Source organism: Podarcis tiliguerta, assembly GCF_965153285.1.
Source record: "Podarcis tiliguerta genome assembly, chromosome: 8".
In the NCBI taxonomy this organism is placed as follows: Eukaryota; Metazoa; Chordata; class Lepidosauria; order Squamata; family Lacertidae; genus Podarcis; species Podarcis tiliguerta.
The window spans coordinates 70,792,299-70,864,387 of NC_139541.1; the positions used below are offsets into that span (position 1 = coordinate 70,792,299).

Genomic DNA, 72,089 nt, shown 5'->3' on the forward strand with positions numbered 1-72,089 from the left:
ACCTTTCCCCATTTTCCTTCCGCACCTTCCCAGTTAATCAGACAATAATACATCTTTATCAATGTCCAAACAAATCCAGCCTTACAGGTGAATTTGCTGACACCCTCCCCCAAGCTTTTTTCCACCTCTGCCTTCCACAGACCTTAATCTCCACATCAAGTTCCTCACAAATGCTCAGTTTGGTCTTACGCAAACCAGCTTGCCACCCACCTTCAGCAAATAAGAGAGACTTGAACAAATAAGGAAATCTGAGAGGTCGAGTGGTTTGAAAGTCACATTAAGGTGACAACCCTAACCTCATTTACTGGGGTGTAAGGCCCATTGAATTCAGTGGGACTTCTGAATAGGGATGGGAGAGAAATTTGATTCATTTCGTATTTAACTTTGCACTTTATGAAACAATAACCAAACAGAAGCGTCCCCCTCCTTTGAAATCTTCACTTTCCTGAATTTTGTACTGCCGTTCTCCAGCCATATAGTTAAAGGACCCTTGGATGGTTAAGTCCAGTCAAAGGTGACCATGGGGTTGCAGCGCTCATCTTGCTTCAGGCAAAGGGAGCTGGCGTTTGTCCACAGGCAGCTTTCCAGGACATGTGGCCAGAATGACTAAACCACTTCTGGCGCAATAGAACACTGTGATGAGTGCCAGAGTGCACTGAAATGCTATTTACATTCCTGTTGGTGTCTATTTATCTACTTGCGCTGGTATGCTTTGGAACTGCTAGGTTGGCAGAAGCTGGGAAAGAGCAATGGGAGCTCACCCATTGCACAGATTTGAACCGCTGACCTTCCAATCAGCAAGCTCAGTTGTTTAGACCACAGCACCACCCACATCTCCTTTCCAGCCATATAATGCATGCTCAAATGCAAATAAAAGTATGCACACAAATCTATACATCTGTGGAAGGCAATGTAAAAAAATGCATTATATTAGGGGCCAGCTAATCCCTGCTTGTGAGTAGACACAGTGAGGCTTGCAGCCTGAAACCAGGGAAATGTGAATTCATGGACTTGCTCAGTACAAACAATGTCAAGAGCTGGCATCATCAGGCACCAGACAAGGTCCATGCCCCTGAACAGGGTTGACTATTGGAGCCTCCTGGACTTGGTGTTCCTCAACCTTCATTTTGCTACCTGTCCTCTCTGAGCATGCGAGCAGCATCCTGCATAAGGAGATGGAGCACCAGCTCCCATTTGCCTGGAATGTCTTCACTGGGAAGTTGTGTAGATTGGGCACAGAGCGGGAGGGCGATTGAATGGCCCACTCAGAAGATGGCACTCCAAGCATCTTGGAGCCATCATTACCATTCACCCATGAAGCTGACTAGATGAGTAGGTCATTCTCTCTCTCTCTCTCTCTCTCTCTCTCTCTCTCTCTCTCTCTCTCTCTCCTTCTCTCTCTCTCTCTTTCCCACTATCACTTAGCCCATCTTTTAGGATGGTTATGAGGGAAAACGAGGCCAGAACCCTGTACACTGCCTTGAGTTGAGAGAGAACTGTCTCTGAAATCCTTGAGAGACATCAGGATAGGCAGGTGATTGAGCTTGATGGACTAAATCTCTGACTGTGCTGTTCTAAGGGTTGCTGGCCTCACTGTAATCTATCATCTCATCTCTGGGGGGAGGCAGGATGTGGTGGTTTATGTTTGTTTCACTGTTCTTTAAGGATTTGTAACCTGTAATAGCAATAAAAATATTACTTTAAAAAGGGGAGGGGGAGAAAGTACCTCTGACTCGTCAAGGTTGTTCAGTTCAAATTCTGCCCAGTTGTTCACCCCAGATCCCAGCAGATCCCGGTGATACAGACTAAGAACCAGAGAGTTTGGTCGCTTTATCCTGCCATCCACCTGACAAGACGCTCTTCCTGCTCTTCCTGACTGAGCATGGGTCAGTACTCGTGTGCTTCCCAGCATTGCATTATAGAATTTTAGCAGTGCTGAATGTATCTCTTTGAAGAGCACCATTATCCTCATCCATGTAGCACTGATTGCAGCTCAGAGTTATGGGGAAGCATTTTCATGCCCTCTAGTGCTTAGAACCTGAACAGCTCTGATAACTCAATTGTTGTTGTTTTTAATATATATATATTTCTTGATTTTCCAATATAGTTCCAATAACAGCCTCATTATAACTATATCTATCTATCTATCTATCTATCTATCTATCTATCTATCTATTCCAATATAGTTCCAATAACAGCCTCATTATAACAATAACAATTCTATCCAATTGAGAGCCAGTGTGGTGTAGTGGTTAAGAGCGGTGGACTCGTAATCTGAGGAACCGGGTTCGGGTCTCCGCTCCTCCACATGCAGCTGCTGGGTGACCTTGGGCCAGTCACACTTCTCTGAAGTCTCTCGGCCCCACTCACCCCACAGAGTGTTTGTTGTGGGGGAGGAAGGGAAAGGAGAATGTGAGCCACTTTGAGACTCCTTAAAGGGAGTGAAAGGCGGGATATCAAATCCAAATTCTTCTTCTCTTCTTCTTCTTCAATTGATACAATTATTAATGCCAATTATTCAATGTCAAATTGTACAATTTGCCATATTTTCTGTGTATAACACGCCCCCACTAGTTATTTGGAGATATAGTATCACTGAACATGGAAGTTCTATTAGGTTGTTACATAGGACAGGACCTTGATTCTGAATGGGTAAGTGCAGTTTCAGCACCTGCGAATGGGCTTCACAGATCTAGCAAGAGGCAGAATTCCAATGGAGGAGGTGCTGCTGCTGTTGAGCCCTTTCTCCTTACTGGTGCTTCACCAGAACCTCAGTCCTAGATCGCAGGAAGGAATAACAGCTTGCTCTGCCCCACTGAGGGCCTCATCACACTTTAGGAAGTGGGGAGGCACAGTTCTGCTGTTGTGGGAAGCACTCAAACAAAGCCTGATGAGAAGACTCATGTCTTCTCCAAATACTCCAGGAAACACAGTGAGGAAGGAAGTGACCAAGAGGACACAGGGGCACCACCAGCACATGTTACAGACCTGTGCCTCCCTGTCATAGGAGGGTGCTCTGTGCCACAAAACCATAGTTAAACTATGGAACTCATTTCCAAGGGTGGCAGTGATGACCACCAACTTAGAGGGCTGTAAAAGAGGGCTGAACAAATTCATAGTGCATCAGCCTGTCAATGGCTACTAGCTTGGAAGGTTCATAGAATCATAGAATCATAGAGTTGGAAGAGACCACAAGGGCCATCGAGTCCAACCCCCTGCCAAGCAGGAAACACCATCAGAGCACTCCTGACATATGGTTGTCAAGCCTCTGCTTAAAGACCTCCAAAGAAGGAGACTCCACCACACTCCTTGGCAGCAAATTCCACTGTCAAACAGCTCTTACTGTCAGGAAGTTCTTCCTAATGTTTAGGTGGAATCTTCTTTCTTGTAGTTTGGATCCATTGCTCCGTGTCTGCTTCTCTGGAGCAGCAGAAAACAACCTTTCTCCCTCCTCTATGTGACATCCTTTTATATATTTGAACATGGCTATCATATCACCCCTTAACCTCCTCTTCTCCAGGCTAAACATGCCCAGCTCCCTTAGCCGTTCCTCATTAGGCATCGTTTCCAGGCCTTTGACCATTTTGGTTGCCCTCCTCTGGACACGTTCCAGTTTGTCAGTGTCCTTCTTGAACTGTGGTGCCCAGAACTGGACACAGTACTCCAGGTGAGGTCTGACCAGAGCAGAATACAGTGGCACTATTACTTCCCTTGATCTAGATGCTATACTCCTATTGATGCAGCCCAGAATTGCATTGGCTTTTTTAGCTGCCGCGTCACACTGTTGGCTCATGTCAAGTTTGTGGTCAACCAAGACTCCTAGATCCTTTTCACATGTACTACTCTCAAGCCAGGTGTCACCCATCTTGTATTTGTGCCTCTCAAATGTCCATGGGGAAATGTATCTCTGATAAAGGTTCCCCCATTCCTGTTCTGTGGGGACACCTACAGTCAGAAGCAAACATTTGGTCTTTAGAAATGCCAAGCCCAGGACTGTAAGTGGATGATTTCCTGGTTGTCATTGCTCAGTTGCCTCCAGGAGATTTGGTTCAAGAGATTTGGTTCTCCATCCCACCTTGGCTCCATGTATCACAAATGACTAAGGTGGGAGCACAAGCATTTCTGTTGCTGAGGATTTCTTTGGCCATATTCATACAAATAAACAGACCCCACGCATTGGAAATTGGATGCTTGCTAATTTTTATTGTTTTGAAGCTTTCCTCAACCCAGCAGACAAGACGGAACAAAAACCATTCATGAGCAACTGATGATCACCATCACCACGGCAACTCTGGTTGTTTCACGATGCGATTTGTTGGCTCTGATTGTTGCCAAAGCAGGGAGAAGGATAGCTGGTCCAGTGGCCAATTCTTGCTTTAGATTTAAGTGAATGCTGAAAAGAGAGAAAAAGCCGCAAGCTGAGAGTTGTGCAAATAAATCTCGGTTCTCAGAGATCTGCACTTGTTGACGGTTTGCTACTAGACCAAGTTCAAGTTGTTTCTATTAATATACTGTATAAGACATTTAACAACTTGGGACTGGTTTACCTTCAAGATTGCCTTACCTCGTATATTCCCACTCAGCCCCCTTGATCTGTGCGACTGGCACTGTTATGAGTGTCACATGATATCCACTGCTCATTTACTGTCATTTACTTTTTAGTGTCTGCTACAAACATTTTTGTTTAGACAAGCCTACCCAGACACATAGAACGTTGATGTTTGTCTTAATTTCCTTTTCGTTTATAGCTGATTTTATTATTTATGTTTTAAATACTTGTTTTCAACTGTTTTTGCCAATAATTTTATTTTTTTTCTCTTTGTAAACTGCTTTGAGATGTGTGTGTTTTTACAATCAAGCAGTGTATAAATTTCACAAAAAGTGAGCAAAAGTGTTCTCATTCATGGTTGATCTGGGACTATCAGCATGAATCATGTTTAGGAGCCATTTGCTGATGATATACACATCATCCTTCTGTTCATTTCCAGTTTTCAGTCTCTGAGTGCTGTTGCTTATGTAACCCACGTGCAAGAAGAAGGAATCAGCAGACTTGGGAAACTCTTGAGTGTTTTCAAAAGCACATAAAACCTTAGGGGAGAAAGACTCTAAAGGGAAATGGGCCAATAACTTTGGTCATAGTCAGGGGGTACATGATGCAGAGTGACTGTTGTGGGCAAAACTGGGGAGGGGGCAAAGAACAGATAATATGATGTAGTAACTCGAATCGTAGAGAGCAGCATTTTATGCAGCCTTTCAGGTTTGCCTCATCTGCAACAGAAGCCATTTCTGGTGATAAGAGTCATTCTTTGGCTGTTCCCGTAGGAACCCCAACTGTGCTGCCACACACACACACACCACCCCCATGATAGAAGAAAGGAAGACACACAAAACACAAATATGTAGTACACACTGGCTCTGTACTCATTTAACAGTCATAGCTCCCAGTGTCTCACAAAACAATGCTCAAATCCTAAGAACTGTAGTTTAGTGCTAAGAATTCTGTAAGATATCTCATCTGCACCACAGATCTGCCGCTCCTTTGATGCTCTAGGGAGAAAGAATGATGTCTTAATGTCAATGCGCATTGGGGTTTGGGGAAGGCAGAGCATAAGAATGAATGAAGTTTGTTAAAATACAATTAAGCTGGGTTTAACATTGAAGGCTACTGGATTTATTTTTATTTTAAGCAGATCATCTGTATTAGCAAACTTACAAGTGGTGGGGTCCATTCTGCTTACTCCTCATTCTCATTTACTGGTTCCACCTAAAGAGAGAACACAAGTTTTATTGCATCCTCATCCTTATCTCTGGTCAAGCAGACTTGAAAATTAATTTTAAAAAAATAACTAAGAGTTCGTTGAGGGGCCTACTGGTATCTTACAATTTCTCATTTTTAAATAATTAAGAAGCATCTAGTAGTCGCCAGCTGAACAGTCTCCCCCCCGCCCCAAGCTGCTCAACAGATGTAGGGCTGCCATACGTCCTCAACAACATGGGGGGGGGGGAGCTCAACAACTTTGTCCGGATTTTCACTTTTAGGAATACGGAAACCCTATTATATATTTAAAGATAAAGGACCCCTGACAGTTAAGTCCAGTCGCGAATGACTCTGGGGTTGCGGCGCTCATCTCGCTTTACTGGCCGAGGGAGCCGACATTTGTCCACAGACAGTTTTTCTGGGTCATGTGGCCAGCATGATTAAGCTGCTTCTGGCGAAACCAGAGCAGCGCATGGAAACGCCATTTACCTCCCCGCCAGAGTGGTACCTATTTATCTACTTGCACTTTGGTGTGCTTTTGAACTGCTAGGTTGGCAGGAGCTGGGACCGAACAACGGGAGCTCACCCCGTTGCGGGGATTCAAACTACTGACTTTCCGATATATTTACTTCTCAGTAAACTTGCACTAATTTCCCATTCTCCTCTCCAAATGGAGATGTTCAAAGTGGTTGATGAAACACATTCAAAACAAATACAATTCAGCCTGAGCAGTGCTAAACCCATCTACCAATTTCAAGCACCTGTTGCTCCATTACCACCACAAAAGAGGCAGTCATTTTTCCACAACTGCTTCCTGATGGCAGCCCCAGAGTCTGATTGTGGCATAACTGCAAGTGTATGTTTATTAAGATAAAAGAAATGCTTTTAACTTTATAGAGTGGGAGCACCACTTTCTGGCATGACCTCCCCCTAGATCAGAGGAGAACCTCAAGCCAGCAGTCAGGTGTCCGTGTGACTTTACAGAAGTTAGCCCTTATGGAATTAATAGTCAAAGCAGTGGCATAACATGGGTTGCCAGTCCCTAGGGCCACATGGAGCTGGGGTGGGAGGGAAGTGGATGGGGTGCCCTTGTGCATTCAACTGCCTAACAATGTCCGTGTCATCCAAGAAATTGAAGCTGCAGAGATAAGAAAAGATGAGTCTTTCCATTGTCTGGAGAGGTCACTCCCTGCTTTTCATGGAGAAGCTGTTTTCAACAGAGCCCAGCTGTGGAAGTGCGCAGCTGTATTGAGGCAGCACTGGGTGTTGAAATTTTGCACCCCTAACAATTTTGTGTCTGGGGTGACGGCCCCGTGCCCCCCATGCTATGCCACTGATTCAAAGCAGTCCTCTGCTTTCAGGGTTGTCTGGTCCAAGCCCCTTCTAAAGATAAACAATAAGATGGGCTTGCAGAACAGTGACTGTGGTTTGAAGCCGCCCATTACGTTTTGCATGCACACATTTGAATGCCCATTTTGTTACTTCTTTTGTTATGTTTGGCGGGGCTGCATTTCCTCCCTGGCCATGTGACTGACCTATGACTGCACCTGGGTAGCCAGAAGAGAGCCCCAAAAGCCAAGGATCAGAAGGAAAGGTAGGAAAGAGCGATCCATAAAAATGTGCCCTCATTTCTCACCTCATTCTTTTTGCCTTTGCCTTTGCCATGGCGATGGCCTTTGCCTTCACCTTTGCCATGGCCATGGTGATGGTCATGGTGATGGTGATGGCCTTTGCCTTTGCCTCTGCCTCTGCCGTGGCCTCTGCCGTGGCTGTTGCCACTTTCAGGCTGAGCTACCTCTTCTTCACTCTAGGAAGCAAAGAACAATTACTATTAAGGATGGAATGGGCAGCTGATTTGGTCCATCGTTCCTGGTCCATCATTCCTGGATCACAGGTCTGTTCCCATCCTGTCTTGATGTTTCAAAGGAATGCATTAGAAGTCTGCATTTAATTGTATACATTTTATATGAAGTTTCTTAAGAACATAAAAACACCCTCCTCTCAACACATTCAATGCATTCAACAACTTTCTGATAGTAAGAGCTGTTCAACAGTGGAACAGACTCCCTCGGAAGGTGGTGGACTCTCCTCCAAGGGTATATAAGCAGAGGTTGGATGGCCATCTGTCTGGTATGATCTAGTTGAGATTCCTGCACAGCAGGGGGTTGAACTAGACCCCTGGGTTCCCTTCCAACTGGATGACTCTATGAGTCTATGATTCAACAGTAAGGTACATATTTTTGAATGCCTCTTTTATGTTATAGCCATAATTTTCTGCACACATTTTCTGCACTGGAACCTGTGGTGCTTAAGACGTTGGACTTCAAATTCCCTCAGCCCCCACCAGAGCGGCAAATAGCCAGGGGAGGTGGGAGTTGTAGGTGTCCAACAAGACTTGGAGCATTGTAGGTTCCCCATCCCTAGCTTTGGGGAATATTAAAATTCAATTTTTTGCTGTTTTGGGGATCTGAATATGAAAGCAGCTGTGTCCAGACAAAAATGCCATAATAGCAACCCGATCCTCCCTTTGTCGATCAAGGCAAAGAATCTCAAAATAGGACACTCTCCTCCCCAGTCAACCAAACCTCCAAATCCCAACACCCCTCCACAGCCTAACAAACCTCTCCCTGCTTCTCGTGGTCCAATGGCCATGTTAGCATTTTATTGCCATTCCAGGTAGTTTCAACCAATTGGGTTATTTGGAACTCTCCAAGGTCCTGCTTTTGCCTACCTTCTGCTTTGACCTGACTTAGCTTGTCTTCAGCAGGTGCCACCTGCTGCCCTGGAGAACATCAAGCTACAATGGGACCACCCTAGTCTCATTTCTTAGCGTTGCTGATGCCTAAGGATTTTGTAGGTTGAGTGGCATATAAATAGAAACCTTTACATCCCCTATAATGCTCCAGATCTCCACTGGAAGCTGTCTTTACACGTTCCCACAATGCCCCAGAATAGTGGGCACTAGGGGACAGAGTAAGAAAAAGAAACAGCCCACAGGTATGTACTGTCATTGAGTCAACCACATATTTGACATTTTGAAAGAGAAAATTGCTTTCAGTTGGCACAATGCACAATGGGATTATGTAAGAGAAGACTTTGATGAGAGGGATAACAGGAAGGACTGCTTAGATCTGCCAGCCCTTTTGGTAGTCACTAGGGGTGCTACACTTGAGGAAAATTGGGCTGTTCCTGTGCAGGTGTGTGTCATTTGCCAATGTGCTGCATTACAACATGTTCACAAGATCTCTTTTTACCAGAGAAAGGGGGTTCTGAGGGATGAAAAATAAAACAATCCTGCTTTTCCATATACAACCTTGCAGACAGGCAAGACTCTCTTGGCAGATGTTCTGAGTCACAGGGCATGAAAATCCCATCCTTGAGGTCGAAAGGCCTTTGTTATGTCAAATCCTGCATGCTGGACATTGTGGGAAATTAAAATGGTGGCTTGCAGATCCAGACATCAAGGCAGTGCTGGCTCCCACAGGATGGTGCTGTCTTAATGCCTGTGGATTGCCTCCTTTGGAATCATGGAGCGGAAATTAGGTCTTTTACTCCACCAATTAAAGGATAACTTGTATAATACTACATTGAGCCAATATGCACTTTGGACTAATGGTCCTCTTTCCCCATTCCTCAGCTGTGTTCAGGCTTACACTCCTTTTTCAGGATGCCAGGCAGATTGGCACAGCTCTACCCTGAGTTCTTTTGTGCCTTACTAACAGAACAGTGTGAATTCACTCTTCCATCATACTGCTGGATGTTCTTCCTCCTCCTTTCATCTGTTGGCTTCTTAAAAATTCCATGGAAGCAGAATTCAAGGGAACCACAAAAGAGTTCCTCTGGCAGTTATTTTTGTTTTTACACCATTGCAGTCCATTCATGACACAAACAGAGAAAGCTCACAGATACTTACTACTACCAATGGTTCGACATCCTGAAAGAGAAAATTGCAGACAATATAGTGCTTATATATAGTGCTTAATGCAGTTATATGACAGAGGAAGGTGAGGATGAAAATGACAAGAGGAAAAGGGGGTGCTGGCCTCTGCCCTCCAGGAGCTTGCACATCATAGGTCTACAGCTGGTGGCAGTGACAAAGGGGCACAAGCAGGGCTGGTCTAAGATGTTTTGGTATCTGGGCAATCTGCAAAATTCTCTCCTCCCCACCAGGGAAGGAGGGGTAAGTGAAGATCCACATTGGGAGCAAGGGGAGGAATAAAATAAACTACACCCAACAACTGAAGTGGGAATCTGAGGCCACTGCGGGGGTGGGGCTCTCAGTGTCACCAGCAGACAGTGCATTCCTTGTATGCCAGACCTTCTGTCCCTGTGGATTCTGCTGCCCAAGGCTGTCACCTCACCTTGCCTAGTGGTTGGGCTGGCCCTTGGCAGAAACATATATCAAACTCAATGGATCGCCACAGCTGATCACTGTGGAAACCCACTTGAGACAAGGAATGCTCTTAATAACCTAGGGCAGTTTCACACCCTAGATTTAAAGCACATGACTTCCCCCAGAGAATCCTAGGAACTGAAGTTTCCTCTTCTCAGTTCTGTCAGTTCAGCCTTCCTTTCTATGGATAAATGCTCTTCCTCCTTCTTTTCCCCAATGACTTTTAAATATTCTGTGGTAACCCAATTAAGGGAAGAGAACAAACCAATGTGTTATTCTGCTCCTGAGCCTTTTGGTGCTACTGTAATCCGTTATATAGGATGCAAACACAGAAAGCCCCACAGATACTTACCCCAAGTACTTCCTCCTGGAGATCCTGAAAAAGAAAATGACCGTCAGTCCCCATAGTGCCTACCAGAGTCAAACACCATGATTTCCTTGCCCCAGTGGATTTACGTTTTGTAAAGCTGTGTGACCTTAGCTTACTGTAGACAGTCTACATCTTGGCTACCTAAAGAAGGCTTTAAAGAGACCTTGGGAAAGTTTTGGACGCTGTTTGATGAGAGGCAACCTGGGAATTAATTGATCTCTTATTTAGTGGTGGCAAGGGCCTCAAATGAAGAAAGGCAAGGTGCAAGAAAGAGGTACACTACTTAACAGACAAGATACTAAGCTTTTCCTACATGCAACAACCACGGCAAGAATTTTATTAGCACAGAAGTGGAAACAAGAGGAATTACTGACAAAGGAAGAAGGGCAATTGAAGTTAATGGCAAATGGGGAACTGGCCAAAATGAAGGGAAGAATCCGAGAACAGTGGGACCAGAAGTTCATCAAGGACTGGACTAAGTTTGTAAATTGTTTGAAAGACAATTGTAGTCAATCAAACACATTGGTAGGATTGCGAGAAGCTTTGTAAGGAAAGGTATAAAAATCACTGCAGAGAAGAATAAGAAAATATGGTGCTTTGATGTTTTTGATTTGAAAGCAATGGTTAAGTAGTGAAAATGCAGAAATTTGAAATGAAAGGTAGAAAATCATAAGGAAGGTTTGAAGGAAGTCATGGCCCCAAAAAGCCAAATTGTAAAATATAAGAGGAGAAGTTGTAATGGAAAGCATTATTGTAAAATTAATAAAAATGATATGGCCAAAAGAAAAGAAAAGAAAAGAAAAGAAAAGAAAAGAAAAGAAAAGAAAAGAAAAGAAAAGGGTACACTAATGCCTGTCCCTCAGGCAGCACTGGACCCAGGAAAGTGGGATATGGCCATTGCAAGGTCAGTATCTGAGCCCTGGCTCAGGTGCACCTAGAAGTAATGAGCATGTTTTGCTCCCTAGGCTGTGTTCCAACTTCACACTCCTATTGGCCTATTGGCACAGTCCACCCTGGGTATTTCTTCTTCATCTCAGTTATAGTGCAGTGCGCATTTACTCTCTTATTACATGGATAGAGTCTGGTGTCCTATCTAGCCTATTCTCACAAGAACCAACCAGAAACCTGCAGGAAACGCACAAGCAAGATTTGAGTCCAAGACCCCTCTCCTCTTCTGTGCATTGCGGCATAGAATGTATTCAGAAGAAATGCTGCCTCCATCTGTGGAATTTTAAGTAATGCCTCTGAAGCTTAATTAGAGGGGGGCAGGCAACCAACAAGAGAGTATTTCTGCAAATTAAGTTTTTTGACCCCGTTGCGGTCCTTACATGTCACAGAGAATGCACATACTTACTTCCACATTGTCACCCAAAGCCTCCTGAAAGAGAAAAATGCCAGCAATCTTGAGAGTCATTTATTTTTATCTGCAGTATTATTATATTATTATTATTATTACGGCATAATGTACAATAGGGTTATATAAGAGAAGGACTGCTTAGATCTGCCAGTCCTTGTCATAGTGACTATAGTAGTCATTAGAGGGGCTGCACTTGAGGAGGAGGACCGGGCTGTTCCTGTAGTGGGGTGTGTGTTTGTGTGTGTATGTGTATGTATTGGTGTCTCACAACTTTGACCTGTTGCAGGACCTTAGCTAGACCTTAGCAAAGCATACACAGAGTTCCAGAAAGTAATCAGTTGCAGGCAGGATGGACGAAGCAGGAACAAAATGCTGCTACTAGTAACTTGGTTACTTAGAGGTGTTTATTATTTACAGCAGGCTCTACAAGTTACTATACACAAGAACAGATACAGATATGGATCTTAACTAGCTCTCTCTGACAAACTCCAAACGATTCTCAGAACTCCACACTGACCAACAAAGACTTCAGTCAGTAAGATCATAAGTCATCATGCCTGTGTGAGACCTCAACCAATGGTACAGCTATATCTAAGGTCCCATATCTCCAGTCGGATAACTCCTCTCTGCTCAGTCATCCTTGGCCTTTGGCCAACTCTTAATTGATTCTGTGTGAAGCTGCACAGAATGGCACGTAGTCAAAAATCCCAACAGTATGTGTATGTATGTTTGTGCGTTGCCAATGTGATGCATTTCAATATACTCACAAGATCTCTTTTGCTCTGCAGATGTTTCTGAGGAATGAAAAATAAAACAAGGGTGACTCAATTCTGCTTTTCCATCAACAAACCTTGGGTACACGAAAGATTCTCCTGGAGGATGCTCTGGGTCACTGGGGTTTGAATGGACATGGAAATTTCATCCTTGAGCACAGAAGGCTCATTTGTTACATGAAATCTTGTGCGCTGACACAACCTGAGACCAGGGCAGGCTGCCATTTTGAGGTAGCCCCTAGGAAAGCAGCAGAATCCTGCCTATAGCAGCGGTTATCATAAGAGTTTTAGGCAGGCATTGGAGTTTCCCCATGATGCCTTGCAGTGACACTCCATCATTTGGGGAAATCAAAGTGGTGGCTTGCAGATCTAGACACCAAGGCAGTGCTGGTGTACACTGACGAAACCTCAGATCAGGGCTGGCTCCCATTTGAATTTCCCTGTCTTTTTGAATTGTAAGCCTGAAGGCAGTGGTTCTCTTTTGTTTTTTCTTCTTGAAATTAGTTCTCTGGGAGTCACTTTCAGAGATAAAATAGAGTTCTTTTTTAATGTAAATAATAAACTGAGCAAAGGTAGGGCCCAGTTACTCTGTGTCTGGCCTGGTAGGCAGGTTTATGCTTTGTTTTCCCACATAGCAATGAATGGCAGCTTTTCAGCCCATGTGGGAGAGCTTAGGAGGAGTGGGAAACACCTGACCCTCCAGATTATGTTGACCTACAACTCCCATCACCCTTCAATATTATCTATGTTGGCTGAGGTTGATGCATGATGCAGTTCAACAAGATTTGAAGGGCTTTTGTCTCACTAATAAAACACTGTGAATTCACTCTTTCATTACACAGATAGATCTCCCTCCTCCTTAATCCTGGCGACTTTAAAAAACAAATCCACAGCAGCACAATTAAAAGCAAGTGAAGTAACGAAAGCATTCTTTTGCAAATTAAGGGTTTGGCATAGTCCATATTTGGCAGAGAAGGACCACAGCTACTTACCTTTGCCCCACCTTTGACTTTCTGAAAGAGAAAATTGCCATGAGTCTGCATAGTGCTCAACAGAGTTATATATGATAAGATGATGAGGGAGCCAGAGTGGTTAGATTGTTGGACTAGAACCTGGGAGACCACGGTTCCAATCCTCATTCAGCCATGAAACTCATTGGGTGACCTTGGCCCAGTCCCTGCCTCTCCACCTAACTTATTCATTGAATTGTTGTGGGGAATAAATAAGAAGGGGAGAACTATGCACACAAACCTGAGCACCTTGGGGGGGGGGGGAGAATATAAATGCAATTAACAAACAAACAAGGATGAATATGTCACAGGCTGCAGTAGTAGAGGGGGCAGAAGAGAGGCACGGCCACTCCATCGCTGCAGCTGGGAGCCACCTCTGATTCTGTGTCTCTTTGACCTATCCCTGTCCAGCGAGTCATTGGAAGAACTTGCAGCTCATTTTACAGATTTCCTCCTCTGTGCCAATCCATTTTGTTTTGCTTTCGATTGTAAGCCATAGGGAAAGGATCCCCCCCCCCACTTTTTTGGTGACCTGGGGACCATTTTTGGCTGAAGAGTGGAATAAAAAAAGGGAAGTAACAAATCATTCTTCTGGAAATTAAGGGTTTGGCATGGTCCATATTTGGCAGGGCCACTTCCAAGCTGGAGAGGACGTGGGGTTGCGGGCCCACCCCCTCCCACGCATGCGGGGGCTGACTCTTAGCCTCCGCGAGAACAGGGGAATCCTCGGACGAGTCACCGACCCGGCCCGCCAATCGGCGGGCCGGGGAGGCGTGGCCTAGTGCATTTAAGGCTGGCGCACCCGGGGACCACCCTCTCTTCCCCGTTCCAGCTGCTCTGGTTTTCCCATCCCACCCACCCTTAGGTTTAGCTAGCTTTGACCTTGCTATGGACTCCGGTTGGTTGCCGCAAGGGGCCTGGTAGGAATTTTTCCACTTGGCAAATTTCCAGCCATTTGGTTTTTTCGCCTACCTCATAGTAAATGTCACAACTTTCTTGGTATTGGCGGTTAGGCATTGGCAGGGGTAATTGTTATGCAAATGAAGGGGGGAAGGAAGCGCCATCACCTTCTCCCAAGGAAAAGGGTAGTCCGGTAGAGGACTCCGGGGGGCGTTGCCCTGTCTGAAACCTAGGGAGGCGAGGGCCTAAGGCACGCCCCCGAGCGGTGACACCTGGGGGATCCTAGTTGGCGTACTTCAGCAGGACTCCCCCGGCTGGTGGTTAACCCTTTCCGGTCTCCATGCTGGGTAGTCGATAGGAGCCAATGCCTAAGGCCAATACCTTTCAATTCTTGTAATCAATAAAGTTGTGGCCTTTTACGCCCATTAACCTTAAATAATGTGTCCGGTGTCATTTCACAAGGGGGGAGGGGACTTGCCACGCAAACACAAAGAAAGACCACAGCTACTTACATCCAGCCCACCTTTGACTTTCTGAAAGAGAAAATTGCCATCAGTCTGCATAGTGCTCAACAGAGTTATATATGATAAGATGATGAGGGAGTCAGAGTGGTTAGATTGTTGGACTAGAACCTGGGAGACCACGGTTCAAATACTCATTCAGCCATGAAACTCATTGGGTGACCTTGGCCCAGTCCCTGCCTCTCCACCTAACTTAATTCATTGAATTGCTGTGGGGAATAAATAAGGAGGGGAGAACTATGCACACAAACTTGAGCTCCTTGGGGGGGGGGTAGAGAATATAAATGCAACAAACAAACAAACAAGGATGAATATGTCACAGGCTGCAGTAGCAGAGGGGGCAGAAGAGAGGTAGGATCACTCCATCACTGCAGCTGGGAGCCACCTCTGATTCTGTGTCTCTTTGACCTACTCCTGTCTAGCGAGCTGTTGGAAGAACTTGCAGCTCAGTTTACAGATTTCCTCCTCTGTGCCAATCCATTTTGTTTTGCTTTCGATTGTAAGCCATAGGGAAAGGATCCCCCCCCCTTTTCTTTTGGTGACCTAGGGACCAATTTTGGCTGAAGAGTGGAATAAAAAAATGAAGTAACAAATCATTCTTCTGGAAATTAAGGGTTTGGCATAGTCCATATTTGGCAGCCAAGGAGAAAGACCACAGCTACTTACTTCCAGCTTATCTTTGCCTTTCTGAAAGAGAAAATTGCCATCAGTCTGCATAGTGTTCAACAGAGTTATATAAAAGAAGCTAATGAGAGAGTCAGAGTGATTAGATTGTTGGACTAGGACCTGGGAGACTAGGGTTCAAATCCTGATTCTGTCATGAAACTCATCGGGTGACCTTGGGCCAGTCCTTGGCCCAGTAGCAGAGAGAGCAGAAGAGAGGCATGGCCACACCATCGCTGCAGCTGGGAGGCCACCTCTGATTCTGTCTCTTTGACTTTTCCCTGTCTAGCGAGTCACTGGAAGAACTTGCAGGTCAGTTTACAGATTTCCTCCTCTGTGCCAATCCATTTTGTTTCCTTTTCAATTGTAAGCCAGAGGGACAGGATTCCTCCCCCCCCTTTTTGGGGGGTGACCTGGGTTCCAATTTTAGCTGAAGAGTGGAATAAAAATCCTTTAAACAAACAAATAAATAACCCAGGCAATGGTAGGGCCAGGGTTGGTGGGTACGAACTACCCACTCAGCAAGATGCCTTTCAGAGACGCCACCTTGGGCCGAAGATTGGGGGCCCCAGCAGTGCAGCATGTCACACACACATGTGTCATGTATGCGTCATTGGAAGGAGGCACGTCATCGAGAGCAGGCTTTGCACTGCTTCCTTGATTGTGGCTCCTCCTCTCTCATGCTCAGGAGGAGCCTTCCTTCGATGCTTCGTGGTTAGACCTCCACCCCCTCAATGGGGGGGGGTGCTAAGTCCCCTGTTAAGGAATACTGAGGGGGTTGAAGACACATCCACCCCTTAGAGTTGATGGGTGTGATGCCATCCCCTAGTGTAATGTTTTATAGCAGTGAGTGGTGGCTTATCAGCAGATGTGCGAGTGGACTGGTGTCTTCCAGTTGTGCTTATGGAGCAACGCTTCCTCACTTGGGGACAAGATCTGACTCTTGCCCAGGGACTTTCCTGTGTCCCAACGCACAGCTCTTCTTATAGACAGGCTGATTGGCACAGACCCACTCTGGATTCTTATTTCCTGGTAACACATTACTGTGAATTAAGCCTTCCTTTCTCAGGTAGATCTTCCTTCTGCCTATGCTCAGTGACTTTTAAACAGTCTGTGGGAGCCCTATTAAGGGACAAGAACGAACAACATTGTTGTTCTGCTCCTTTGGTTTTAGGTGTTCTCTAGTCCATATAGGCAGTGCTTTTTTCTAAAAAAAAAAAAAAAAAAAAATTGTTTAGGTGTACTTTCATTTTGACTCAAGAAAACCACCATTTCCTTGAGACCCTGAAAAAGAAAATGGCCATCAGGTTAAGAACTTAATTCGTTCTGGAGGTCCGTTCTTAACCTGACACTGTTCTTAACCTGAGGTACCCCTTTAGCTAATGGGGCCTCCCACTGCCGCCGCACGATTTCTGTTCTTATCCTGAGGTAAAGTTCTTAACCTGAGGTAATATTTCTGGGTTAGCAGAGTCTGTAACCTGAAGCGCCTGTAACCCGAGGAACCACAGTATTCAGAACCATTGTTGCCTCCAACTATGGAATTTTAAATAATTTATTGGAAGCTTAATTAGAGCAGAGAACCAACCAAAGAGTCTTTCTGCAAGTTCAGTTTCCTGACACTGTTGCAGTCCATACATGTCATAAACAGATAAAACAGATACTTACGGCGCCCACAGAACCCTGAAAGAGAAAAATGCCATCAGTGTTCAGAATACTTTATTTTTCACTTCGTTTTTCCTAAACAGAAACAAAACATACATATAAATATCAATGCAACACGAGGGGCTTTTGATGATAAAGTCAAAAGAAGGATTAAAAAAAATCAGGAGTAAATGAACTTGATACAATTGTAAAATGAAAAAATTGTAAATGGGGCATAGAAACAATTTGCATTATACCCTGAAGGGAAAAAGGAAAAAAGGTCTTAACAGTTTACAGAGGTTGTCAAATAAAATCATATATCAAAGGGATTTGTCACCTGTGTTGTTGTTTAATTATTATTTAATTCAGAGCCCCCCAAGAGAGTACTTAACAGTGTTATATCAGAGAGGAAGATGGTGACAAAGATGACTGGGGCGGGGGAAGGGGGGGAGAAGAGCAAGTCTCTTCCCCCCAATCATAGATCTGGAAAGTGAAATATAATGGGGAAGGGGGTGGGAAGGGGGTTGGAGCCAAAAGTACAAATCAAGAAAGAAAGAAGGTGGCATGATGAGGGCAACATGGATCAATAAGTTTCATTGGAAATGCACTTGTGTTGCTTTGGGCTCAATGCTGAATGCCAAACTGAAGCCAGTAAGCAAATTAATAATAACCCCCCCAAAAGCTTAAAACTAAATTTCAACAACCAATATAAGAGGGATAAGATGGTTAACATCTGCAATTATTAGACAAAATAGCAGTTGCTACAGCCGAAGCAGCAACCAGCTGTGCCTGTTGGAATTTTGTAGGACATTCAGTGCTAATCATACTTTGTAAACTAAAATCACTAAACCACCACAATCAATAAATGTAAGTTCATAAATTTCTATGGCTCTCATCTGTGGCTAGCAATGGGTACCACCCATCCATTTTAATGTAATATTGGCCTGCACTTTACCCCCCCCCCCCCGTTTTTTAGAAACACCTTTAGCAAAACTAGCAATACTGGTAACCTTCACAGGGTATGCACATACAGTGGGAATCCAGGACAACGCACTTAATAACAACTGCCATCATTCCTGGCCATTGGCTGTGCTTGCTGGGGCTGATGGAAGTTGTTGGTCAGCAACATATGGAGAACCAAAGTTTCCCCACACCTGGTCTAGACAGAGGGGAGAGCTGCACAAGGCCAGAAAAGGGGCCACAGAAGCTGACATCCACACACTGGTTTAATCTGTACCAAGTCTTTAGCTGGAAGCTTCTAAGTTTGTTTTTAGCATGAAACCCAGCCCACTGAATTACTCCCCTCTTACCAAGCTCTGTACAGACACCGCCACAAAAAGGAACACAACCAATGGATACAGCAGCTTCATTTTGCCGGTCTCCTTCTTTTCACTCTTTGAGATACTTCTCAAAGCGCAAACCGTCCTTTCCAAACCCCAGCATTTATACTCACTTTGGGAAGGCTCAGTGGGTCCAAATCTCAATGTTTCCATTGTCAAAAGGCGTGTGGATAATAGGTTTATCAATAAGGAAAGGTCACGGGATGGATTGCATCAGCCTAACCACAGTATGGAACAACATGGCTGCATCCAAGGAAAAGAAGGATGCAAAGGGCAACTGGACGTGGCATCCCATGGCTGTTGGCACTTCTGCAGCTGGCACAGAAATATTATCTGCCACTTCTTTGATATGTTGGAAAATGCCTGGACGCTGGACACAGCCACGTCTGTTTTGGATTTTTGCTGTACCCTTTGGAAGGTACATAGCTGCTGAGGTCATTCAACAAACTTTCTAATAACATCTTCCTTGATTAGGGCTGGGCCAAGCTGTCAATTCTGAACTCTATTGGTTTCTCATTTAGCAATGCATTTTAAGTCCTTGTGAAAATTTGTTAGTGTTTTTGTGCAAATTTCTCCTAAAATTAAATATGTATGCAAAAAGCCTAATGAACTCATTCTTGCAAAGCGGGTTTCCCTAACAAATGCTATTTTCACTTGTTTGATGCATTTTTATGCACACTCCGCATTGTATAGGCATTTCAAAAAAAATGTATTACTTGGCCGGAGAACTGCATTTGAAAATTCAGAGAACAGCAAATCTTGAAGGACTACTGTGTTTCACCTCTCGTATTGTTTTGGGAGATGGGACTCAGTTAGGTAAAGGTAAAGGGACCCCTGACCATTAGGTCCAGTTGTGATCGACTCTGGGGTTGCGGCGCTCATCTCGCTTTATTGGCCGAGGGAGCCGGCATATAGCTTCCGGGTCATGTGGCCAGCATGACTAAGCCGCTTCTGGCGAACCAGAGCAGCGCACAGAAACGCTGTTTACCTTCCTGCTGAAGCGGTACCTATTTATCTACTTGCACTTTGACGTGCTTTTGAACTGCTAGGTTGGCAGGAGCAGGGACCGAGCAACGGGAGCTCACCCCGTCGCGGGGATTCGAACCGCCAACCTTCTGATTGGCAAGTCCTAGGCTCTGTGGTTTAACCCACAGCGCCACCCGCGTCCCTGGGACTCAGTTAGGCTCATCTTAAGTATTAATGGGAACATTTTCTCTCTCTAACCCTGATAGATAAAATTGTGAATAAATTGCCTGTAGTTTTTAGCAGAAGAAGCAGCTCAGACATAATTCCCAGACCTGTACACATAACAATGAGCAAACTGATTGCCTTGTTGTTAACTAGGGCTGAGTACATACCACCTTCTTGGTAGTGTTACAATCCACATTCTCATATTTTTCTTATTCAGTGCTCCAGCAATGGATTAACTTCAAGCACTCCCAGAGCCGGTGAGGTTTGCTAAGTGACAATGTAAGGGGAAAATGAGAAACTGAGAGGATTGAAACAGGGATATTTCCCCATCCCTGCTGTTATTACATGCACCTGGGAAATGAAGATGGTGGGAAATGAAGATGCAGTTTGCCAACTACCCTATTAGCAAAGTTTAAAAAATAAAAATAAAGGGGGGGGGGAGGCAGGAGTTCTGGGGTCTCCTGGTAACCCCCTGAGCCACCCCTAACAAAGCCCCTGGTGTTTGAATCACATATGTATTATGGTTTATTAAAGCAATATCCTTGCCTTATCATGATTTGAAGTTCATGATCCTTGGCTTATCACCAGCCTTTGTCATCATCAGATGCCCCTTTGAATGAGCTTGCTACAATATCTCCACTGAAGCAGCTAATGAAACCACAGTGCTGTTCTGAATCAACAGGGACTCTGCTACTCTTGGACCAACCTCAGAATGGTTTCTTTGTTGTGTGCAAAAGGGAGCTGAGCACCGATAAGGGAGACCAAGGTAAATGAATCTTATCAGGAAAAAGGGCATCAGATTCAAAGAGTGTTGTGCCTAGATAAAGAGACTTGGCACACCTTCTCTGGGCCAGATGGATCAGCCAAAATCATTAGGTTCTTGGCAAGGGCAAAGTGGAAGCAGAAGCTTGAGCCCTCAACCCCAGAATGACCACCGTTATCATTATATATTTATATATACCCCATCTTTTCCCCTGATGGAACTCAAGGTGGCACCACTAAAGGAAGTTCGGAATATGTCTCACCCACACAAGCAACAGAATGAGATGGGAATGAGTTGTTAGAGTCCTATAATGATATATTGGATTGTGCCACTTCTAAGCCTGACCGCAGGTACAGAACTTACATTACCAAATCCTACCCCACCCCACTTTTTTTAAAAGAGTCAGTGCTAGTAAGTCTGAAGAGCTATGCTGGATCATGGAAACTGTTCATCAGCTGATGAATGGAGAGATTAGTCCTTCTTGTTGCAAGGTGTTGCTTCACAGAAGCTTTACCTGTAGGATTCATTCAGGGCCTGATCTGGGTCACGGCCAATTCAGTGTTCCAGATCAGGCCTCAGATCGGGTTGTGAGGACATGCACAGTACACTAAAATGCTGCTGAACTTTCATGGGGATGTTTTTCTTCTTCTTAATTTGCAAATTGCTGCTGAATTTGAGGCCACATTCATACCATACATTTAAAGCACTATGACATGGGTAGGTAAAGTAAGGTCTGCAGGTCAGATCAGGCCCAATTGCCTTCTGGAACTGGCCCATGGACAGTCCGGGAATTGCCGCATGGATCCCCAGCATGGGCATTCTTTCCATCTCCCTCCCTCTACCTCACATGGCGGTGGCACCTCCTCCCTCCCTCTTCCTAGCTTCTCCCTGCCCGGCCTAGAGGAGGAAGGGGGCTGGGCTTTGTTGGTGCCAGCAGCAGCAGCAGCAGCAGCAGCAGCAGCCCTTGAGTGGCCACCATTTTAAGCAACCCCTCTCCGGAGCCCTTTTGTGGGCCACTCATTGTCCAGCCGCCGCCAGCCCCTGCTGCTTGCAAGCCACCAGGGATTGTGGTGCTCTTGCATAATTTTTTCCCTTCAAAATATAGTCCGGCCCCCCACAAGGTCTGAGGGACAGTGGACCAGCCCCCTGCTGAAAATGTTTGCTGGCCCCTGCACTATGATATGACTTTAAATAGCCATGGCTTCCATCAAGGAATTCTGGGAATTCTGAGCTGCAATTTGTTAAGGGTGCTGAGAGATGTTAGGATTCCCCCCCTATGTTCTCCTCAAAGAGCTACAATTCCCAGAGTTCCCTGTGAAGAGGGATTGATGGCTAAACCATTCTGAGAAGTGTAGCTCTGAGGTGGGAATAGAGGCCTCCTAACTATCAGCACTCATATCCAAATAAGCACATGGGATTCTTTCAGGAGGGAAGTCCTAACTATTCAAAGTGGTATGATACTGTGTTAAAGGTGGTGTGATGTGGAAGTGAGGGATGCGGGTGGCGCTGTGGGTAAAAGCCTCAGTGCCTAGGACTTGCTGATTGAAAGGTCGGCGGTTCAAATCCCCGCGGCAGGGTGCGCTCCCGTCACTCGGTCCCAATGCCTGCCAACCTAGCAGTTCGAAAGCACCCTTAAGTGCAAGTAGATAAATAGGTACCGCTTTATAGCGGGAAGGTAAACGGTGTTCTGTGTGCTGCGCTGGCTTGTCAGATGCAGCTTGTCATGCTGGCCACGTGACCCAGAAGTGTCTGCGGACAGCACTGGCTCCCGGCCTCTAGAGTGAGATGAGCGCACAACCCTAGAGTCTGTCAAGACTGGCCCATACAGGCAGGGGTGCCTTTGCCTTTGCCTTTGATGTGGAAGTGGCCAAGACTGGGAAAAAACAAGAAACTGAAATTGGCAGAGTCATGCATCCCTAATGATTAAAATGTTTTCTGGATGCTTATAACGAAATGGCTCTGCTTCGATCATCATTATGGTAGTGTAACTAGTTTGGTTTTTTAGAAGTTTGACCTCCCCATACGAAGCAGGCAGCAACACAACACTGTTCCTTCTCTTCAAGTCTGGCAAATGAAATCATTTTACGTGGCACAAGGCAACACACACCCATCCCGCCGCATTTCCTTGACAGGAAGGGAGCAGAAATTCTATAACAATAGCAGCATTGGGTTTGGGCACTCAGGCCTGCTGGCACATGTATTAAATGTAGCTGCAGAACTGAATAGTGTTACTGCTGGAACATCAAGGTGTGGAAGAATCGTGGAGAGGCGAAGATGATGATGCAGTTCCTTGCATGGACTGCTTTGCTTTTTGCAGTCTCAACACAGGCTTGGGTAAGAGAGAGAATGCATCCAATGGGTTGGGATCGCTTTTCAATTGCACCACAGATTTCAAGTGGTATTATACCACAGTGAATAGCCATGGGTTCCCCCAAAGGATTCTGGGAAGCAGAGGTGGATTTAGGCAGGGCAACCAGTTCCACCGTACTGGACACCAAGCCTAGAGTGTGCCACAGGGCATCACAACTATGATGCTGTAAATTGAGCAGGATGTGAGAGGCAGCGGGCACTAAATTTTGGCCTCACTTGGGGCACCGCTAAAGTTTGAAAGACTAAAGTCTGCTCCTCCAGGGAAGTGTAGTTTGTTATGGGTGCTGAAAATGGCTATGAGACGGCTATTCCCCTCTCACAGCTACAATACCCTGAATTCCTTGGGAAGAGAGATTAATTGTTAAATTACCCTGAGAGTTGTAGCACTGTGAGGCAACTCCTTCATCCTACTTCGTGGTTGGGCCAGGCCTGTCAGCAGCCTTAACAGACGACACTTTGGGGGAAGCCATGGCTGTTTGAAGTGCTATATTAGTGCTTTAGGTGTGTGGTGCAGATGTTGCAGTTGAGTGCTTAAAGTCCTGGATTTATTGTGATGTTACTTGCAGTACTGAAGCTCTGAATGGGCTTTATGTTTTTGAGTCAGCTGATGGATAAGGGTTCAAACCAGATCTGGGTGGGCCCAACAACATGCAAACTCAACCTGAGAGAATGGTTGGGAACTAGGCCAGTTCCAAATTTCAAGTTGCCCTCAGTGATGTGATGGTTGTGGGCCACAGCAGTGCCCTGAGAAGTGCTAGGCAGCCGGGTCTAGCCACCATTTGGGGAGGAGTGTTTGCTAAACTCCTCACATTTACAAACTTGGACCTGGCACTAGCACAAGACTGTTGATTCTGCCACCTATTGGCCTTGTTCAATTTAAAAGAGCATAGGTTCAAAGCTTTGGCCTCAAAGCTTGAGTTGTAAGGAAAAGGGTACATTTTTCAAGTTGTCAGAAATACACGAATGTGTCCCTTCCAGGTGATGTGACCTCTGTTTTGATTGGTATTCATATGTTTGTAATTAATATGCAAAATGTGCATGCCTTTTCTATCCATGAGTAAGCCTTAACAGGGAAATGCATGTTGCTAAGTGGGGTGCAGAGGTTTTGGGAACATTGTCGCAGCAAGTATCCCAGAGGACAATGGACTGCATTATGAATCAGATACATGGAATCGGGACCAGTATCAAAGATTGATATGGTCAGGCATCTGCCAAGGCCTCAGTCATAAGCAGGGCTCACTGAGAAACAGGGACGGAGAAATTTGATTCTTTGCATTTAAAGGCAAAGCTTCATAATTCACACTTTCTAAAACAATGTTTGAACTGAAACACAGCCATCCTTGAAAATTCACTCCTCTCTGAATTTTGCAATGGAGTTCTCCAGCCAGGTAACATGAACAAAAATGCATCTGCTGCAGGGAAAAGTGTATATAATAATACATATATTGGTGATAAATAACATACAAATAGCATTTGTTAGGGGGAAATTATTTGTAAAAAAATATGTATATGCTAGGCAACAATGCATACAAATGTGTATCTAAACAGAAATTTGTACTATCAGGAGGCCCTTTAATAATAATAATAACAAATAATAATAATAATAATAATAATAACAACAACAACAACAACAACAACAATAACAATAATAATAATGATAAATAAATAAATAAATAAATAATGTATTTGTACCCCACCCATCTGGTTGGGTTTTCCCAGCTACTCTGGGTGGCCCCCAACAGAATATAAAAATGATGAAACATCAAACATTAAGAACGGCCCTAAACAGGGCTGCCTTCAGATGTCTTCTAAAAGTCAGAGGGTTGTTTAACTTTTAAAATAATAATAATTGTAAGCATGGACTGGTGTGAACATGTAGGGAAATCCACTTTAAAAGTAGAGAAATAAGAAACCTGAGAAGAAGGGAAATTGACAGATTCACCCATCCCTCCTGACAAGAAATAGACACACCTGTCCCTCTCTCTCCTTCTCATGGCTGTGATTTGCTTGATCACTTGCCTCTCAGACAGCGGTAGTGGTGAAAGGGTTGGACCATAGGTGCCACTGCCTCTCTTCTCATTGGCTGTCTGCCTGTTAAGCCAGTAGGTGGTAGTAATGGTGAAGTTGGAGGAGGAGCTGGTGGTAACATCAGTGACAAGATGGGCTCCCTGAGCGTTGTGAAGTTATCTTGTCCAGGGGTCCTCCAAACTCTGGAGGTCAACAGGGCACCTGTTTCCCAGAATGCTTAGCACAGTGACACTGACATTCTGCACCTGAGTGCATCTCTGTAACTGGCCAGACATCTTAGAAATGAAAATAATGCCTTTTGTTTTGTTTTGTTTTGTTTTGCAGGGTGATGGAGACGGGGATGAAGATGAAGGCGGGATGCCGGTAAGTTGAGCAAAGCTGGATTTCAGTTACAGTGTCTCCCCTTTAAAATGATTAAGGTTCATAACCTGAATGAGTGGGCAGCAACAGTTACCTCACATCAGTTTCCACTCCGCACAGAAATATATCTCACACACCTATCCCACCCTTCAACTAAGGCTCTTGGTCATCCAATATAGGATTTTCTAACCACCCCCCATTCTATTCTCACAACAACCCTACAAGAAAGATGGTTGGTGGGCAGAGAGAGACTGGATGCCCCAGCATCATCCAGGAAGTTCAATGCCTGAGAAGATATTTGAGATCTGACCTCTGATACTCCATCCTAGGGGGTTCTCAAGCCATGGTCTGTGAGCTACATTCAGATGGCTAGCAGCATATTCATAAAATACAACAAGAATCCATGCACCAACGAGGCCAGCACATTACAGTCGCTACAACAGGCAACAATTTTCATGTGGGGAATTTTTTTTTTGCAACCTAGGAAGCTGTCCTCATCTTGAACTGTGGGGGCCACTCTAACCAGAAGCAGCTCTCAGGGGCCTTTCAGTGGGGATGACCAGGATCAAATCTGGGAACCTACTGCATACAAATCATATGCAGTATGACTAAGCTGTGGGCCACTCAACAATCTTTTTTTGGAGGGGGGATATCACTTGCCCCATCAAAAAGAAGCCCCAAGAGTCTGACAATCACACAAAAACAAAAGGAAACAATATGAACCATTATCTGGCCATTCAGTTAATAATCAGGAATGGCTGTGAACAGAATGCCTGCTTTGCAAGGGGTTGGAATAGATGGCCCTCAGGGTAGATTCCAACGCTACAATTCTATGATTCTATGAAATAAATATTACAGGGTGATCTCTCCTTCTCCCCTCCCCTTTCCCTCTCCTGTCCATCAGTTTAACAGTCAGTGTGGTGATGAACTAGGGCCTGAGAGTTTAGAGTTCAATTCCCCATTCTCTCATGAAGCACACTGGATGACAATGTGCCAGTAACAGTCTCTCAGCCTAACCTGTCTCACATTCTCCTCTAAAACACTGCCTTCCCACATTTTGCCCTCCCTCAGTCCAGATTTTCCCGTATCCTCTCCTTTTTGGAGTACCCTGGGTCTGGGGAAAAAAAAAATCTATATTGAGTAAGGAGTATGTGTGGGAAGGCAGTGATTTCGAGGAGAATGTCATATGGACAATGGAGAATCCGTGGAGATACAGGAATCTTCCTATGCACATTAAATGTCAGCAGGGCTGAGTTCAAGAGAATGGAGCAATGTATATATGGCATGTCTAAGTTGGAGTGGTAGAACAGTGGAGTGTGGGAGGTTGGGGTGCATGTCATGTGTGGATCATTAAATGCTTTCCCCCTCCTTTGTAGGATCTAATGTCCATGCTTGGAGGTGGTGGCGGTGGCGGCTTAATGGTAAGAATTTCTCCATCACCTTCTCCCGTTTTCTTCTGTGCTTTCCTTTGGTTGGTGGGAGGCCACTGGGAATTTTTTTTTAAAAAAATTGCATCAACCAAAGTCACATGAGGTTGCTCCCTTGTTGAAGCTAAGCTGGTCTGCCCAGAGATAGTTACCTGGTGTTCACGGTATGGTGTGAAGGCAATTTGAAAGAAAGAAAGAAAAAAAGAAAGAAAGAAAGAAAGAAAGAAAGAAAGAAAGAAAGAAAGAAAGTAAGTGTAGGGCAGTTGTTTTTTAAAAAATAAGAAAAGGAAAAGATTCTGGTCCATATCATGGCAAGAGATATCAATTTCCTACCCTGGGGAAGACAGCAACTGTTGCACAGTATGTCTAAAATTGAGTAGTGGGGATGCCAAGTGTGTATCATCCAAGAGAAGATCAAAAACCTTTCCTTTCCTTTGCAGAAGATGCTTGGAAATGGTGGCGCTAGTAAACTAGCGGTAAGTGCATTTCTATTACCTTCTTTCATTTTCCTCTGAGCGATTATTTTGGGAAGTCAGAATTTCATCCTAAAACATGGCGGATGTTCTTCTTGTGAGGCAAATAGCATCACGCCAAGAGAGTCACTCTGACACAATTCTTACAAGCACTAAAAGTGGTTTGCTTCCTGCAAAGCCTTCAAGCACCTGATTTCCATGCATCTCCCTCCTCCAGAACACTGGCGAGCATCCATTGTCCTACAGCCAACTACAGTTCAACGGGTGGGTGTGAAGAGAGAGAATTTTCAATGGTGGAGCAAAAACTTTGGGATGCCCTCCATAGGAAGACTCATATGGGCAAATCACAATCAGAAATGGGCAAATCAGTCTAATTTTAGTCATGGTTGATATGAAAACAGGATAATAGACCTGAAAGGCCTGGGGTATGATCCAACTGACTCTTCATCTATTCTTAGAGAAACTTGCCTTTCTGTAAAGATCTTTCTTTTTACTTCCTTGTAGGCATTGGCCCCTCTGCTAGCTGGTGGTGGAGGTGATGGCGAAGAAGGTGGTGGAGGGGTAAGGCACAATCCTTTTACATTGCAGGGCAGACCTTGCCATGAAGTCAGACGTCAATCTGAAGCATCGTCACCATCATACTTATTCTGGACATGACTTGCTTGTTGAGGGAAACCACCATGAAACCATGTGTTTAGCCGCCCCCTCCCCAAACCGTACTCATGCTCCCTCCTGGTCAGTATGCTGAGCACATGCATGAACCTCCAGGACCATAGGCAACATGCAGCCCTCAGAAGACCGCAGTACCAAAGTGGTGATGTGGCTTGAATGATGAACTAGGGCCTGGGAGATCATAGTTCAATTCCCCATTCTCTCATGAAGCACACTGGATGACAATGTGCCAATAACAGTCTCTCAGCCCAACCTGTCTCACATTCTCCTCTAAAACACTGCCTTCCCACATTTCCCTCACTCTCAGTCCAGATTTTCCCATATTCTCTCCATTTGGGAGTTCCCTTGGTCTGAAAAAAAAGAAGATCTGTATTGAGGAAGGGGTGTGGGAAGGCAGTGATTTAGAGGAGAATGTCATACGGAAAATGGAGAATTTGTGGTGATACAGGAAGCTTCCTAAGCTTATTAAATGTCAGTATGGCTGAGTTCAAGAGAATGGAGCAATGCATATATGGCATGTCTAAGTTGGAGTAGTGGAATAGTGGAGTGTGGGAGGTTGGGGCGCATGTCATGTGTGGATCAGTCAATGCTTTCCCCCTCCTTTGTAGGGTCTAATGTCCATGCTTGGAGGTGGTGGCGGTGCCGGCTTAATGGTAAGTATTTCTCCATCACCTTCTCCAATTGGTTGGTGGGAGGCAGCTGAGATAATTTTTTAAAAAATTGCATCAACCGAAGTCACATGAGGTTGCTCCCTTGTTGAAGCTTAGCTGGTCTGCAAAAAAAAAAAAAAAAAAAAGGAAAGGAAAGTAATGGGATGGGATGGGATGAAACTGTTCTTTGCAAAACAAACAAAACTGCTGGCTACCAAGCAGGCCAATAGCAGCCCCCCTCTCTCTCTAACTCTCTCCATTTCATCCCAGAGTGCTCTAAGTTGTCTGCATAATAAAACTGCAGATAAAAACCAGATAAAAATCCCCCAAATTTTATTACATAAAATAATCAGTAAAATGCATGTAAAATCAGTAAACCCCTTGAGAGATGAACGTAGGCAACTAGCTTATATGTCTGGGCAGACTTGATGAATTAAAACAATTTTCTTTTTTCCCAATTTTTTAAAATTAATTTTCCACATTTTTAAACAAACAAACAAACACAGATCATAAGTGAACTTAGTCTAATATTAATATCATAGTTAAATGACTTCCTCAAATTCCCTTGACTGAATTTCATTATATATCATTGTAACGGTTTTCCAAAACAGTTTCTCATAATATTTACTTACTCCTTAACTTCTTTATCTCTTTTCATCTTAACTTTAAACATAATGTTTTACAATTTCACATATTTAAATCCTTAGCCTATCTGTTACTTTGCAAGTGTTTATATTTAATTTAACTTAGCATATTTGGATAAATAGTCTTTGAATTTCTTCCATACTTCCTGATATTCCTCCTCCTTCTGGTCACGGATTCTTCCGGTCAGGTCGGCTAGCTCCGAAAAGTCCATCATCTTCATCTGCCATTCCTCCACTGTTGGTATTTCTTGTGTTTTCCAATTTTTGGCTAATAAAATTCGAGCTGCAGTTTAGGCATACAAAAGCAGTCTAACATCTTTTTTGGGCAATTCCAAACCTATTATTCCAAGAAGAAAGGCCTCTGGTTTCTTAACAAATGTATATTTCAAGGTTTTCCCCCAACTCATTATAAATCTTCTCCCAGAAGTCTTTCACCTTGGGACAGGTCTACCACATATGGTAAAAGGTACCCTCCTTTTCTTTACATTTCAAGCATAGATTATCACTATTGTGATAAATCTTTGCTAACTTTCCAGGGGTCAAGTACCATCTATACATCAGTTTCATTATATTTTCCTTTAACATTGTACATGCAGTGAACTTGACCCCTTTCCTCCACAACCTTTCCCAATCTTCACACATTATGTTATGTCCCACATCTCTTGCCCAATCTATCATCATGGATTTAACTTGTTCATTCTTCGTATGCCACTCCAATAATAAATTATACATTTTAGACAAATTTTTAACTTTAGAATCTAACAACCCCGTTTCCAATTTGTTTTTCCCCGAAGCAAAACCATTTTTCTTTGTACAATTCATTAATCTGGTGATAATGTAACCAATTTGTTTTATCTTTGATTTGGTCAAATGGCTTTAATTTAAGTCCTTCATTATCTTCCAATAACAAATCTAAATATCTTAACCACTTGGATTCCATATTTGACTTTTTCTGGGCCTTTGCCTCCATTGGCGAGAGCCATCTGGCTGTTTTTCTTTCTAGAAGATCTTTGTATTTAATCCAAACATTATATAGAGATTTTCTAATCACAAGATTTTTAAAGCCATTATGGGCCTTTACCTTCTCATACCATAGATATGCATGCCATCCAAACACATTGTCAAATCCCTCCAAATCTATAACATCAGTATCCTCTAGTTGTATCCATTCCTTAATCCAGCAAAGCGCTGCTGCTTCAAAATAGATCTTCAAATCTGGCAGGGAAAATCCCCCTCTTTCTTTCGAGTCTGTTAGTAATTTATATTTGATTCTGGGTTTTCCCCCCTGCCATATAAATCTAGATAGTGCTTTTTGCCATTCTTTAAAACACTTCACATTATCAATAACTGGTAGGGCTTGAAACAGAAACAACATCTTTGGCAATACATTCATCTTAACTACAGATATCCTGCCCATTAATGACAATTTCAAATTAGACCAAGTCTCCAAATCTCTCTTAATTTCATTCCATAATTTCTCATAGTTATCTTTATATAGATTCAAGTTTATCACCGACAAATTGACCCCCAGATATTTAACTTTTTTCACCAAGACTAGGCCCATATTTTCTTGTAATAACTTCCTTTCCTCATTGTCCAGATTTTTCTCTAAAACTTTGGTTTTGCTCTTATTTAACTTAAATCCTGCTACCTGTGCAAACTCCTGTATTGTCTCCAGTGCTTTTACTGCACTGGAGTCTGGTTCTTGAAGTGTCAATCCTAGATCATCAGCAAAGGCATTTAATTTATATTGTTTGGATCCTACTACTATACCTTTAATTTGTTCTTCTTTTCTTATCATACTTAACAAGACCTCAAGGACCAAAATAAACAGCAGAGGGGAAAGTGGGCACCCTTGCCTGGTTCCCTTCTCAAGAATTAAAACAATTTTCAGCAGGCATCTACAACAACATAGGCAAGGATGCCTGACCAATGTCAACAAGCTACGAGTTCCTAACTGAAAATGCTGCCACTCTAAATTGTTGACTCCTTATAAATGTGGCACAAGTATTATGTGGCATTTGTAAAAGTGCTGGTTTCACAGTTTTGAACCCATCAGCCAGGGGCCTTAAGTAAACTCGTTCCATATTAAGAGCTTCATTTACCAATTGTAGAAAATGAAAATTTCTATGACTCTGTGAGTCTACAAGAAATACCAGAAAGAAAGAAACTAAAGGAAGCCCAGATTGGCTGGACTGCTCCACATCATGGCAAGAGATATTGATTTCCTACACTGAGGAAGACAGCAACTGTTGCACAGTATGTCTAAAATTGAGTAGTGGGGATGCCAAGTGTATATCATCCAAGAGAAGATCAAAAATCTTTCCTTTCCTTTGCAGAACATGCTTGGAAATGGTGGCGCTAGTAAACTAATGGTAAGAGCATTTCTATTACCTTCTTTCATTTTCCTCTGAGCTATTATTTTGGGAAGTCAGAACTTCATCCTAAAACATGGCGGATGTTCTTATTGGGAGGCAAATAGCATCACCCCAAGAGAGTGTCTCCAACGCAAGCCAACTTCCTACAAGCACTAAAAGTGGTTTGCTTCCTGCAAAGCCTTCAAGCACCTGACCTCCATGCATCTCCCTCCTCCAGGACACTTCTGAGCATCCAAGGTCCTACAACCAAGTACAGTTCAATGTGTCGTGTGAAGAGAGAGCATTTTCAATGGTGGAGCAAAAGCTCTGGGATGCCCTCCATAGGAAGACCCATATGGGCCCATCACAAACAGAAATGGGCAAATCAGTCTAATTTTAGTCATTGTCACTTTTGCACTTGTTTACCCAACAGTCTGGACTGCTCCATTTCTGCATCAATTTGTGAGCGAGTTGTACAGGACACTCATAGGACCAGGTATCTCAATGCATCACCTCTCTATCCATACATGAAGCTTTTCACCAAAGCCCCCCATGTAGATGCAGTGGCCATCTGTGGTGAGGGAGGTGTCTAAGAGGGAAGTGGCATTCTCAGCCTCAGCCAGCATGGCCAATGGTTAGGGATGACAGGAGTCCAGCAAAATTTGCAAGGCAATGGGCTCTTCATCCCTGGCTAAAATCTCCCATTAGACATGAAGTTCATTAGCCAAATGTGAAAGGGGTTTAACATTCTGAGATTTGCCCTGAATCCTGCAATTATGTCAAATGTGGACAAAAAGTCCTCTCATGTCTACCACATGTAAGATGGGTGGTGCCTTTTACTTTTCATATTTGGGAATCTTAACAGTCATTTTGGTAAGAAACTGACCATCCTTTCCATGTCCATAGAGATAGAAGGATCTGTCAATTTTGGTTCCCCCATTTCCAATTTTTCCAATCTTTAATCTGATTTTCCACATTTCTGCAGCCATCTGCTTATTAAAAAGGAAGAAAGAAATTTTTAGTGCAATTTTCTCCTGAAAACCATATTTTTGCACGCAGGTGTTTTGGGTTTTGTTTTGAATTTTCAAAAACAGGAACACAGAGCATATTTAACCCCCCTCCCCTCCTCCCATCCCACTTCCAACCATACCAAATATAGCATATCTACATATACCTTAGGACTTTCCCTTTGCAGGCAGTTCTTATTGATATCCAAGTATTTGCAAGCATTTTTCCTTATGCAATGCATTTTTCCTAATATAATATTTGGTTGTGGTAAGAAACTATCCATTATAATCTTCCTGTATTTGTGAAGCTGTTGTAGGCCTTGGAATTGAAGTCAGTAATGTCACTGGGTTGGTAAGAATCTAATATAAGCACCTCTTACAGTATGTGTTAGACTTTTGTGCTATATTCACATGCAAGGCTATTGCATGAAGAATGACTGCTCAGCTGGCCACACCCCAGATGACACATTCTTGCTGCGCACTCAACATTTCCATCTTCAGTGAGGATGTCTCCAAAAGGGCATTTATACATGAATAGCTAAATATATATCAGCTCCCCCCTTGCAGGTGCCCATACAGATTCAAGCTATATCCACGGTGGGACAGCAGTGTGTGTCCCTGGGAAATAAAGACACTTGGAGGGTCTGCTGCTTTCAGTACTGGGGGCATGAGCACCAGACATACCAATTGTGTCCTGCAGGAGGCAGGAGCTAAATATATATATCAGCTCCCCCCTTGCAGGTGACCATACAGATTCAAGCTATTTCCACGGTGCGACAGCAGTGTGTGTTTCGTCATTGGAAACAGTGAAAGTGACAGAGATGTTGCTCCATCTATCTTCTCCATGTGCTAGACCTAATAATAGGATACTGGTCCCTGTGTTCTTATGGTTGTGAAGCCAGAAGTCATCCTGAAAGATTCTCGGAAGTCCTATAACATCACCCAAGGAGACCTCAAATGCATTCCAAGTTCTCAGCGTCCTAGGAAATACATAAACTTTAGAAAGGAGGAAGACCTTCCCAGACTGTTTAGGTGAAAGTTTTATCTCCCACAACATAAATGGCCTGGGTATGGTCTTGAGACACATGAAGGCTCCACCTAACTGAAGTTAAGAAGATCTGAGTGGGTAATGGGGAGTGAAACTATGGCATTTGCAATCACAGGATGTAATGTTGACCATCAATTTGGATCATTATAAATGGGGAGAAGACAAATACATGGAGGTTAAGGTTATCCATAAATGTTCATCATGAAGGGTGTTACATTACCTCAGGTACCAGAGGCCTTATGCCTGTAGATGATAGTTGCTGAGGAACTAGAGCAGGAGGCTTCTATTGTACTCTTGTTCTACATGAGAGGTTCTAATAGGCACCCACTTGGTTGATGTGAAAACAGGATGATAGACCTGAAAGGCCTGGGGTATGATCCAACTGACTCTTCATCTATTCTTAGAGAATCTTGCCTTTCTGTAAAGATCTTTCTTTTTACTTCCTTGTAGGCATTGGCCCCTCTGCTAGCTGGTGGTGGAGGTGATGGCGAAGGAGGTGGTGGAGCGGTAAGGCACAATCCTTTTTCATTGCAGGGCAGATCTTGCCGTGAAGTCAGAAGTCAATCTGAAGCATCATCACCATCATCCTTATTCTGCACATGACTTGCTTGATGAGGGAAACCACCATGAAACCATGTGTTTAGCCGACCCCTCCCCAAACCATGCTCCTTCTGGGTTCAATTAAGGGTCTCCTATGCACACAGGTCCTGTTATCAGCTTGATTGTTCTACAAAAATATTACATATCTGAACATAAAGCATTATTCCCAAACCTTAAACAACAAGTGCAGCTGATTCCTATATCTGAACAGCCACAATTTGCCCACTTGTTGTTTGTGCTCTGCTAGTTGGTAGCAGCTGTTTACAGGCAGAAACCATTTAGAAAGGGAAGAGGGAGAGAGATCAGACAAATAATACCCCCCCCCCTTTTCTCTCTTTTGCTGGCTGGCTGCAGCCATTTTAAGAAGAAACCATGGCAAGAGAGGGAGGGGAGATCACTGATTAGACATGCTCCCATAGGAAATATTGGAGATTACCAGCTCATTATGAAAAAACACTCACCCCAACCAACAATTTATTGGGAACTCATTTTGTTCTTTAAGTGGGACCTCATGACTCATTGAACATATACGTGATTATGGCTGAATCACCACCTCCTTCTGGGAAGAAATGGGGAGGGATGAGCTGGTGAGGAGGTCAGCATGGTGCAAATGTACTGGAGGATCTGATCCCATGATCCTGCTGGCAGGTTTGCACTGCACCTGCCCCTCTATCACCTCACCCCCCATTACTCCTGCTAAGTAGCAGCAACTCAGCTGTCAAGAGGTCAGGTGAGTGCCGCTGCCCGCCATGGCACACACTACTGAGCGCATCTAGGGGCAAGATAAAACTTTGCCGACTGGAGAATGCTGGTTTCTTCATGCAATGAGAAACCAAAGCAAATGGGGGTGGACCTATGAACATGTGCATTAACAGAGATAATTCTCTTGTTCCCCTTGTAGGCCATGTTGTCTGCGCTTGCCGCAGGTGGTGATGATGAGGAGGAAGGCGGTGCTGCGGTAAGAAGCTCTCCCTTTTAATTCCAGGGCAATTCTGAGGGCAGGGTTAAGGATGTGGCCCCATCACCATATTTCCTCTGCACACACAAGTAGGCTGTGAGGAAGCCTAAAGTATCCCATCAAAGCTGAATTTTAAACAAAACATGTTTAAAATGCCCCCTCCCCAAACCGTACTCATGCTCCCTCCTGGTCAGTGTGCTGAGCACATGCATGGAACCTCCAGGACCATACGCAACATGCAGCCCTCAGAAGACCGCAGTACCAAAGTGGTGATGTGGCTTGAATGATGAACTAGGGCTTGGGAGATTATAGTTCAATTCCCCATTCTCCCGTGAAGCACACTGGATGACAATGTGCCAGTAACAGTCTCTCAGCCTAACCTGTCTCACATTCTCCTCTAAAACACTGCCTTCCCACATTTCCCTCTCCCTCAGTCCAGATTTTCCCATATTCTCTCCATTTGGGAGTACCCTTGGTTTGAAAAAAAAAAATCTGTATTGTGGAAGGGATGTGGGAAGGCAGTGATATAGAGGAGAATGTCATATGGAAAATGGAGAATTTGTGGAGATACAGGAAGCTTCCTACGCTCATTAAATGACAGCATGGCTGAGTTCAAGAGAATGGAGCAATGCATATATGGCATGTCTAAGTTGGAGTAGTAGAATAGTGGAGCGTGGGAGGTTGGGGCGCATGTCATGTGTGGATCAGTCAATGCTTTCCCCCTCCTTTGTAGGGTCTAATGTCCATGCTTGGAGGTGGTGGCGGTGCCGGCTTAATGGTAAGTATTTCTCCATCACCTTCTCCAATTGGTTGGTGGGAGGCAGCTGGGATAAAGATTTTAAAAATTGCATCAACCAAAGTCACATGAGGTTGCTCCCTTGTTGAAGCTAAGTCTGTTTGCCCAGAGATATTTACCTGGTGTCCAGGGTATGGTGTGAAGGCAAAAGAAAGAAAGAAAGAAAGAAAGAAAGAAAGAAAGAAAGAAAGAAAGAAAGAAAGAAAGAAAGAAAGAAAGAAAGAAAGAAAGAAAGAAAGTGTAGGGCTGTTGTTTTTTAAAAAAATAAGAAAAGAAAAAGGAACAATAAAAGCAATGGTATGAAACTGTTTTTTGTGAAACAAAGCTGCTGGCTAGCAAGCAGGCCAATAGCAGCCTCTCTCTCTCTCTCTCTCTCTCTCTCTCTCTCTCTCTCTCTCTCTTATCCCAGAGTGCTCTAGGTTCTCTACATAATAAAACTGTTGATAAAAAAACAGCTAAAAATTCCCCAAATTGTTTAAAAACATATATACATAAAATAATCAATAAAATGCATGTTAAATCAGTAAAGCCCTTGAGAGATGAATGTAGGCAACCAACTTATATGTCTGGGTAGATTTCATGAATTAAAACAATTTTTAGCAGGCATCTGCAACAACATAGCAAGGATGCCTCACTAATGTCAGCAGGCTAGGAGCTCCTAACTGATAATGCTGCTACTCTAAATCAGGCTTCCTCAGCCTCGGCCCTCCAGATATTCTTGGCCTACAACTCCCATGATCCCCAGCTATCAAGACCAGTGGTCAGGAATGATGGGAATTGTAGTCTCCAAACATCTGGGGGGCCGAGGTTGAGGAAGCCTGCTCTAAACTGTTGACTCCTTACAAATGTGGAACAAGTATTATGTGGCATTTGTAAAAGTGCTACTAGTTTCACAGTTCTGAACCCATCAGCCAGGGGCCTTAAATAAACTTGTTCCACAACATTAAGAGCTTCATTTACCAATTGTAGAAATTAAACAATTCTATGATTCTATGACTCTACAAAGAAATAGCAGAAAAGCAGCAACTAAAGAAAGCCCAGATTGGCTGAACTGCTCCACATCATGGCAAGAGATATCGATTTCCTACCCTGAGGAAGACAGCAACTGCTGCACAGTATGTCTAAAATTGAGTAGCGGGGATGCCAAGTGTGTATCAGCCAAGAGAAGATCGAAAACCTTTATTTTCCTTTGCTTTGCAGAACATGCTTGGAAATGGTGGTGCTAGTAAACTAATGGTAAGAGCATTTCTATTACCTTCTTTCATTTTCCTCTGAGCTATTATTTTGGAAAGTCAGAATTTCATCCTAAAACATGGCGGATGTCCTTACTGGGAGGCAAATAACATCGCCCCAAGAAAGTCTCTCCGATGCAAGCTAAGTTCTTACAAGTACTAAAAGTGTTTTGCATGGACAGGCGGAGTCCCCAGATCCCGAGCGGTCCCCCTCCCGTCATGTGGAATAACGACTCAAGACAACGTGCTATGGGATTAAATTGGCCACAACTTTATTAAATTTCAAATGTGGGTAGACCTTGGCTCAGGCATTGGGCGTTCTCCCTCCCCAGTCCCCAGCTGGGGACCTAGGGAGCTTCAGGATTATCCAGTGGGGGGGGGAATGGGCCGGCTCTGGAGAACATATGTTCAAGCAGAGATAGCCGCCCCCATTTACGCTGCCGCCACAGGGGAGAGCAATGATGACCTTTCGGCGTACGGTCAAAGCCTCCCTTCAGAAACCCCTTTAACGGGGAACCCTGGTATCACTGCCGCAAAGAGGAAAATGGACTAAAGGTTTCCACCCAAGGCCTGATACTGCCAAAGTTGTGACATTTTGCTACGGGAAAGGCGAAACCTGCCAATGCAGGGAAATTCCTTTCCGGCCCTTTAACAGCGACCTTAACGTAGCAGCGCCCGCATACCTGTGAAGAAAAGTTAACCTGCAAAACCCATGAAGAAAAGTTAACCTGCAAAAGAAGACATTAACTGAGGGTGGGTAGGGTGGGAGAAGCTCTGGAGCCAAGTGAGGATGCCCAGGTAAGATCCTCCCTCTATTGTGTGGGCAGGTAATCCCTCCCCTACCTGGCCTGGTCTCCTTGGCAACACTTCCCCCAAGTGGGATTGGACAACTGACTGAGGTAGGCAGAGACCTCCAGGTATCCCACCTGAGGGAAGGCAAAGCCAAGCCTATGCTGATGGGGCCCCTCCAGATCCAGGGCTGTGCGCATCCACACAAAGGGCGCCCACCGTTTTAAGCGGGGAGTGGTCATTGCTATCTGCAAAGCCTTCAAGCACCTAACTTCCAGGCATCTCCCTCCCCCAGGACACTTTTGAGCATCCAAGGTCTTTTGGTAAGAAATGTTGGTGGCAAGGAAGGTTTCTTCACCTGATAACAAATAGAGTCATGTAAGGCATGTAAGCCTTGAACGTACGCATTATATAGGATGATATTTTTCTCTCCTTTGTAGGCACTTGTACCTGGGCTTAGCGGAGATGGTGGTGGTGATAAAGAAAGTGATCCTATGGTAAGGGATACAATCCTGTTTTGTTTCAGGGCAATTTCTGTCATGGGCAGTGGTCCATCCCAGAACATTCAAGTAAGGGTCTCCTATGCACACAGGTCCTGCTATCAGCTTGATTGTTCTGCAAAAATATTGCATATCTGAACATAAAGCATTATACCCAAACCTCACTTACAAGCGCAGCTGATTCCTATACAGTCATACCTCGGGTTAAATATGCTGCGAGTTGAGCGCGTTCGAGTTGCACTCCTCAGCAACCCGGAAGTAACGGAGCGCATTACTTCTGGGTTTCACGGCTTGCGCATGCGCAGACACTCAAAATGACGTCACGCGCATGCGTAGAAGCGGAGGAAAGCGACGCATGCGTGCGCAGACGTACCGTTGGCAGTTACGTTTACCTCTACATGCGAACGGGGCTCCGGAATGCATCCCATTCATATCTAGAGGTACCACTGTATCTGAACAGCCACAATTTGCCCACTTCCTTTGTTGTTTGTGCTCTGCTAGTTGGTAGCAGCTGTTTACAGGCAGAAACCATTTAGAAAGGGAAGAGGGAGAGAGATCAGACCAATCATTTCCCCCCCTTGTCTCTCTTTTGCTGGCTGGCTGCAGCCATTTTAAGAAGAAACCATGGCAAGAGAGGGAGGGGAGATCACTGATTAGACATGTTCCCATAGGAAATATTGGAGATTGCCAGCTCATTATGCAAAACACTCACCCCTAACCAACAATTTATTGGGAACTCATTTTGTTCTTTAAGTGGGACCTCATGACGCATTGACATATATATGATTCTGGGAAGCATTCTAGGTTAGTGGTGTGCTTTTCTTATGAACCTCCAAGAATTTCCAATACTCCAAATGCAATTCAAGTACAGTGGTACCTTGGGTTACAGACGCTTCAGGTTACAGACTCCGCTAACCCAGAAATAGCATCCCAGGTTAAGAACTTTGCTTCAGGATGAGAACAGAAATTGCCTGGCAGCAGCAGGAGTCCCCATCAGCGAAAGTGGTGCTTCAGGTTAAGAACAGTTTCAGCTTAAGAACAGACCTCCGGAACGAATTAAGTACTTATCCTGATGTACCACTGTACTGCAAAGGGTCTGCCCATTGACTTTTCTCTTCCAAAAACAACGGAAAATAGAAATGTTGCCTTGACTAGAAACTTTGCCATCTGGCAATTGAAACAGCAATGGAATGTATCGCCACACAGGAGGACGGCTTACCTGATCTCCCAGCAGCTGAATCACCACCTCCTTCTGGGAAGAAATGGGGAGGGATGAGCTGGTGAGGAGGTCAGCATGGTGCAAATGTACTGGAGGATCTGATCCCATAATCCTGCTGGCAGGTTTGCACTGCACCTGCCCCTCTATCACCTCACCCCCCCATTACTCCTGCTAAGTAGCAGCAACTCAGCTGTCAAGGGGTCAGGTGAGTGCCGCTGCCCGCCATGGCACACACTACTGAGTGCAGCTAGGGGCAAGATAAAACTTTGCCGACTGGAGCATGCTGGTTTCTTCATGCAATGAGAAACCAAAGCAAATGGGGGTGGACCTATGAACATGTGCATTAACAGAGATAATTCTCCTGTTCCCCTTGTAGGCCATGTTGTCTGCGCTTTCCGCAGGTGGTGATGATGGTGAGGAAGGCGGTGCTGCGGTAAGAAACTCTCCCTGTTAATTCTAGGGCAATTCTGAGGGCAGGGTTAAGGATGTGGCCCCATCACCATATTTCCTCTGCACACACATGTAGGCTATGAGGAAGCCTAAAGTATCCCATCAAAGCTGAATTTTAAACAAAACATGTGTTTAGCCGCCCCCTCCCCAAACCGTAGTCATGCTCCCTCCTGGTCAGTATGCTGAGCACATGCATGGAACCTCCAGGACCATAGTCAACATGCAGCCCTCAGAAGACCGCAGTACCAAAGTGGTGATGTGGCTTGAATGATGAACTAGGGCCTGGGAGATTATAGTTCAATTCCCCATTCTCCCGTGAAGCACACTGGATGACAATGTGCCAGTAACAGTCTCTCAGCCTAACCTCTCTCACATTCTCCTCTAAAACACTGCCTTCCCACATTTCCCTCTCCCTCAGTCCAGATTTTCCCATATTCTCTCCATTTGGGAGTACCCTTGGTTTGAAAAATAAATAAATATGTATTGTGGAAGGGGTGTGGGAAGGCAGTGATTTAGAGGAGAATGTCATATGGAAAATGGAGAATTTGTGGAGATACAGGAAGCTTCCTACGCTCATTAAATGACAGCATGGCTGAGTTCAAGAGAATGGAACAATGCATATTTGGCATGTCTAAGTTGGAGTAGTGGAATAGTGGAGTGTGGGAGGTTGGGGTGCATGTCATGTGTGGATCAGTCAATGCTTTCCCCCTCCTTTGTAGGGTCTAATGTCCATGCTTGGAGGTGGTGGCGGTGCCGGCTTAATGGTAAGTATTTCTCCATCACCTTCTCCAATTGGTTGGTGGGAGGCAGCTGGGATAAAGATTTTAAAAATTGCATCAACCAAAGTCACATGAGGTTGCTCCCTTGTTGAAGCTAAGTCTGTTTGCCCAGAGATATTTACCTGGTGTCCAGGGTATGGTGTGAAGCCAAAAGAAAGAAAGAAAGAAAGAAAGAAAGAAAGAAAGAAAGAAAGAAAGAAAGAAAGAAAGAAAGAAAGTGTAGGGCTGTTGGGAATTGTAGTCTCCAAACATCTGGGGGGCCGAGATTGAGGAAGCCTGCTCTAAACTGTTGACTCCTTACAAATGTGGAGCAAGTATTATGTGGCATTTGTAAAAGTGCTACTAGTTTCACAGTTCTGAACCCATCAGCCAGGGGCCTTAAATAAACTTGTTTCACAACATTAAGGGCTTCATTTACCAATTGTAGAAATTAAACAATTCTATGATTCTATGACTCTACAAAGAAATAGCAGAAAAGCAGCAACTAAAGAAAGCCCAGATTGGCTGAACTGCTCCACATCATGGGAAGAGATATTGATTTCCTACCCTGAGGAAGACAGCAACTGTTGTGCAGTATGTCTAAAACTGAGTAGAGGGGATGCCAAGTGTGTATCAGCCAAGAGAAGATCAAAAACCCTTCTTTTCTTTTGCTTTGCAGGACATGCTTGGAAATGGTGGTGCTAGTAAACTAATGGTAAGAGCATTTCTATTACCTTCCCTCATTTTCTTCTGTGCTATTATTTTGGAAAGTCAGAATTTCATCCTAAAACATGGCGGCTGTCCTTTTTGGGAGGCAAATAACATCGCCCCAAGAGAGTCTCTCCGATGCAAGCTAAATTCTTACAAGTACTAAAAGTGTTTTGCTATCTGCAAAGCCTTCAAGCACCTAACTTCCAGGCATCTCCCTCCCCCAGGACACTTTTGAACATCCAAGGTCTTTTGGTAAGAAATGTTGGTGGCAAGGAAGGTTTCTTCACCTGATAACAAATAGAGTCATGTAAGGCATGTAAGCCTTGAACGTACGCATTATATAGGATGATATTTTTCTCTCCTTTGTAGGCACTTGTACCTGGGCTTAGCGGAGATGGTGGTGGTGATAAAGAAAATGATCCTATGGTAAGGGATACAATCCTGTTTTGTTTCAGGGCAGTTTCTGTCATGGGCAGTGGTCCATCCCAGAACATTCAAGTAAGGGTCTCCTATGCACACAGGTCCTGCTATCAGCTTGATTGTTCTGCAAAAATATTGCATATCTGAACATAAAGCATTATACCCAAACCTCACTTACAAGCGCAGCTGATTCCTATACAGTCATAACTCGGGTTAAATAGGCTGCGAGTTGAGTGCGTTCGAGTTGCACTCCTCAGCAACCCGGAAGTAACGGAGCGCATTACTTCTGGGTTTCACTGCTTGCGCATGCACAGACACTCAAAATGACGTCACGCGCATGCACAGAAGCAGAGAAAAGTGACGCGTGCATGCGCAGACGTACCGTCGCTAGTTAGGTTTACCTCTACATGCGAACGGGGCTCCGGAATGGATCCCATTCATATCTAGAGGTACCACTGTATCTGAACAGCCACAATTTGTCATGTCCTTTGTTATTTGTGCTCTGCTAGCTGGTAGCAGCTGTTTACAGGCAGAAACCATTTAGAAAAGGAAGAGGGAGAGAGATCAGACCAATCATTTCCCCCCCTTGTCTCTCTTTTGCTGGCTGGCTGCAGGCATTTTAAGAAGAAACCATGGCAAGAGAGGGAGGGGAGATCACTGATTAGACATGTTCCCATAGGAAATATTGGAGATTGCCAGCTCATTATGCAAAACACTCGCCCCCAACCAACAACTTATTGGGAACTCACTTTGTTCTTTAAGTGGGACCTCATGATGCATTGAACATATATATGATTCTGGGAAGCATTCTAGGTTAGTGGTGTGCTTTTCTTATGAACCTCCAAGAATTTCCAATACTCCAAATGCAATTCAAGTACAGTGGTACCTTGAGTTACAGACGCTTCAGGTTACAGACTCCGCTAACCCGGAAATAGTACCCCGGGTTAAGAACTTTGCTTCAGGATGAGAACAGAAATCGCCTGGTGGCAGCAGGAGGCCCATTAGTGAAAGTGGTGCTTCAGGTTAAGAACAGTTTCAGGTTAAGAACAGATCTCCAGAACGAATTAAGTACTTAACCTGATGTTAAGTACTGCAAAGGGTCTGCCCATTGACTTTTCTCTTCCAAAAACAACGGAAAATAGAAATGTTGCCTTGACTAGAAACTTTGCCATCTGGCAATTAAAACAGCAATGGAATGTATCGCCACACTGGAGGACGGCTTACCTGATCTCCCAGCAGCTGAATCACCACCTCCTTCTGGGAAGAAATGGGGAGGGATGAGCTGGTGAGGAGGTCAGCATGGTGCAAATGTACTGGAGGATCTGATCCCATAATCCTGCTGGCAGGTTTGCACTGCACCTGCCCCTCTATCACCTCACCCCCCATTACTCCTGCTAAGTAGCAGCAACTCAGCTGTCAAGGGGTCAGGTGAGTGCCGCTGCCCGCCATGGCACACACTACTGAGCGCAGCTAGGGGCAAGATAAAACTTTGCCAACTGGAGAATGCTGGTTTCTTCATGCAATGAGAAACCAAAGCAAATGGGGGTGGACCTATGAACATGTGCATTAACAGAGATAATTCTCTTGTTCCCCTTGTAGGCCATGTTGTCTGCGCTTTCCGCAGGTGGTGATGAGGAGGAGGGAGGCGGTGCTGCGGTAAGAAACTCTCCCTTTTAATTCCAGGGCAATTCTGAGGGCAGGGTTAAGGATGTGGCCCCATCACCATATTTCCTCTGCACACACAAGTAGGCTGTGAGGAAGCCTAAAGTATCCCATCAAAGATGAATTTTAAACAAGACATCTAAAGAAGGCTCATAAGTGATTCAAATTCTACAATGTGTTGTCAAAGAAGAGCTAAATGTCATTTCCTGTCTTCCATGTACAGAAGGATTAACACATTTCCTTTCCTTTGTAGGGATTGCTTAAGATGTTTTCGGTAAGAAACTATATATTGTAGCCCTTGTAATGTTAGTTCCTTCAGCCTTTAGTTGGTTTTCCTGGGAATCAGGATAGTAGGAGAAACTATCTAATATATATCTTATTAGGGTGCTACTCATTTATCTGATATTAGGTAAAGGTAAAGGGACCCCTGACCATTAAGTCCAGTCGCGGATGACTCTGGGGTTGCGGCGCTCATCTCGCTTTATTGGCCGAGGGAGCCGGCGTACAGCTTCCGGTCATGTGAACCAGAGCAGTGCATGGAAACGCCGTTTAGCTTTCCACTGTAGCGGTACTAATTTATCTACTTGCACTTTATGCTTTCTAAGTGCTAGGCTGGCAGGAGCAGGGACCGAGCAACGGGAGCTCACCCCGTCGCGGGGATTTGAACCGCCGAACTTCTGATCAGCAAGCCCTAGGCTCTGTGGTTTAACCCACAGCGCCACCCGCGTCCCTATATCTGATATTATCACAGTGCAATTGCATAGAGAGTATGACGAGAGACTCCCTGTGCTTTTCAGCATACATTTACCACCCCACTGAGGCTCTTTTAACTACTGTTGTTTGGGTCTCTGTTCACTTTTCCCAATTTAATTAATTCATGTCTTTGCAAACCACCCTGGGTACGATGACTGAAGGGCAGAATAATAGTAATAGTAATATAGTAATAATAATAATACTTTGAAGGCTGACACCATAAAAATGTGAAGTGAACTTTATGTGCCACTTGTAAAAAGGTCTCAACGTTGAACATGATGACTGAAGGGCCGAATAATAATAATAATAATAATAATAATAATAATAATAATAATAATAATAATAGGCTGTACTAAATGCATGTACAGTGGTACCTTGGTTGTCAAACTTAATCCATTTCCGGAGTCCATTCGACTCCCGGAACTGTTTGAAAACCAAGGTGTGGCTTCCAATTGGCTGCAGGAGATTCATGCACTGTATCGGAAGCCACAGAAGCCACATAGGACATTCAGCTTCCAAAAAAGCGTTTGCAAGCCATAACCCTCAGTTCCGGATTTGCGGCGCTCAGGAGCCGATTTGTTCAGGAGCCAAGCCGTTCAAGAACCAAGGTACCATTGTACATGAATTGGTTGAGCCAATGCAGTGTGCATTGTTTAGGGCAGGGCCAGCAGCACAGATCCTATTCCCCCCTTGTTTATATGTGTGCAAGAAACATGGTGTGAGAAGGAAACAGGGAGGGTGTCATACGTCCGTAAGTCCTTTCAGGAGCCACCACTGGCAGCAGTCCACTTTAGACGGGACAACATACCGTGGCCATCAGCTAGGGTCAACTGTAGAAGGTTTCTTCACCCAATAATGAACCAAATCACACAGTGCACACCCAAGAAGGAGATGTGGACATGTGCATTACAGAAGATTATGTTTTTCTCCCTGTTGTAGGGCATGATGCCTTCAGGTGATGAAAAGGAAGGTGGCGGCTCGGTAAGGGAATAACTGGTTATGGAGCCAGGAGTTCTTATTAAACATTTGTTCAGACATCATTATTCAGATACTTGTTGCTTCTCCCCAAGCGCATTCTAAGGCTGCAACCCTAACCCCATTCAACTGGGAGTAAGCCCCACTGAATTCAATATAGCTTACTTCTGAGTAGACATTTACTTGTTCAGTGCTACTGAGTTTCTCAAACGTCCTCCAGGAAGGAATGCCTTCTAACCAAGTCACTGCAAAGTAAAAAGCCTACACAAATTCCTTCTGCAAAAAAGAAATAGACACAAAGACTAGCATGGGATGCAAAGAGAGAGCCAACTATGAGGGGTGTGGTTTGCATAAGAAGGGGTGAGGCAAGGGACCCACTGAAACCCTATTGCCTAAGGGGCCACGGAAACCTGGATCTGACCCTACAAGGTCTGACAACACAACAGCAGTTACTGATGCAAATGCAACTCCATTATGGGGCAGAGAGCAGATTTCTTTGCCTGACAACAAAATACATTGGCGCTAACTCCAGGTGTCTGTGGTGGGTCTTTGGCACCCCCAATAATCTACATAGGCACTATCTCTATGGAGCCCTGAGTGCCTGAGCCCCCTCAATATTTGTAGCAGGCCAAGCCCCTGCAATGAAGAGGGGAGCTGGCCACCCACCCGATCCCCACCAACACAGTGACCAGGCCAAGGCCACCACTACAAGGCCTCCACTGAGGCCCACCACAGACACAGCCCTGGAAACACACCTGTGGCCACAGTAGGCCCCAATGGGGGCCCCATGGCAGATGCAGAGGTTCAGTCACTACAGTGGCAACAGAGGACCAGTGGACACGAGGCAGCGGGTGGTGGCTGGTGTAGGCTGAGCATGGAGCCCAGTGTAATGCGCATGTGATGTGTGAGCGATGTCAGGATGTCACATTGCACATGCATGCGCCACTGGACACCCACAATCTGGGGCACAAGTCAGCACCTCTGACAAAATATAAAATCATATAGGATATGCCCAAGATGAAGGCACCAAAATCAGTGTTAGAGAAGAATTCTGTATTTTCCTTTTCTTTAGGGCCTAATGGCTTTGCTTGGAGGAGGAGGAGGAGGAGGAGGAGGAGCTGCGCTATCGGTAAGATGCCTTCCATTACATGGACTATGAAGACAATAGTTTTATCGCAGAATGAATGCCCTTCCTAAGTAATAATGTTGGCTCCTCCCAATATCTCCCCCCAGTTACTTTGTGCTCTGTTAATGAGTATACAATGTGCACAACAAACTTCTCTATCCTGGCTGGCACACCTATAGGAAAACATGAAATGGCCTCAGGAGTGAACATTTGTAAGTAAGTTTCAGAAGGCACTTAGGTTGTATAAATGTATTAGGTGACTAACAAACTGAATAAATTAACAAAACAACGACAACAAATCCTGAAAAGTTGAACGCAAGGTTCTTCTCCGGCCATCAGCTAAGCGACTTCCCATTTTACTCTATTTTGTGTATGTGTTAGGGGGTCCAGAGCATAGCCCCTGCAGAAATGGGGGGTCTCCTGTATAGGAAGCTGGCTTATGCCCCTTCAGGCTATGTGTCTAGTCCTGAGAATGCAGAAAACTGGAGATAGATAAGTAAAAGGTAAAGGTACCCCTGTCCGTACGGGCCAGTCTTGACAGACTCTAGGGTTGTGCGCCCATCTCACTCAAGAGGCCGGGGGCCAGCGCTGTCCGAAGACACTTCCGGGTCACGTGGCCAGCGTGACATCGCTGTTCTGGCGAGCCAGAGCCGCACACGGAAACGCCGTTTACCTTCCCGCTAGTAAGCGGTCCCTATTTATCTACTTGCACCCGAGAGTGCTTTCGAACTGCTAGGTGGCAGGCGCTGGGACCGAACAACGGGAGCGCACCCCGCCGCGGGGATTCGAACCACCGACCTTTCGATCGGCAAGCCCTAGGTGCTGAGGCTTTTTCCCACAGCGCCACCCACGTCCCTGGAGATAGATAGATAGATACATTTACAGCAGGCATGTCCAACTGGTCGATAGCGATCTACCTGTCATCCTCGCTCCAAAAAGCTCAACAACTCTGGTCAATTCAATGGATAGATCACTGCTAGTGTTTTAATAGCTGGAGTAGATCAGTGTCTCTTGGGAGTTGGACGTGCCTGATTTACAGCGTGGGGTGTTATATGTCCATCAGCCAGAGAAAGATTAATGCCTTTTCTTCCTTTTGCAGAATCTAATGTCGATGTTTGGAAATGGCGGCGGTGCAGTAAGACATTTTCCATTACCTTCTCCCATTCCCCCCCCCCCCCATTTTTTGGGTGGTGGGTGGAGGGGCAGTCAGAATTAATCCTAAAATGTAACTGACACCTGTATGGTGAGGCATGTTGCATCATTGCAAAACATGCCCTTCAGTTGAGATTTCTGCATTGCACAGGGTTGGGCTTCTATGAATCCATGATTCTATGATTCCTTACAGACAGTAATGACAGTTTGGGGCCTGTTAGCCTACAAACTACTTACCGTATTTTTTGCTCCATAGGGCGCACCGGACTATAGGGCGCACCTAGTTTTTAGGGGGGGGGAATAAAGGGGGAAAAATATTTTCCCCCCCTCCCCAAAGGGCAAAGAAGCCAAGACAGCGAGCGGGATCCATCCCGCTGGCTGTCTTGGCTTCCTTTTTAGCTGCGCGCAACCTCTCCAGCTGGGAGAGGCTGCGCACGGCTTTGGCAGAAGCCAAAACAGGGAGCGGGATGGATCCCGCTCACTGTCTTGGCTTTGTTTTTAGCCGCGGGGATGGGGCGGGAGAAGCCCGAGCTTCCCCTGATCCCGGCCCCCAGAACAGGTCCGGGATTGGCGGCAAGGTTGCGCCAGAGCTTGCGGGGCTGGGGGCACGCTCCGAAGGCTTGCAGATAGCTGCCTGAAGCCCGGGGAGTGCAGCAGGAGTTGGCACTGTGCTCCCTGGACTTCAGGCTTCAGGCTGCTATCTGCAAGCCTTCGGAGTGCGGGGGGAACTCCTGCTGTGCTCCGAAGGCTTGCCAATAGCTGCCTGAAGCCTGGAGAGTGAGAGGGGTTGGTGCGCACCAAGGAGCCTGCATTCACTCCATAGGACGCACACACATTTCCCCTTCCCCAAATACGGTACGTCTATGTCTGTAGCACCTTAAGTATACTCTTTTCGGCTCTGCTGTTCCTCCCCACCCTCGGTATTTCTTGGGTAACCATGCTCCTTTTCCCACGACCACCCCTTCCCCTATTGTTCCTGTTGTACCCAATCCAAAATAGTAATGATTTTAATTCTGTGAGAATCACTGCAGCTATCATTCTCCAAAAGAAGTGGGCACGCCAGCAAACTGCATTCAGTTTTGGAAGAAAATGAAAATGTTTTGTTTTGCCTTTGTTTTTAAATCAAACTTTAAAGATGACCTGCAGGGAAAACCATTGGATGTATCTGTGTACAGGTCGGCTAACTTAATCTACACTAGATGCCGGCAAATTTCATCCACATATGTGAAAATTAAAAATAAGCTATTATTAGATCCCCCATTATAGTGAATGAGGAGAAAACAGACTTGTTTTTAACAAACCTTATTTCATTATTGAGAGTCTAATCATATAGGAAAGACACAGAGAGGCTCTGAAACACATCAGGCTTCTTCCCAAAATCCACAGATACAAGTTGCCTCTTCTAGCTAGCGCACACGCCTAACATTTACACCCCACCTTTCCCCAAGTTGCTCATGCTGAATAGTGTAGGAAGACTGAAGTCACCACCCTTGGATCCAATAATTGTTTGCCCTCTAGAGGCAACCAGAATTTGACAGCTGAAGCAAGCACTTCAGCTTGGTGGCATGGTCAGCTCTGATCCTTTATTGATATTTCATGTATTTCATTGGATTCCCAGCTCTCCTGATTCTCCATTCCAGTTTTGAGGTTGGCCCTTTCATTACTATCCAAATGGCTCACGATATAGATGTACCTTCTGAACAAGCAAAGGGCCATATTTTCTGTCCCTTATATTCCATTGGTGCCCCATCTGCCCCCATTCTATTGGCATGATTGATCTCGAGAGGAAGAAAACACTCCTGGCTAATATGTTCCTTGTCTCTTTTCATTGCAGGCTACAGCAGAGAAACAAGAGGCAAGAAATGTAAGACACTCTCAAGAGTCATCTCCCTTACTTTCAGGCCCATCATAATGGATTTGAGATGGAGTGGAGATTCATGCACACGTCCATATGCATTTCTCCAAGAAACTACTTGGAGAAATTAATGGAATATACACACTTCCTTTGCATGCAGTTTCCCCCCAATATGCCTTTGTGTACATTAGTTGCTCTAATATGCACATGTGTGTGTGTGTTCATTACAAAGCAAACAAGCACATTCCTTGGTAGAAGAATTGCATCGCATAATTCAGAGAAGTGCAGATTTTGAAGGGTAGCTGTTTATTGCTTGTTTATTGTTCCGTGAAATTTGAATTAGATAGGTTTGCCTGAAAATGTGAACCAAATGAATTTCTCCCTCTCCCTTCCACAACGGAGACCCTTAAATGAGACAAGGTGCAGCCTGGCTATTGCAGGTAGGGATAGAGGAGGTGAGAAATCTGATTCCTTTCTCATTTTAAGGCCAGCCTCCCCAGCTCACACTTTCTGAAGCAAGACGCAAACCAAAACACAGCCATCCCCCAAAATGTGGACGTCACATTTTGCAATGCAGTTCTCCAGCATGCATGGTGGAAGTGTGCCTAAGAATGCAACTACTACTGAAAGCTGCATACAAAATTGGAGAAAATTGGTTTCCAAAAATGCGAACTGAGGAAATTGCATATGAAAACAATGTATATTAGGAGAAATTAGCTGCAAATTGCTGGTGGTGCATTTTCATGAGCACTTTCAATAGTAGTAGTTGCAAACCGATGTGGACATATGGAAAATTGAACTTCCTATGCAAAAAATGAGGAACTGAAGTGGACAGAGTTGCCCATGGCAAATTGCAGATCATGTTGGCTTGCAGAAGAGCACAGGAAAGGAGAAAGCATGCTGACCAGCCTCACTTTTCTTAGTTCAAGGATGGGAAAACCTTTTCAGTCCTAGGCAACTTTCCAGGGGCCACATGCAGTGGTGCACAGTGCCAGAGATAAAGGTGGGCAGAGCAAGCAATGTTAATTTCAGCTTTGTGTAGGAAGCTGGTTTCTGCATGCATATACTCCTCCCTGTCCTTCATCCAGGCATACAAAATACATCACCAGAGTTAAAGGACACATGGCAGCCAGGCAAAAAAAAATGGGTGCAAATTAGAGGGGTGTGGCCTGGGGAGAATTTGGAAGGACAGATAGAGAGGTGTGGAGGGGCAGTGGTGGAGCTTCATGCTCCAGCACCCGGGGTGGAGAGCAGGCACGGGTGTGGCTGGCATGCACCCCGGGGGCTTCTGAACAAGCAAAGGGCCGTATTTTCTATCCCTTATATTTCTTTGGTGTCCCATCTGCTCCCATTCTATTGGCATGATTGGTCTCGAGAGGAAGAAAACACTCCTGTCTAATATGTTCCCTATCTCTTTTCATTGCAGGCTGGAGCAAACAGGAATAAAAAGGCAGGAGGAAGGGTAAGACACTCTCAAGAGTCACCTCCCTTACTTTCAGGCCCATCGTAATGGATTTGAGATGGAGTGGAGATTCATACACACGTCCATATGCATTTCTCCAAGAAACTACTTGGATAAATTAATGGAATATACACACTTCCTTTGCATGCAGTTTTCCCCAATATGCCTTTGTGTACATTAGTTGCTCAAATATGCACATGTGTGTGTGTTCATTTCATTTGCCCTTTTTACAAAGCAAACAAGCACATTCCTTGGTAGAAGAATTGCATCGCATAATTCAGAGAAGTGCGGATTTTGAAGGGTAGCTGTTTATTGCTTGTTTATTGTTCCGTGAAATATGCTTGTGGTCATACAAAATGCGTCACCAGAGTTAAAGGACATGTGGCAGCCAGGCAAAAAAATTTGAGGTGCAAATTAGAGGCAGTGAGGGGTGTGGTCTGGGGAGAATTTGGAAGGACAGAGAGATAGGTGGGGGGAAGTGGCAGAGCTTCAGGCTCTGGCACTCGGGGTGGAAAGCAGGCGGGGGCATGGCTGGCGTGCGTCCCGGAGGCATGGTGCGCCACCTGCAGGGGTGTGGCGTGCCGTCTGTGGGGGCATGGCACCCAGCATGGGGGGGGGCGGCCGCTCCCCTGCCCCCCTCTTCCTCTGCCGGGGGGGGGGGGCACATTTGGCCTCCAGGCCTGAGGTTCAGCACCTTCCTTACTTGTCAGGACCAAAGCCAATGTTTCCATTCTTCTTGCAAGCCTGGAAATAATTATGGCTTATTTTCTTCTTTTTAGGGTGCCGGTGGCAATAGACAACAAGGGAGAAGGGTGAGTACATATCATGGGGATTAGCATCAGTTCTTCCAGAAGTGCTCCAGGGGACCTGCTTAGGCCTTTTCACATGTTTTGTGCAGGATTGCCCTGAGCAATGCCAGGGAGCAAAGCTTGTGCCACTGGCCCCGCCCCAACGCCACACCTTTCCACTGGCCCCGCCCCTTTGGTGCATAGAGCTGCTCAGATGTAGCTGATCTATGTGGCTGGAACCCCTATGTCTATTCTGGGGCATATTCTTTCAGTTGGTTGAATTTCTGACTTTGCATTGCAGAAGTGGAAAAAGCCACAGCAGCAGTAAAGTCATGTGAGTATCAAATATGCCTATAATGGCATTGCCTCTTCCTTTCTCCTTGTGATGTATCATAGAATTCAAAGGGGACCCAAGGGCCACCTGGTCCAATGCCCTGAAAATCAGGAAGTACAGTTAAATAAGCCCAGTTGGATGGCCCTCCACCCTCTGTTTAAAAACTTCCAGTGAAAATTTGCTCAGTAAGAAATGAGCAACTACCGTATTTTTCGCCCTATAGGGCGCACCGGCCCATAGGGCACACCTAGGGTCTTTTTTGGGGGGGAGGAAATAAAGAAAAAAAAATACCCCCCCAAACTAGGTGCGCCCTATGGGCCAGTGCGCCCTATAGGGTGAAAAATACAGTAGTATAGGGCTCCCAAGGCTTGCGGATAGCTTCCTGAAGCCTGGAGAGCGAGAGTGGTCGGTGTGCACCAACCCCTCTCACTCTCCAGGCTTCAGCAAAAGCCTGCATTCGCCCCATAGGACGCACACACATTTCCCCTTCATTATTGGAGGGGGGAAAGTGTGTCCTATGGGGCGAAAAATACGGTAATTAGGTTTGTTCTTTTAAAACTGCTGATTTTGATACATTTCATGCCTACTCATTTATAATTTTTAAATTTATTTTATGGCCAAGGTTTTAAAAACTAACATTGCACTCCTATACATATCTACTCAGGAGTAAGCTCCATTGAGTGGAACATAGGAAGCTACCTTATACTGACTCAGGTCATTGGTCTATGTAGTTCTCAGTATCATTTGAGAAGGCAGAGGGCCTTCTCAGCAGTGGCACCTTCCCTGTGGGACACCGTCCCATCAGTTGTCGAGGAGATAAAGAACTACACAACTTTTAGGAGACATGTGAAGGCAGTCCTGTATCAGGAAGTTTTTTTTAATTTTTGACATTTTATTATGTTTTTATATCTTGATGGAAGATGACCAGAATGGCTGGGGGAACCCAGCCAGATGGGTGAGGTATTTTTATTATTATTATTAACCAATTGACGGCAGCTTTCCAGGATTTCAGATGGGGTTATCTTCCAGCTGGGACCTTTTGCATTCAAGGCATGTGTTCTACCACTGAGCTGTGGCCCTCCTGCATTGACAGCCCTGAACAGTCTGGAGTGGAGATGCAGTACTGCTTCTGTGCATTCATTTGCCTGTAAGATGACACCTGAAGGGCCACAAAAGCTCTCTCTTGGAGGATGAGATTTGACCTCATGATCTGTTCACTCCAGGTCATAGCTGCCAACTAGTGGGGGGACTTGGCTGTGGGTTCCGACAGCGCAGATTCCGACGTAACTTCCGGTTTCTACTGAAAGTCACACTGGAAGCCCAACCTGACTTCCAAGGCAACGTCGGAGGCCCTGCCAGGCTTCTGACACAACTTCCGGTACAAACCAAAGTCACATTGGAGGTCTTGGACATGATCGCCAAGGCCCCGTGAGGCCTCGGACGTTATCTCAGAAGCCAGGCCTCAGAAGCACCTCTGTAGCTTGCTGATTAATGTGATGTTGTGACATCACGACTTCACAACATCAAGTTATGTCATGGATCAACATCAAGTTATGTCAAGTTATGGCACCACACCCCTGCTCCAGGTCTACGTTTTTTGCAGTCATATTTTTTTATGACTTCTTCCTCTCTTGTCTTTTTCCAGGATGCCAGAAATAGCCCAGAGCAAGAGCTAACAGTTCAGAAACCGAAGGAGCTAATTGGGACACCAACTGGCACGCCTTTCTCTTTTCATCCAGAAAGACAAGAAACCTACGTACGTGTCTGCAAAATTAACAGAGTCCGTTCCATCAAAGAAAACAGAACATTTGACCTAAAAAAATCATGGGCTAAGGATGATTTTCCTTTGGTGTCTTTAATCAGCTATTCCGTTGTCCTTTGGCCCTGGAAAATATTTCACGCAAATAAAACTGAAACCCCAATTGCACAGACATGGTTCTTAATTTGTTTTATTGAGTAGACGGTGCTGATATGAGCCTTGATTGTACTCCTAAATCTCGATTTCCATGAAAGGTTGTCTTATTCTCTCTGCTACAGCTGCACCATTGCTAGAAAAGATAGCTGCTCACTCCTCTTCTGCTGAGCTGTAGAGCCACCAGTAGGCAGGAGGCAGTAATGTACTTACCATTTCTTCTCTTTTCACTTTTAATTTGTATACAGTACCACTTTTTTATATTACTATGCCCAAGGCGGTTTACAGCAACAAAATAAACAACGAAGAACATGCACCTTTAAATAATCTGATCCGATGCAGAAAGTCATAATAAAATATAACTTTAAAATGGAATGATTTATACCAAAGAAAGTAATATCCAGTAATATCTATTAGAATATAATAGTACACAATAAAAGCAATATCTATTAGAATATAATAGTACACAATAAAATTAACTCTCAAAACATCAGCAAATAATAATTAAGAATAAATTCACTCTTAACCATTACAATAAATAATTAATAAACCATGATCAATAAAAGCAACTGCAAGTCACAAAGGATAAAATGCCACAATATGTACAAAACCATGTACAAGGATCAAATTGAGGCACAAAAATACAAAACTTACAGAATTATTAGAAAAATTATAACATCACCGGCACAGACAGTGTCAGGAGACACAAGTGACCAAAAGAGTTGTCTTGGGACGCCTGCTGAGTGCAAGCAAATTATTGGCTCTGGATCCATTCCAGTCCGGCTTCCGCGCTGGTCATGGGACCGAGACGGCTCTGGTTGCCCTAACAGATGATCTCCGCAGGCAGCTGGATCAAGGTGGGTCAGGGCTGTTTATTCTTTTAGACCTGTCAGCAGCCTTCAACATGGTCGATCACGAACTCCTGGATCACCGCCTTGCCGACGTGGGGATCCAGGGCACAGTCCTTCAATGGCTGCGCTTGTTTCTCTCTGGTCGGGGACAGAGGGTGGCGCTTGGGGGGGAATTGTCATTGCGCCACTCCTTGGTGTGTAGAGTGCCTCAGGGTGCGATACTCTCCCCAATGCTTTTTAACATCTTTATGCGCCCCCTCGCCCAGCTTGTTCGGAGTTTTGGGCTGGGTTGCCATCAGTAGGCGATGACACCCAACTCTATCTGTTGATGGATGGCCATCCTGACTCGGCCCCAGACACACTGACCAGATGTCTGGAAGCTGTGTCTGGATGGTTACGTGAGAGCTGGTTGAAGTTAAATCCTTCGAAGACAGAGGTCCTCTGGCTGGGACGGGACGATATGGGATTGAGGGGGCAACTCCCATCTCTTGCGGGGGTGCAATTAGTGCCAGCACCATCCGTTAAGAGTTTGGGTGTAATCTTCGATACCTCCCTCTCTATGGAGGCGCAGATTACAGCTATAACAAAGGCGGCATTTTTTCATCTCCGCCAAGCTAAGCAGTTGGCTCCTTACCTCTCTCGCCCTGACCTAGCCACTGTGATCCACGCGACGGTCACCTCCAGACTGGATTATTGTATCTCGCTCTACGTGGGGCTGCCCTTGAGACTGACCCAGAAACTCCAGCGGGTGCAGAAGGCCGTGGCGAGACTCCTTATGGGGTCTTCGCTCAAGATCACATTCATCCGGTACTATACCAGCTACACTGGCTCCCGGTGGAGTACAGGATCAGGTTTAAGGTGCTGGTTTTAACCTTTAAAGCCCTATACTGCCTAGGACCCTCGTACCTACGGGACCGCCTCTCCTGGTATGTCCCACAGAGGAACCTACGGTCTGCAAATAAAAACATCCTGAAGGTCCCAGGCCACAGAAAGGTTAGGCTGGCCTCAACTAGAGCCAGGGCTTTCTCGGCTGCGGCTCCAATCTGGTGGAACGCTCTGTCACAAGAGACTAGGGCTCTGCGGGACCTGACATCTTTCCGCAGGGCCTGCAAGACAGAGCTGTTCCACTAGGCCTTTGGTAGGGGCGCAGCCTGACTCCCTCCTCTGGCAATCTGCACAGAATTTTGCTTAATGGTTGCCATCAATTTGATTTTAATTAATTTTTATAATGAAATGTTTTTAGAATGTTGGATTTTTTAATTGTTGTTAGTCACCCTGAGCCCGGCTTTGGCTGGGGAGGGCGGGATATAAATAAAATGTATTATTATTATTATTATTATTATTATTATTATTATTAGGTAAATCTGTCAATTATGGTTTCTTTCTATTCCCCCCCATTTCTGCATCATTTTTCTTTTTTTCTTTTTAAGTTCTCATGAAAATCCACCAGTATCTGAGTGCACATTTGTCCTAATATGCACATCTCTGTTTGCAATGTTGCTTAATATATACATTCTTTACATAGTAATTTCCCACAATCTAATGCATTTTGGCATGGTTTCTTCTTCTAATATCTGCAGTCTAATGCACACTTTGTCCACATTATATGCATTTTTGTACAAACAGCTTGGCTGAAAAGCTGCGTTGCAAAATTCTGAGAGGTGTGGATTTCAAAGGATGTCTTATTTCAGAAAATGTGAATTAAGTAGGTTCCTGCAAAAAAGTTAGGCTTGAAAGAAACATTCCATTGTAGCTAATATAATAGGTGGTGTGGTGTGGGAGGGTGCTCACAACAGTTTCTCTAGTTTTCAAATGTGCCCCAAGAGATTGGTGAACCGTAGTCTAGACTACCAGTCCTGATACTTCATATTTATTTTATTTCATTAAAATTGTATGCTTCTCGATATATGAAAACCCCCTCAAAGTAGTTCATTGTCATGAATCGGCTGGAAGCCCCAGGGGTAAATTGTTCAGAGCTAGGGGTCTGTGTGGTCAGAAGAACAACAGGAAGCAGACTGCAAACAGGATGTGTTGGAAGCTGAAGAGGTAAAAGGGTTTAGTGAGCAAGAAGAGTCTATGGCAGAGAGCAGTTCAGAATAGAGCTAGAAGCAGAGGCTGGAGAAGAGGGGGCCAAGTGGCAGAGATGACACAGCTGCTGAATAAGCCAAGGTGTCTCCCCCTCCTGCTGTGACTTCCTGCTCTCTCCCAGAACTAGAAGAGGCACAGAGAAGACCAAGCAAAGGCAGGCATTGCAACAGAGATGCAGATTGCTTGCGGAGGACCTGAATGACAAGCTTGGTGGATCAGGGGAATGCTGTGGAAGTAGTGTATCTTGATTTCAGTAAGGCTTTTGACAAATCCCCGATGATATTCTTGCAGAGAAGCTTGTAAAATGTGGGCTTGACGAGGTAACTGTTAGGTGAATTTGTAATTTGTTTGACCTGGGGAAAAAGTGACAAGTGAGGTGCTGCAGGGTTCGGTCCTGGGCCCATTGTTGTTCAACATCTTTCTAAATTGAAGAGATGCAATAAATTTGCAGATGCTACTGACCTTGCACCAGGAGTGACGAAAACTTGATGCCTAGCTTGGACTAGTCATTAAAACAAACAAAAAACCAATTTTAGAGTATTTGAGATTTATTTATTAATTAGGGCAGTTCATATTGTCTGTACAAAGACAAGAAAATCAGTTCATGTTAAAGTGATTATCACGATTGTATTAGCATTGATTTTGTGATTCAGTTTTTGTCTGATTGGCTTAGGGCAGGCAGTGTAGGAAGAGTGTACAAGAGAGTAGGGAGCCGTTGTCAATGTGGCAGAGATCTTCAGTGTATCTTCAGATCTTCAGAGATCTTCAGTATTAAGGCACCTGGAAATAAGAACGTAAATAATTAGTCACATAAACATCCCCAATGAGGTAAGGCTGCATAAGGGCCAGGAAACCCTGATCATTGGCTATGATGGGTGGAGCTGATAGAAGTTGGAGTTTAACAACGTCTGAAGGGCTATATGTTCTCTGTCCCTGATCTAAAGCTAAAAGCTTTTAAAGGGTAAAGGGTAAAGGGACCCCTGACCATTAGGTCCAGTCGTGGCCAACTTTGGGGTTGCAGCGCTCATCTCGCTTTATTGGCCAAGGGAGCTGGCGTACAACTTCCTGGTCATGTGGCCAGCATGACCAAGCCGCTTCTGGCGAACCAGAGCAGCGCATGGAAACGCCGTTTACCTTTCCCCTGGAGTGGTTCCTATTTATCTACTTGTACTTGACATACTTTCTAACAGCTAGGTTGGCAGGAGCAGGGACTGAGCAACAGGAGCTCACCCCGTTGTGGGGATTCGAACCACCAACCTTCTGATTGGCAAGTCCTAGGCTCTGTGGTTTAACCCACAGCGCCACCCATGTCCCTTAGCGCCACCAAATTAACAAAGTACAATCCTATACATCAAGGATAAAGATTCTATGGCCCTGGAGAAGTTGTGAAACTCCAATTTTCATCAGCCTCATGTTATATGGTCAATGGCCAGGAATGAGGGCCACAGGTTCCCCAGCTAAAAATGTACATGAGTTCATTGGGGCTTACTCCTGGGTAGGAATGAATCGGTCTTGGTTTCTCATCTCCTCCCACCTTCCCAATCCTCGAGAAAATTATTCATCATTTTCATCTTTCCAATCTTAAATTCAGTTCTCCACATGGTATTGGAAATACATAGAAGAATATTGTGATCGTGACGAGATACATGGCCTCCAACAATTATCTATTTGTTGCCTTATTGGGCGTCTGTGTAGGGACCTGAATCTGCTTGGTTAGCCATTGCAATATTTTGGTCCTTTTTTAGTACATCTTTTAAGGAATTAATTTTATATGGGAATGTTCCATGGCATGTAGGCTTTTATGTCAAGGCTACAAAACAGCCTTGGGTCCATGAGACCAGCAGGGCAGAGCTAACCAGTTCTTTTTGGTTAGCTCATTGTTTAGCAGTTTCAGAGCCATGGGAATGAGAATGACTAAGCTGTGATGGAAGTCCTACACTGATACTGGAAAAGGACAGCTTACCAATCCTTTGGTATACCTTGAAATGGTTTGGGATGATGCCATTGGTATTTCTCTTGGCGGACCTAAGAAACTGTGAACTCAAATTTCAGTGGCATCCTAAAATTTGGCTGCACCCCTGCCTCTCTCCCTCCATTTTGCAGCCTTGTTTTGGTGTCCCCTGCTGTTCAGCACCCAGTGCGACTGCACCCGAAAACCACCTCTGACAGAAACATGGCTGTTTGCCACATTCCCAAGTGTAAAACAGTATACATATAGGATACAGGAGTGCTGTTCCACAGAGAACTCCACCTAAGGCCAGAGATCCAGAACTGTGCTTTGCAATGGTTCCAGAAGATGGGTTTTTACCTGCTGGCTTTTCTAAAGGGTTTTCCAAGCGATGCAAGATAAATAATCTTGAGAAGAGTTTTGTACTTAAACGCTTAGTGATTTCCCCTAAAACTTTGTGTAGGCTGTGCGTGTGTTTTTATGTCCAGTGCTTGTTGTATAATCAATAAAGCTCATAATCTTTACTCCAAAGTGTGTTGCCTCTGAATCTGAAAGAACAATTGCTTTTGGTAGAACACCCATCATTACAGCAATCTGCATTTTTTAAGAAGAAAAAATGCCCACGAAAATCCTTTGCCATTTTAGTGTGAATTACCTCAATAAATATATTTTTGTATTATTGTTATTACTTATTAAATTTATATCCCTGGAAGAGCCCAGGGTGACAGTTGGGTGTGCAGTTTTGACTAATTTCTTGTTTGTTTGTTTGTTTGTTTGTTTGTTTGTTTGTTTGATATATTGCCCTTTATCACAAGGGAAGAAGAAGAAGAAGAGTTTGGATTTGATATCCCGCCTTTCACTCCATGTAAGGAGTCTCAAAGCGGCTAACATTCTCCTTTCCCTTCCTCCCCCACAGCAAACACTCTGTGAGGTGAGTGGGGCTGAGAGACCTCAGAGAAGTGTGACTGGCCCAAGGTCACCCAGCAGCTGCATGTGGAGGAGCGGGGAAGTGAACCTGGTTCACCAGATTACGAGACTACCGCTCTTAACCACTACACCACACTGGCTCTCAAGAGAAGAGGTACAGGGTAAAAGCACAAATAAACAGTTAAAACAAAAACAATAAAACCATACCCCACTCCTACATACAAATGTAGAAGGATGTAGAATCAGCCAAAGGCACGTTGAAGAGGCACATTTTTGCCTGGCACCTAAAGATGTATAATGAAGATGCCAGGCAAACCTCCCTGGGGAGAGCATTCCACAAATGGGGAGCGACTACAGAAAAGGCCTCTTCTTGTGTTGCCACCCTCTGGACCTCACATGAAGGAGGCACACAAAAATGGGTCTCAGGTGATGAACACATATTCCTGGATGGTTTATATGGGGAATGGCGGTCCTTGAGGTATTGCAGTCCTGAGCCATTCATGCCTTTATAGCTCAAAATCAGCAATTTGAATTGGGCCTGGAAGCTAATTGGCAGCCAGTGTAATCAGTATAATATGCTCAAACTGAATTGCTCCAGTTAGCAACCCAAATACTGCACCAGCTGAAACTTCTGAACCATCTTCAAAGGCAGCGCAACATATTATGTGTTGCAGTAATCCAGCATAAAGGTTACCAGAGCATAGACAAGAGAAGCTAGGCTACCCTTGTCCAGATAGGGGCGAACCTGGGCCACCAGCCAGAGTTGATGGAAAACCCTCCATGCCACCCAGAACATCTGATCCAGAAAGGAAGGAAAGAATCCAGGGGCAGGGTGGGTCGGTAGCTTCTAAAATAATGTTTGAGTGTTTGGGGACACTTGATCTAAGAGATTCGCGACCTATGATGCAAAAGCAAATAATGAGCAAATTTTTTTATAAATCCCATGTGAATACCCACGGGCAGACCAACAGAAATGTTTCCAATCTGAAATGCCAAAGTCCACAGTTCATTCATTCTTATTTTTTAACTTCACATAGTAACAAATGAATCCACAGCATAAAAGGGATAAACCACCCATTATCAGCAACACAAATAGAGCAATCGTACAGTAAACTCCACTGCTATAAGAAAGCTTAGGATCCAGCGGATCTCCAGTTGAGCCAGAAAGTTCATGGCTGAGCAGTGTTGTGCCAGCTTAATTCCGCATATCCAGCTCAGCCAGAGATGAACTACCGTATTTTTTGCTCTATAAAACTCACTTTTCCCCTCCCAAAAAGTAATGGTTTTTTTACTTCATTTACTATAAAGAAGGTGCTCAATATCCACTGCCCATTATTATCCACACCCAGAGAGCCATCTTACTGAAAGGTCCACTGGGATGAGAAAGGTTAAGATCCATTGGATCTCCAGCTGAGCCAGTAAATCAATGGCTGAGCAGTGCTATTCACTGCTTTTCCTCACCTCAGCTGGAGATCTGCTGCCATATCACCCTCATCCCAGCTCTGCCAGGGCACTGCTGGCTGAATCGTCCATGATTTGCAAGACAAACAGAGCAATCTTACAGTAAGGTCCACTGGGATGAGAAAGGTCTCCCAGCTGAGCCAGGAAGTTCATGGCTAAGCAGTACTATTTTGCTGTAACTCCTTTTTCTCAGCTCAGCTGGAGATCTGCTACCATATCACCCTCATCCCAGCTCAGCCAGGGCACTGCTGGCTGAATATATGGCAGGGTAGAAGATGAATTTTGCAAGTACAAAATAATTATTTCAACTCTTTGGGAAAGTTATAGACAAAATCATGAGAATACTCACCGGCAAAGGGGGAAGAAGGCCTCCAGGCTGAAATGTCAAAGTGCACAGTTATTTCTTGTTTGCTTGTTGTTGTTTTCCTAAACATAGTATCAAACGGAGTCTCAACAAAATAGGGAGAATTCACCCACTGTTTGCAAGACAACCAGAGCACTCTTACTGCAAGGTCCACTGGGATGTGAAAGGTTAGGATCCAGCAGGTCTCCAGCTGAGCCAGAAAGTTCATGGCTGAGCACTGCTGACATATCTCCTCAGCTTAGGACAGTCAGGACCCCATAGGTTCCAAAACCTTGAAGGCAATATCTGGGATGACATTCTTCTGCACACCAACATTTTTTATTGCGACAGCACAGCGGCCATTATGGTTTCTCCGATCTCGCACTATTTCATGCTGTGTTCCCTCTCCCAAAAAAACTTCTTTTTTCAAGTACGGCTCCAAAAACACATTTGGGAGCTCCGCATTAGAATGTAGACCTGAAAACAGCACATTTGGGGGGGGGGGGGGTTGTGTCACACTGCAAATTGGCACAAGCAGAGAAAATGATGTATTTTGCCAGTACAAAACGTTTAGTAGTACCGTATTTTTTGCTCTATAAGACTCACCTTTTCTCTCCCAAAAAGTAAGGGGAAATGTGTGTGCGTCTTATGGAGCGAGTACAGGCTGTGCAGCTATACCAGACGCCAGAATAGGAAGAGGGATCACTGCTCAGCGATCCCTCTTCCTGTTCTGGCTTCTGAGATTCAGAATATTATTTTTTCTTGTTTTCCTCCTCCCAAAACTAGGTGCGCCTTATGGTCTGGTGTGTCTTATAGAGCGAAAAATGTGGTACTATATCTCCTGAATCCTGGGACAGCTAGGGCCCTGCTGGCTGCACACATGGCTTGGCAGAAATCAAAATAATTAGTCACACTCATTGGGAAATATATAAACAAAATCATGTGAATACTCACCGGCACACCAACACCGGAAGGGTTCAAACCCTAATATATCAAAGTACACAATTATTTATGGTTTTTTTTTTACTTCATATACTATAAAGAAGGTGTTCAATATCCATTGCCCATTATTATTCACACCCAGAGAGCCATCTTACTGCAAGGTCCACTGGGATGTGAAAGGTGAGGGATCCAGCGGATCTCCAGTTGAGCCAGAAAGTTCATGGCTGAGCAATGTTGTGCCAGCTTAACTCCCCATATCTAGCTCAGCCGGAGATGAACTACCGTATTTTTTGCTCTATAAAACTCACTTTTTCCCTCCCAAAAAGTAAGGGGAAATACGTATGCATCTTATGGAGCGAGTACAGGCTGTGCAGCTATCCCAGAAGCCAGAACAGCAAGAGGGATCACTCCTCAGCGATCCCTCTTGCTATTCTGGCTTCTGAGATTCAGAATATTATTTTTTCTTGTTTTCCTCCTCCCAAAACTAGGTGCGCCTTATGGTCTGGTGTGTCTTATAGAACGAAAAATGCGGTACTATATCTCCTGAATCCTGGGACAGCTAGGGCGCTGCTGGCTGCACACATGGCTGGGCAGAAAACAAAATAATCAGTCACACTCATTGGGAAAGATATAAACAAAATCATGTGAATACTCACCGGCACACCAACACCGGAAGGGTTCAAACCCTAATATATCAAAGTACACAATTATTTATGGGGTTTTTTACTTCATATATTATAAAGAAGGTGTTCAATATCCATTGCCCATTATTATTCACACCCAGAGAGCCATCTTACTGCAAGGTCCACTGGGATGTGAAAGGTGAGGATCCAGTGGATCTCCAGCTGAGCCAGAAAGTTCATAACTCCCCATATCCAGCTCAGCCGGAGATGAACTACCGTATTTTTTGCTCTATAAAACTCACTTTTTCCCTCCCAAAAAGTAAGGGGAAATGTGTGTGCGTCTTATGGAGCGAATACAGGCTGTGCGGCTATACCAGATGCCAGAATAGGAAGAGGGATCACTGCTCAGCGATCCCTCTTCCTGTTCTGGCTTTTGAGATTCAGAATATTATTTTTTCTTGTTGTGCGTCTTATAGAGCGAAAAATACGGTACTATATCTCCTGAATCTTGGGACAGCTAGGACCCTGCTGGCTACACACATGGCTGAACAGAAATCAAAATAATTAGTCACACTCATTGGGAAATATATAAACAAAATCATGTGAATACTCACCGGCACACCAACACCGGAAGGGTTCAAACCCTAATATATCAAAGTACACAATTATTTATGGTTTTTTTTACTTCATATACTATAAAGAAGGTGTTCAATATCCATTGCTCATTATTATTCACACCCAGAGAGCCATCTTAAAGCAAGGTACATTGGGATGTGAAAGGTGAGGATCCAGCGGATCTCCAGTTGAGCCAGAAAGTTCATGGCTGAGCAATGTTGTGCCATCCTAACTCCCCGTATCCAGCTCAGCCGGAGATGAACTACCGTATTTTTTGCTCTATAAAACTCACTTTTTCCCTCCTAAAAAGTAAGGGGAAATGCGTGTGCGTCTTATGGAGCGAATACAGGCTGTGCAGCTATCCCAGACGCCAGAATAGGAAGAGGGATGACTGCTCAGCGATCCCTCTACCTGTTCTGGCTTCTGAGATTCAGAATATTATTTTTTCTTGTTGTGCGTCTTATAGAGCGAAAAATATGGTACTATATCTCCTTTATCTTGGGACAGCTAGGGCCCTGCTGGCTGCACACATGGCTGGGCAGAAATCAAAATAATTAGTCACACTCATTGGGAAATATATAAACAAAATCATGTGAATACTCACCGGCACACCAACACCGGAAGGGTTCAAACCCTAATATATCAAAGTACACAATTATTTATGGGTTTTTTTTTACTTCATATACTATAAAGAAGGTGTTCAATATCCACTGCCCATTATTATCCACACCCAGAGAGCCATCTTACAGTAAGGTCCACTGGGATGAGAAAGGTTAAGATCTAGTGGATCTCGAGCGAGCCAGGAAATTCATAACTGCTTTTCCTCAGCTCAGCTGTAGATCTGCTGCCATATCACCCTCATCCCAGCTCAGCCAGGGCACTGCTGGCTGAATATATGGCAGGGTAGAAGATGAATTTTGCAAGTACAAAATAATTAGTTAAACTCTTTGGGAAAGTTATAGACAAAATCATGAGAATACTCACCAGCAAAGAGGAAAGAACGCCTCCAGGCTGAAATGTCAAAGTGCACAGTTATTTCTTGTTTGCTTGTTGTTGTTTTCCTAAACATAGTATCAAATGGATTCTCAATAAAATAGGGAGAATTTGCCCGCTGTTAGCAAGACAACCAGAGCACTCTTACTGCAAGGTCCATTGGGATGTGAAAGGTGAGGATCCAACAGATCTCCAAGTGAGCCAGAAAGGTCATGGCCTGGCCAAGACAATGCTTCCACCCTAATATATCAAAGTACACAATTATTTCTGGGTGTTTTACTTCACGTACTAAAAATGGATGCTCAATATCTATTGCCCATTATTAGCCAGACCCAGAGAGCAATCTTATAGTAAGATCCACCAATATGAGAATGGTTCGGATCCAGCAGATCTCCAACTGAGCCAGAAAGTTCAAGGCTGAGCAGTGCTGCTGTGCTAATGTAACTCCCCATCCTCAGCTCAGCGGAAGCTTTGCTACCATATCTCCCTCATCCTGGGACAGCCAAGACCCCATAACCTCCAAACCTGGAGCCAAAATCCAGGACACTATCTTTCAAGACTCCATCTGCCTGTTTTTCTTGGGAGACTATGGCAGCCATTTTTGTGGTCGTGATCAATCGCAGTTTCACACCATAGATTCCCCCCTTCCCAAAAAGTTTCTTTCCTTGGTTATGGCACCAAAACACCACACATTTTGGGGGCAATACCAAGCCTTGTGGCCCTGAAAAAAGCATCTTATTCAGGAGGAAATTGCACTATTAAATTGCATGATATCACAGCAACCAAAATGGCCGCAGTTCCCTCAAAATAGAAAACTGGATGTCACTTTTTTGGGGGGGACACTTGAAATATACAGGACCCTACTGGCTGAAAACAAAGCAAGGCAAAATATGCGTTTTTGCCTGTATAAAATAACCAGTTACATTCATTGGGAAATATGTGAATGAAATCACGTGAATACTAACTGGCACACCACCCTGAAGTGTCAAAGTACACAATTATTTCTGGGTTTCTTACTTCATGTAGCATAGTATGGAAACTCAATATCTATGGCAAGGCCAACAGAGAGATCCACCAGTATAACCAAGGTTAGTATCCAGTGGATCTCCAGTTGAGCCAGAAGGTCAATGACTGAGTAGCAACAGCCTTGGGTTTTATGGGTCAGAGGGGGCTTCAACTCCCCCAATTTTGGGGGGTAGGGGGCAGCGCTTCCCCAATATTATGGGCGCCACCCCCCATCCCTGCCGGGTGCCCTGGTGGTTCCTGGGATGAGTGACACAAGTACTGCCCAGGCTCCTCTCAGCATCTGCACAGCTGGGATAAGCACGGGCGATCTTTGCTTCACTCGTCCCAGCTGCAGCCTGATTCCTGGGCTCCCAGACTGCGGTTGGGACCAGCAAGTGTGGAGATTGACCTCCATCCATTTCTCCCCCACTTGACGCACACCGGCGGCATCATGTGATGCATTGCATGACAGGTCACATGATTTGGGGTTAAGATTGCTCCCCGGCTGAGCACTGCTGTGCCAACATAACTCCCCATCCCCAGCTCAGCAGGAGAAACACTGTCCTACCATATCTCCTTATCTCAGGACATTCAGGACCACAATTCCTCCAACACCTTGAAGCCAAAATATGGGGCGCCATTTTTCTCAATGTCATCAGTGGACATTTTGGTTTCTGTATCTCATGTTACTTCAGGCCTTTGTCAACCCCGCCCCCCCCCCCCCAAGAAAGGTTTTTTCCACACATGGTGCCCAAGGTAGTATTTTTTTTGGGGGGGGGTTGCACTGAGAATTCGCAAAAGAGCAGGGAAACCCAAAAAGTCACAGTTCTCTCACAAGGTTTGGGACCGAAGATGTATTTTGCCAGTACAAAACAATCAGTTACACATATTGGGAAATACATGAATGAAATCATGTGAATACTCACCGGCATACCAACAGGAACATTTACAAGCTGAAATGTCAAAGTGCACAGTTACTTATTGGTTTCTTACCTTGGATAGTAAACAAATTGATCCTCAGTATAAAAGTTGAAAATTGCTTGCTATTAACAGTAATTTAGGACTAATCCAACAGCAAGATACACCAGGATGAGTTGGGTTAGCTTCTGGAGGTTTTGGTTAAGACATGCAGTCCCCAGCTTAGCCATGCTATGCCAACATATTTTCACATCCTTAGCTTAGCTGGAGATGCAATTTTGTATCTTCCCCATTATAGCTCAGCAGGGACCTAGTCTATTGAGCTGAGCTTGGCAGACCTTTAGCCAGCAGAAACCCTGAGAAAGGGTCTTCCAGCAGTAGCAACAGCAAGTACTTTGATCTGGGTTAACTTACAGTAGCTGGTTTTACACCAGCAAACAGTGTATAGAATTCATTCCTAAGAGGGGCTGCTTTCATAGGGGCTTGCATAGAGCTGCTTTGCAAAAGAATTTTAAATAGTTTCTTGCATAGTGTATCTGCTGTCACATTATATGCTTTATGGTAACCTTATTTTTTTTAATTTTTAAACCTTGAGAATTACGTTTCTATTATAATAAAAAAAAATCTAATATTTTTTAAAGGATTTAAATCTAAGCACAAGGAGAAGCTGTCCAAATAAACGACGCGGAAGAAATTATTTCAGCGCTGTAATTGTATTTTTACAATGGTGAGACGAATACTGTCATTTTTGGTGGAAGACAAACTGCAGTGGAATGGAAATTGTGCTATGTGAGATGACTCCAAGGACAGAATCCAAGTGCAATCCTAACACTATCTGCTCAGAAGTACATCCTATTTAAGTCAATGAAGCTTTATACCATATATGTGAATTATAGTTGTGCTGAATTTTTCTCACCCTCATTTCATTCCACTCTAAGGCCTTGACTAATACCTGAGTTTCCAAAGTATCAACATACATCTGTTGCATTTGTGTTATACATTATAGCAAATATACATTCCCCGCCACCTGCCAGGGATGGTGGAGGTTGGTTTGGAGGGCTAGAGGAGTTCTCCAACTAAATATTGCTAAAGTCTTGATATATTGTGGATACACAAACTCGGCTCTTGTATTGAATAGGTTATACCCTAAATTTCTACATTTCAGTCATGAGTCTCATCCCACCAGGCCTCAGTCGTGTCTACTAGATCATATTTGCCATCCTGTATTAGGGTCTCAAATTTGTCTTGCTTCTTTCTTATACTCTGTGCATTAGGGCAGAGACCACTGAACCCATGAGTCATTCCCTCCAGCTGTTCCTTCTTGTAGTTTCTGCCCTTTAGCAGTTTCTGTAGCGCCACCAGTCATAGTGACAGGCACCAGTTAGGGCACTTCAAAGGGAACCCCCAGGGAAAGAAGGCTCAGAGCCCAGGTATTGGTGGTGGGACAACAATGAGTGGTCAGAGGGAGAAGAAGGTGCAGACTGGGGGGAAGAGGAGGAGGAGGTGCTGGAAGCAGAAGAGGTAACAGGGTTTACTGAGCAGGAAGAGGCTGTGGCAGAGAGCAGCTCAGAATCTGAGGCTGAAGCATAGGCTGGAGAGGCAGGTGACCAAGAGGCAGAATGGAGACAGGCTGCTGAAGAATCAAGGGAGTCTCCCTGCTACTGTGGCCAGCCCCCCCCCCCCCCCCCGTCTCCTAGAGCACACAGAGAAATGAAAAGAGCAAAGCAGAGCTTGGTTGTGTGATGACAAAGTTTGAGATGGCTTGGGAAAGTCCCTGGAGTGTTGGAGCCTCCCAACGAACTCATTGAGACAAAACCTAATGGGAACAGTTGCTGGGATCACAAGGCGTTGCGCTGTTTCGGCTTCTTTGAATGAAGAGTTAACTTCACAGTTTCCAGCCACGCCTACAGATCATGGCCCCAGCTCTCCTTTGGACCCCAGGGTGTGGGGAGGTTCAAGCAAGAGAAAGCCAGGATTTAGGAGGTAAAATTCCTGGCAATGCTCTTCAGAGAGTTCTGGGGAGTTCTGTTTATCCCGCGGTGCCGCTCAAGCCAGTTCCTGCCAAAATCGACAGGCAGAATGGGCGCGACTTGGGAATGTGCCCTTGCCATGGACCAGTCTCCATCAGTGGCTTGATTTGTGGAGGGTTCCTCAACAATTCAGAATATTGACGGTAATCAAGAGGAGCTTCTGATGCGACATAGGATAATGGGCTGCAATCAATCAGCTGCCAAAAGGACTGGAATTAGCTCTTTGAAGGTAACTGGAATGATTTACTTTCTGAAGCTTGATAAACCTTACAACAGCAATTGAAGGAATTTGGAGGGGGAGGGAATAGGGAGTTTTGTGCTCTGGTTATATGATCTTTAAATAGTTTCTTTTGCCTGTCCTCTTCCTTGAAAATGAAGAAGTGTGTGTACATCATGACTGCCTTGCTCTGTTTGTTACCGAGGAAATGGGGGTGGGGGGGCTTTTGATTTATATTTAACAAGGAATTGAAAATGGCTTGACTACACTGTTTTAATTGGATTGCAATTGAAATGACTTATGGACCAGACCTGGAGTAAGTGAGTGAGAGAGAGAGAGAGAGGCATTGATGCTGATTAAATCTGACAAGAAGTGGATAATTCATCAGAAAACTTTGTGTTAAGGAAATACACCATGGTGGAATTACAATGGCAGAGAATACTATCTGGGAGCTATTTTTTTAGCCTAAAGGCAAGAATGAGATCTTGTAATGCTTCAGGGAGTGGACAAAGGAACAAAGTGTGAAAGAATATCCCACCAGAACAGATCTGAGACCAACCGATTCGAAGGTCTCTGCACACGTGAAAAAGGAATTTATATTTATAAGAAATAAGATGGAGCTGTCTGTAAGGGAAACAGAATGGGCAGCTGCAAGAGTGGTTTACATCTAGCGAACATTCTAAGTGGATTTTAAGAAAAAATGAAGTGACAACAGCAGAAAGAGATGGTTTACATCTAGCGAACAGTCTAAGTGGATTCAAAGAAAAAATGAAGTGACAACAGCAGAAAGAGATGGGAATATGTTTGCAACGGAAGTGGGAAACCTGGTTCTTTTTTTAAAAAAAAATGTATTAAATTATAATAATTTCTTTTGATTTGTACTAATTTGGAAAATCAACTAAATAACAATTTAAAAAGAGTTACCGTATTTTTTGCTCTATAAGACTCATTTTTTCCCTCCTAAAAAGTCAGGGGAAATGTGTGTGCGTCTTATGGAGCAAATGCAGGCTGCACAGCTATCCTAGAAGCCAGAACAGCAAGAGGGATTGCTGCTTTCACTGCAGTGATCCCTCTTGCTGATCTGGCTTCTGAGATTCAGATTTTTCTTCTTCTTGTTTTCCTCCTCCAAAAACTAGGTGCGTCTTGTGGTCTGGTATGTCTTAGAGAGCGAAAAATACGGTAACTTCACCGACACCGTGTTGTTGTTTTTTAAATTAAGCTGACCTATGCTTGACTCCAGCTCCTGACACCATTGCAGTTTCCTATGTAACATTGAAGCTAATATCCCCAGTACTAGCTATTCCCATGTTGTCTGTAATATTGGCAATGAAATATTATCAGCAATACTCACTGGTTTGCCAGCAGCGACCTAGAAAGTACAGATTTGCAGTTAATTCTTGCTCTCATTTTTACATCACATAGCACAGACTGAACAGCTATTTACAGCTATTTACTGTAATTATCCATATCATCAAGGTTCTCAGCACAATTCAGCAAAAGATGAAGACCACAAAAAAGTCAGGACCAGGGATGAAGGAGAAATTCCCTATTGTTTGCAACATAATGGGGAATTTCTTAATTTGCACTTCTTGAAGCAATGCAAAAAGCTTCACACAGCTATCCTTTCAATTTTGCTCTTGGCCTGAATTTTACAATACAGTTCTCCAACCAAAAATATCTACAAATATACATATATTTAGGGTAAAGTGAGGCTAAAAATGCATATATTACTCAAAACAACATACAACAATATATTATTTTGATGGAAAATCCTTGCAAAAGGGTTTGCATTAGTCAAAAGTCAACAAAAAGTATTGATTTATAAATATTCAGGCTGATAATTTTTCATGAGGAGCCCTCAACCCCCAACCCAATACCTGAGAGTGCTAAGTGAGTAGAAATATTTTAAGGTTGCTAAACTGGAAAACGCAGGGTAGCCAAAATCTGTACATCTATCTATCTCTAGTGGGGAGCAAAGGACAATCTGGGAGGCAGGGAAGAGAAATAAGTCAGAGGTCTAGACCACTAACTTTGAAGAGTGAAAAATACTTAATTTCAGAATGCTGCCAGTTGTGGTGGTCATACACTAATATTTACGTTGACATTGCAAATGATCAAATAAAAGCATATTGATTTTTTAAAATTAGAATTAAGATTGGCAATGTGTTCACTGGGACTTTGTGTATAGGATTACAGTCTTACAGCAATCAGAAGATCATATGAATACTTTCCAACAGTTTTAGGAGAACAGAAAAAGAGACTATCAGGCAGATCAGCTAACAAATAAAAAGATACAGATTCCTGAATCGATTCTATCCCAGCTTCTGACAGAACACAGCCAAGTGAAAAGGGCTCCGTGGGTGAATGAAATTTAGTGGCCCACATCCCTGAGACCTTAAATACTTTGACTGATGGGTGAAGGTCCACTACTGTAGGGATAGGGAATCAGTGGCTCTCCAGGTGGTGTTAGATTACAACTCCCATCATGCCTGGTCATTGGCCATGCTGGTGGGGCTGATGGGATCTGGAGTCCAACAGCACCTCTGGCATTGTGTATATTGCAGAGAAAACGAAAATGCAGAAACCCATGAGAAAGATCATATACTTACTAATCTCTTTTTCCGAAGTCCCTTCAGATGAAAAAGCAAAGCAACACGACAAGTTAATACAATGGCAAGCAGAAGACTGCTTTGGTTGGTTTTTTTCAGTCCACAAAGATCCCTCCCTGGAAGTCCATTTATTAGCAGGGAAATGGAAGGTGTGGAAATAATTACATCATTGATTCATAAACAATGTTCAATGGTAGGCAATGGTACTAATAGTTTGTGCAGTGCAACCATCCCTTGTTTATGCAGATCACATCAATGTCACAAAATTGTTGCAGTCTTAGAATCCTGTTCCTGCAAAGGCAAAAACGTGGATGAGAATGAAAAAATTAAGGATATTCACAGCGTTCTGAA

At 44.5% G+C, this 72,089-nt stretch overlaps 1 protein-coding gene and 3 long non-coding RNA genes across 6 annotated transcripts; 3 read left to right on the forward strand and 1 right to left on the reverse strand.

The window, feature by feature from the left end:
* Positions 1–4,183: 4,183 nt before the first annotated feature.
* On the reverse strand, positions 4,184–7,594 carry LOC310684812. The gene is made up of 3 exons (XR_014514813.1): positions 7,395–7,594; positions 5,714–5,764; positions 4,184–4,393 (listed from the first exon to the last, which is right to left on the reverse strand). It is a non-coding gene; the product is annotated as an uncharacterized lncRNA (long non-coding RNA).
* A 15,261-nt stretch (positions 7,595–22,855) lies between these two features.
* LOC310683487 (uncharacterized protein) lies at positions 22,856–44,043 on the forward strand (the record flags this gene model as incomplete). The annotated part of the gene is made up of 17 exons (XM_083453422.1): positions 22,856–23,014; positions 25,403–25,441; positions 26,815–26,859; positions 27,306–27,341; positions 27,843–27,899; positions 28,619–28,663; positions 31,644–31,679; positions 34,167–34,223; positions 36,008–36,052; positions 37,271–37,306; positions 38,532–38,588; positions 40,187–40,243; positions 40,980–41,024; positions 41,698–41,733; positions 42,099–42,155; positions 43,749–43,805; positions 44,035–44,043. Exons 1-17 carry the CDS (start codon positions 22,955–22,957, stop codon positions 44,041–44,043), a joined length of 774 nt encoding a protein of 257 aa, XP_083309548.1. The 5' UTR covers positions 22,856–22,954.
* Positions 44,044–45,504: 1,461 nt separating this feature from the next.
* LOC310684841 lies at positions 45,505–49,882 on the forward strand. Its single transcript, XR_014514858.1, has 4 exons — positions 45,505–45,545; positions 46,612–46,668; positions 47,765–47,800; positions 49,652–49,882. It is a non-coding gene; the product is annotated as an uncharacterized lncRNA (long non-coding RNA).
* Positions 49,883–50,959: 1,077 nt separating this feature from the next.
* Positions 50,960–54,183, forward strand: LOC310684827. 3 transcript variants are annotated; one of them, XR_014514835.1, is made up of 4 exons: positions 50,960–51,134; positions 51,914–51,946; positions 52,224–52,256; positions 53,902–54,183. It is a non-coding gene; the product is annotated as an uncharacterized lncRNA (long non-coding RNA). The 3 variants fall into 3 exon arrangements; XR_014514836.1 differs by lacking the exon at positions 50,960–51,134 and adding an exon at positions 51,480–51,541; XR_014514837.1 differs by lacking the exon at positions 50,960–51,134 and having other exon boundaries at positions 51,778–51,946.
* Positions 54,184–72,089: the final 17,906 nt, after the last annotated feature.